At 45.8% G+C, this 63849-nt stretch overlaps 1 protein-coding gene and 1 long non-coding RNA gene across 2 annotated transcripts; one reads left to right on the top strand and one right to left on the bottom strand.

Annotated features, from left to right (window-relative positions):
• Positions 1-16444: 16444 nt before the first annotated feature.
• Positions 16445-18908, top strand: LOC123115901 (uncharacterized). Its single transcript, XR_006456817.1, has 3 exons — positions 16445-16604; positions 16977-17362; positions 17784-18908. It is a non-coding gene; the product is annotated as an uncharacterized lncRNA (long non-coding RNA).
• Positions 18909-57758: 38850 nt separating this feature from the next.
• LOC123111027 (transcription factor PCF3) lies at positions 57759-59382 on the bottom strand (the record flags this gene model as incomplete). Its single annotated transcript, XM_044531692.1, is given in 1 exon segment — positions 57759-59382. A coding segment is annotated over 1 exon segment (1203 nt), but the record flags the coding sequence as incomplete, so codon positions are not given.
• Between the last annotated feature and the right edge of the window lie 4467 nt (positions 59383-63849).

The following is a 63849-nucleotide window of genomic DNA, read 5'->3' on the forward strand; positions in this document are numbered from 1 at the left end:
TATGCTAGTAAAACTTTAGACAGTGCCCAGAGAAATTATGCTACCACTGAAAAAGAATTTTTAGCAGTTGTATTTGCTTGTGATAAGTTCAGACCTTATGTTGTTGATTGGGTTAATTATCCTTTTGCCCTCAGTGGTGTCCATGTGCTCAGTTTTGCCCTCAGATGCAAATTGTCCTCAGTTTTGCCCCTAGTCCGAGCACAGCAACTACGACGAGGCCAAACGGCCATATTTGAGTCCATTCCGTCCGCCGGCGTTAGTAGTTGTGGGTCCGGAGCTTACACGTGGGACCGCGTGGTTGTGGGTCCGGAGCTGACATGTAGGCCCCTGCAACTAAATCCCCAAATCATTCTAGCTCACACCCATCCGCCCGGCCGGCTGTCCTGCGCCGCCGTCGCCGCCACCTGCGCCGCGGCCAGCACCTGCCCCGCCACCAGTTGCACGGCCTGCTCCGCCGCTACCTCCCTGCGCCTACGCTCCACGGCTCATTGTGACGCCCACCACCTTCCTGCGACGCCACGGGTGGGGCGCCCGCCACCTGCTCGATTCGCGGCGCGGCCTCCTTCCGTGCGCCCGGCCGGAGCGCTCAAAGGTGGGGGGCTGCTGGAGCTATTTGAACTAGGAGGAAGAACCCTAGGGCGAAATGGTGAGCAGCGGCGACCCCGGAGTATTTGGCGAGGCAGGCATCGGGCCGGAGATCCGCCGCGTCCACGACTGGGTTCCCGAGGGGTAAGTCTCGCCTCTTGTTTAGATTGAGCTTAGTTGTGCATTTGAACACTCGATTCGAGTAGGTTTGCCCAATTAGTGTGCTGATTGCGTCTCTGTTTTTCGCCGGTTAGGATGGAGTTGCGGTTTGCTTTCATGGTGCACATTAGAAGGGACCGGTACATGTTCGATGCAAAGGATAAGAAGAAATACCAAGGAGGTTTTGATTATCGGTTGCCAATGGCTAGTAATTGGAGTTTCAGACAATTTGGGGAGGTAATTTGTAGCCAATATCCTTGGGGTTTGCTTGATGAAGTGGTATACAAATACTATGATGGGGAAAAGAATTGGGTGACAGTTAGTAATGATGAAGAGCTAGCTACCATGTTTGTTAGGCATAAAGAGAAAGATAATTTTCATGTGAGGCTGCAAGTTGATGTGCTTGAGCAGGCATTTGGACCTAGGATGGCGGGTGCAACATCTCGGGGAGAATCAAGTCGTCGTAATGGCATCTCTAGCCAGAACAGTTCAGTTGGTGCACGGCGACGTGGTGGCTCGACAAGTGTGGGCAACAGCAGTAGGGTCCCCCTTGAAGTGGAGCCTGATGGCTACAATTCTGGGGTTGATGAAGAGAAGTTATATTCTGATGTTATTCAGAATTTACGACGGGCACCTCGGGCTGAAAACCAAGATGAGGCTCACAATGCAGTCCGTGTGGATGATGACGCGATGGGTGAGGACGAAGACCTTGCAGCTGTTGAATGGGACCCTTTGAACCCTCAAATGGAAGAAGGTACAGTTTTTGCATCCATGAATGAGTGTAGAAATGCACTTGTGACATACTGCATCAAGGTAGAACGTACTTTCAAAGTTGACAAGAGCGATCAAGTACGTTACAGAGTGCACTGTCCGACTGAGGGTTGTCCATGGAGGCTGCTTGCAGCTAAAATGCGGAATAGCACTAATGTTCAGGTCAAAGTGAATCCTTTTAAGCACACATGCCAGGAATCAACCCTTAGGAAGGATACAATCAGTAGAGCCAAGTCAAGATGGGTGGCAGAAGAAGTAAAAAAGTGGGTGAAAGAAAACCAGCAAGTGGGTCCAAAGGAATTGCAGAAGAACATCAAAGATAAGTTCAAGATAGATTTACCATACATGAGGTTGTTCAATGGTAAACAACATGCTATGGATTCTATTTATGGTAACTGGCAGGAAAGTTTTCAATTGTTGTATTCATTCAAAGGTGAAGTGGAGAGGACAAGCCCAGGTAGTATTGTAGATATTGATCACCACACCGTGGAGTACACATTCAGGGGAGTGACAAAGACCAAGGAATGCTTTAGAAGGGTTTTTGTCTGCTTTGAGGCTTGTCGCCGGGGTTTTTTGGCAGGCTGCAGGCCTTATTTGGCTATTGATGCCACTTTTCTCACAGGAAGGTTTAAAGGACAGTTAGTAGCAGCTTGTGCAGTTGATGCACATAGTTTTGTATTTCCAGTTGCCTATGGTGTGCTGGAGACAGAGTCTGAGGAGAGCTGGACTTGGTTTTTGCATAATCTCCGCCGGGCTATTGCACATCCCAATGGGTTGGTCATTCATACAGATGCCTGCAAAGGTTTAGAAGTGGCCGTGGACAATGTGTTCCCTGGAGTAGAGCATAGGGAATGCATGCGTCACCTTGCTGCAAATTTCATGAAGAAATTCAAAGGAAAGGTGTATACCGACAATTTATGGCCAGCATCTTTGACATGCAGTGTGAAGAAGCACAACTACCACTTGAGGCAGTTATACATGAATCCCAAAGTGAAAGAATACTTGGAAACACACCACTCCAAGTTATGGGCCAGAAGCCAATTCAGTGAAGTGAGCAAAGTTGACTATGTGCACAATAATCTAGCAGAGTCTTTCAACTCAACGATCCGGAAACTAAAGGGTCATTATGTGGTGGATTTGCTTGACAGGATAAGGATAGAATACATGCAGAAATTTCATTATCGTGCAGGAATAGCCGAGGCAAAATTCATGGGCCACATTATCATCCCTGCCGTGATGAATGAACTGAAGCAGAAGACAATAGGCTTGGAAATGAACATGACGCTTTGCTCGGGTACCACAGCAGAGATATCATATTTGGATAAAGAGAAGAGGGAATGGAGATATCCAGTGGATTTAGAAGCTAGAACTTGCAGTTGTAGGCAATGGCAGATAACTGGGTTGCCATGCATTCATGCCTTGTTTTTCATCACTTCTCTCCCAGGTCCAGCAGGGAACATACAGCAGTATGTGCATGATTACTACTCTGTTGCAAGGTTCAAAGCCACATATGCTTATGCCTTGCCTGCTATGGAGGGAAAACAACAATGGGACATGGTGGACCCTGGATTCAAGCTTTGCGCTCCAGTTCTGAAGAGAGCAGCAGGTAGACCAAGGAAGAGTCGAATAAGACCTCGCAGCGAAGGAGCTGGACTTGGAGCGAGGAAGCGTAAGTGCACAAGATGTGGTGGGTCTGGTCATTTCGGTAAGTATTGTGATAACACAGTAGATCCAGCGTTCGGAGAGAGTTTCGATGAAGGCTTCGATGAAAATGTTGGTCAGCAGCCGGTTGCCTCAACAGATGATGAAAATGTTGGTCAACAGCCGGTTGCCTCAACAGATGATGAAAATGATGGTCAACAGCCGGTTGCATCAGATGAGGATTTTGACGAGGTTCCAAATGATGATGGTCAACAGCCGCATGATTTTGACGATGATCCAAAATATCCTCCAAATAATGATTCAAGTGAGGCTCCAAATGGTGATCCAAGTGAGGCTCTAAATGGTGATCATGGTGATCCAAGTGAGGCTCCAAATGATGATCCAAGTGAGGCTCCAAATGGTGATCCAAGTGAGGCTCTAAATGGTGATCATGGTGATCCAAGTGAGGCTCCAAATGGTGACCAACCTTCTGTTGTTGTGAGTTCTGCTAGGTATGTAAATCTTGCAAGGGTCAAATACTACTGTACATCTATCACTTGACACGATCTCATTACCGTTTATGTTTGGACCCTTTATGTTTTGCACAGCTCTATGGTAGGTTTGAAGAAGACGCGCAAGGTACCGACAACCAAGAGAAGAAGAGAAGAAACAATGAGCACAAGGTGCACGAGGAGCAAAGTGATGGCAAGAAGCTCAAGGAACAGACAGAAGCCCCAACGCTATCTATGAACAATTATGAAACATTATGAATAAGGAATGATGTTGTATTATGAAACATTTATCACTTGACATGTTGTATTTCTGTTGGATGATGTTGGACCTATGTTAGAAGTATGTTTGACATGATGTTTAAATATCTGTTGGATGATGTTTGAATGAGCACATGGTTTTTCCTTTTTTTGATTTTTTTGAATTTTGTTTTGCTCATTTAAATTCTGGTCAAACCTAACTTTGACCAAGATTTAAGCAAGTCTAAAACATCAAAATGAAAAACTAAGCCTGGATACTTCTTAGTCAATCCAAAATGAAGTTGTGGTGAGGTTTTTGAAATTTTCATGAAAAATGTGCTAAAAAGAGGGGTCCAAAGGTAGGGTAAACGGCCTCATTTCTAAGCAAGGTTTTTTTCGACCTTATCTAAATCAGCCAAATAACTTTCCTACACATATATTCTATATGTACAGACTATGTGCGCTGGTTTTTCCATTTTTTGATTTTTTTTAAATTTGTTTTGCTCATTTGAATTCTGGTCAAACTTAACTTTGACCAAGATTTAAACAAGTGTAAAACATCAAAATGAAAAACTAAGCCTGGATCCTTCTTAGTCACTCCAAAATGAAGCTGTGGTGAGTTTTTTGAAATTTTCATGTTCATTTCCCCAAAACACTTCTCTTCACTTCATACAAGAGAGTTTGAGATACTCGAGATATCATACAATACACATGAACTTATCATTTAAATGTATGTAAAGCTTGTTTATCAACTTAAATCGTTAGTATATGACATAAGAAGACTATGTGCGCAGGTTTTTCATTTTTCTGATTTTTATTTAATTTATTATGCTCATTTGAAATCTGGTCAAACATAGCTTTGACTGCTCCAAACCCCTCCCAAACCCCGCTAACCCTAGCGCTGAATAAGGACCGTTCATCTAACCCTAGCGGTGATCAAGGGCCGTCGATCTAACCCTTCTAGAAGAAATCTGCGGGGAGGAGGGGGGCGATCCGCGAGATGCAATCTGATTGGCTGGGAGATTGTTTTTTTAACAAATATCGGACGCGCTGGATGGACCGTTGGGCCGTCTCGTTGTCTGGGCCTGAGATCGCAGTAAATAGCCCGTCTCAGCCTTTCCAGGCCTTGCATGCATGGAGGCGGCTACGTGGGTTTGCGCATGCGCGGGAGGCGGCGACGTGCATGCATGCGAGTGAGGCGAGCGAGGCGCGCTAGGCGAGCTAGGCGAGCTAGGCTAGCGAGGCGAGCTAGGTGGTTCAGGGCAGTGGTTCAGGGCAGCGGTTCACATGCACTGCCCGGTCAAAGATGCATCGTTTTCGTGCAAAAATTTAAGTGTGCAAAACGTAACGGATACACACACGCGTCCGGATTCACGCACGCACCGTTCTCATCCTTTCTCTCTTCCTCTCCCACCCACAGGCCTATAAATGGGGTGCCTCTCTTCCTCTCCCACCCACAAGCCAGATCCGATCCTCTCCAACTTCAAACACCCAAGCGACCAAGCCCTCCCCAAGCGAGACCAAGTGAAGAAGATGCAGTTCAACGGGCCGACCTTCCGCCGTCCGCCTGTGGTGCCGGAGCTGCGCTACCCACCGGGCGTGCTCGTGGAGAGGGAGCTCCGTGTGTGGGCTATTTCAAGGTGGAGGGGTTCCGTCGAACTCACCCGCGCCTTCCTCAGAGCCGGCTATGCCCACCTCCCACGGGGCTCGCCGAGGATGTTCACCCTCAACGAGGTTCGTGACCGCGGCGGCATCCTCCTACTGCTCACGGTCACCTTCACCAACCCATTTGACGCGCGCGAGCTCCTCGGCCAAGTCTTTTGGTGCGGCTGCGAGGCCATCTTCTTCACCATCTACAACATCTACACCAACTACGAGCGCATCTTCCCCGCTCCAGGCCAGATGCACTCCCTTCCCTACGACGACGAGGAGGAGGTGTGAAGATGAAGATGGTGTTGAAGGGGCGCGCGCGGCCAAGGTGGAAGAAGGAGGTCAAGATGAAGATGTTCAAGCCCGGAGTCAAGCTCGTCATGTTTGGTTTTTTATTTTGTTGCTTTTCTATGTCATGTCGTGTCGTGTCATGTTTCGTCATGTGTCCATGAACTGTCCGTGAACTTATCTAAGTTATTGTAATGGTACGGTGTGTTCTATCTCATTATGTGTGTTAAAAAATGTCCGTGCCCAAACTTATCATTTCTTCCCTAAACAAGTCATGAAGTTCAAGAACTTGTGGTTTTCATTAATGAAATCGTAGGGGGTGAGAAGCCCTCTGTTTCATTCAAACAAAAAGTCATGAACTAACATGTAAATTTATTCCCTTTAAATCCTAAACCAAGTGCCACTCTAACCCTAAACCAAGTGCCACTCTGACCAAAATCATGTGGTAGTGCAACATACATTTTCAACCTTCCAACCCTCCAAAATTTAAGTGCAAAACAAAGGAAAACCACTCTCACGCGTGTGCAAACATTCACGGTCTCACTATTTTTTTTAAAAAAAATTCACAGTCTCACTATGTATACCTTCCTTCCCTACCCATGTCAAAGTCTTGCCATCTGTCCTAGCGGTTACCAGCGCAGCCCTAAACACCACAAACCCACGCGGTCCTGGGTTCGAGTCCCCAGCCGCACCAATTTTTTGTGCATTTTCCACCCTTCATTTTTTATACATATTATGTTTTCCTCAATGTAATGCCCTTAAAAAATGTTCATTTATTTTGGCACCTGGCGTAAACCTCTACCAGAGCTGAGGCACATTTTCCATGACATTTTGGTCTTTGATTTAAATCACGGTGTATTTGAATTGGATTAATTAACAGCTCCAAAAAATTTCTAACCTTAATTGTTTGGCTCCGGAATAATTCAATTAGCTTCCACAAAAAGTTTCAGCATTATGATTTACTGCCTAAATTAAATCAGAATAGAAAACAAAAAAATACGCAAGAAAACCCCTGAATGGGCCTAATTGGATGCAGTTGGCCCATTAGTCTAGCCTGCACTTGGCTCTACGCTCTGAATTTGGCCCAAGAGCAACCTTTTTTTCGGACAGAAAGGCAGAGCAGAGAGCTGCATTTCATTGATCAAAAGTTTCTGAATTCCTAATTTCTTCTCTTTTTTTCCAACATATTTAAATGTTGGTCACTTCTTCTCTTTTTGTTTCAACATTTAAACAACTTTAACCAACATTTAAACTAGGTGAATTTCTCAAACAATTTCAAGATTACAAATTCCTTCATAATTCATGCCTTTCCATACATTTTCAACATTACAACCAGTGCGATTACCATACCTACAAATGCCCAAAAGTATTTGCAAATGGGTATTGGTAGTGCTTGATCTTCAAGCTTCCTAACCTTCTTCTTCAACATCCTAAGCTCAATAGCTAGCTCTCTGTCAGTGCGTGCTTCGCCATCCATCTCTTCTTCCGGAGCTCGTGGTGTGGCCACTGCCGTTCGTGGCAGCATGCGCAACCATTCTTCATGCTCTTCTTGCAGTTCATTCATCAGAGTCTTGGCCAGAGCATCGACCCAAAGAAAGAAGCATGTCACCTGCATGAACACTAAACAGATCAACCCATTGCTCAAACATCCCGACGACGAAAATGGTGCAATTGCCCCGATTCTTACCCCATTCTCGCTGCACACGTAGAACGGACGATTCTGGTTCCTCGGTGTCTGAGAAACCCTTCGATCAACGCCCGCCCGGCACCGCGGACAGACGAAGACAGGCATGTCCACACGCGCCCGGCTCTGCATCCGCGAGGTGGCGCGGGAGCTTGAGGAAGACATGGAGCTCGGAGCCGAAGGGGATCTCAACGCCGCCGCGCCCTCCACTGCTAGCTTCCCACCGCCGCGCCCTCCACAGCTAGCTTCCCGCCGCCGTGCTCTCTCTCTCGCCGTGGTCACCGCCGTGCTCTCTGTCGCCGTGGTCACCGCGGCTGTCGCCCGCTTATATAGCACACCCGCCAACGGCTCTCTGCTCAACGGCTCTTTGCTGGGTCCCACAAGCCACGTGTGCAACGGTCTGAATAAAATTGGCCGTTTCTGCCGCCTGGTCCCACCTGTAAGGGCCGAGTCAAAAGGTTGACCTGACGGAGACGGCAGAGTTCACGGAACGAGTCGGTGTGCACGGACTAGGGGCAAAACTGAGCACAATTCGCATCTGAGGGCAAAACTGAGCACATGGACACCACTGAGGGCAAAAGGATAATTAACCCTTGTTGATTCCAAAGTAATTGTTCACACTGATCATGCTGCTATTAAATACCTTATGGAAAAGAAAGATGCTAAATCCAGACTTATTAGATGGGTTCTCTTGCTACAAGAATTTGATTTGCATATTATTGATAGAAAGGGAGCTGAGAACCCCGTTGCAGACAACTTGTCTAGGTTAGAGAATGTTCATGATTACCCACTACCTATTGATGATAGCTTTCCTGATGAACAATTAGTTGTCATAAATGCTTCTCGTACTACTCCATGGTATGCTGTTTATGCTAATTACATTGTTGCTAAATTTATACCACCTAGTTTCACATACCAGCAAGAGAAAAAGTTTTTCTATGATTTAAGACATTACTTCTGGGATGACCCACACCTTTATAAAGGAGTAGATGGTGTTACTAGATGTTGTGTACCTGACCATGAATAGGAACAGATCCTACGCAAGTGTCACTCCGAGGCATATGGAGGACATCATGCGGGAGATAGAACTGCACATAAGGTATTGCAATCCGGTTTTTATTGGCCTACTCTCTTCAAAGATGCCCATAAGTTTGTCTTGTCTTGTGATGAATGTCAAAGAATTGGTAATATTAGTAGACGTCAAGAAATGCCTATGAACTATTCACTTGTTATTGAACCATTTGATGTTTGGGGCTTTGATTATATGGGACCGCTTCCTTCCTCTAATGGATATACACATATTTTAGTTGCTGTTGATTACATTACTCAGTGGGTAGAAGCTATTCCAACTAGTAGTGTTGATCATAATACCTCTATTAAGATTCTTAAAGAAGTTATTTTTCCGAGGTTTGGAGTCCCTAGATACTTAATGACTGATGGTGGTTCACATTTTATTCATGGTGCTTTTTGTAAAATGCTTGCTAATTATGATGTTAATCATAGAATTGCATCTCCATACCATCCACAGTCTAGTGGTCAATTAGAATTGAGTAATAGAGAGATCAAATTAATTTTGGAAAAGACTGTTAATAGATCTAAAAAGAATTGGTCCAAGAAACCTGATGATGCATTATGGGCCTATAGAACTGCATATAAAAATCCTATGGGTATGTCTCCGTATAAAATGGTTTATGGAAAAGCATGTCACTTACCTCTCGAACTAGAACATAAGGCATATTGGGCCATTAAAGAGCTCAATTATGATTTCCAACTTGCCGGTGAGAAGAGACTACTTAGCATTAGCTCACTTGATGAAGGGAGAACCCATGGCTATGAGAATGCCAAACTGTTTAAAGAAAAAGTTAAAAGATGGCATGACAAAATGATACAAAAGCGTGAGTTTAATGTAGGTGATTCTGTTTTGCTATACAACTCTTGTTTAAGATTTTTTTTTGCAGGAAAACTTCTCTCTAAATGGGAAGGCATTTGGAAGTAATAAGTAGATGATGGGTTGCTAGAGTGACAGAAGCTTAAACCCTAGTTTATCCGTTGCTTCGTAAGGGGCTGATTTGGATCCATATTTTTCATGCTATGGTCAGGTTTACCTTAATTCTTCTTTCGTAGTTGCGGATGCTTGCGAGAGGGGTTAATCATAAGTGGGATGCTTGTCCAAGGAAGGGCAGTACCCAAGCACCGGTCCACCCACATATCAAATTATCAAAGTAACGAACGCGAGTCATATGAGCATGATGAAAACTAGCTTGACGATAATTCCCATGTGTCCTCAGGAGAGCTTTCCTTCATATAAGAGGTTGTCCAGACTTGTCCTTTGCTACAAAAAGGACTGGGCCACGTTGTTGCACCTTGTTTACTTCTGTTACTTGTTACCCGTTACAAATTACCTTATCACAAAACTATCTATTACTAATAATTTCAGTGCTTGCAGAGAATACCTTACTGAAAACCGCTTGTCATTTCCTTCTGCTCCTTTTTGGGTTCGACACTCTTACTTATCGAAAGGACTATGGTAGATCCCCTATACTTGTGGGTCATCACTCGTCGGGTGAAACGGAAAAGGATCTGCCCTCGAGATTCTGTTGGTACTTATAGTGCAGTTGAAAGGATCGAGAAGAGGTGTCTAGAGGGGGGGTGATTAGACCCTCAACAAACAAAGTTCGCAGCTCCAATTATAGCCCCTCTGGGGTGTAAAATATATCTCTTCTCACCATCCCCATAGTGGGAATTGTGCGGATTTCGCAACTGCACCAAGGAATAATAAAAAAGCACACAAAGATTTTCAAATCTTTTCTATTTAGTAGTCTAAGTTTCTCGATGAGGATAATTAATTCGGTCATTGTGGTCGGACTCTATTATGGATTTCTGCGGGTTCAATTCCCGTCGCTCGCCCATCGCATTATTGCAAATTCCAAAAATGCAATTTTCCATATTTTAAGTTTTTCAAGTTGAGGTAAAAGATTAGCACAATTTCAAGCAAACACAATACATATCAAGCAAGCATGCAAAGAGTATATCAACAGCGGAAAGTAAAGCATGCAACTTGCAAGAAAGTAAAGGGATGGGATTGGAGTGTGCAAACGCAATTGGAGACACGGATGTTTTTGGCGTGGTTCCGACAGGTGGTGCTATTGTACATCCACATTGATGGAGACTTCAACCCACGAAGGGTAACGGTTGCGCGAGTCCACGGAGGGCTCCACCCACGAAGGGTCCACAAAGAAGCAACCTTGTCTATCCCACCATGGTCATCGCCCACGAAGGACTTGCCTCACTAGGGTAGATCTTCACGAAGTAGGCGATCTCCTTACCCTTACAAACTCCTTGGTTCAACTCCACAATCTTGTCGGAGGCTCCCAAGTGACACCTAACCAATCTAGGCGACACCACTCTCCAAAAGGTAATAGATGGTGTGTTGATGACGAACTCCTTGCTCTTGTGCTTCAAATGATAGTCTCCCCAACAATCAACTCACTCTCAAAGGATTGGATTTGGTGGAAAGATGATTTGAGTGGAAAGCAACTTGGGGAACGCTAGATATCAAGATTCATATGGTTGGATTGGAATATCTTGGTCTCAACACATGAGTAGGTGGCTCTCTCTCAGAAAATGAGTAGTGGAAGTGTAGACACGTTCTAATGGCTTCCCTCATGAATGAGGAGAGGGTGGAGGGGTATATATAGCCTCCACACAAAATCTAACCGTTACATACAATATACCAAACTCGGTGGGACCAAATTAGAAAACTCAGTCGGACCGATCCAATACATAAGGTGACCATTAGGCAATTTCGGTGGGACTGACATGATCAACTCCGTGGGACCGATGTGCTAGGGTTAGGGTAGAACCTCATCTCGGTTTGACCGATTACACAAACTCGGTTGGACTGATTTTGGTAATAAGTGAAACAGAGAGTTGGTCAGGCAAACTCGGTGGGACCGATTGCATATCTCGGTGAGACCAAAATTAGTGCAATAGGGAACCGAGAGTTTGCAAGCCCATCTGGGTGAGACCGAGATCCCATCGGTGAGACCGAATTGACTAGGGTTCCTGGCAGTGGCAATGTCAAGTAGACTCGGTGGCGCCGGATAGATCAAATCGGTGGGCCGAGTTTGACTTTTGGTTTTGGGACATACGGATATATGAGAAAGTGGTTGAGGGCTTGAGAGCATATCACTAAGCACTTTGAGCAAGCAAGCCATTAAGCAACACCTCATCCCCTTTTAATAGTATTGGCTTTCCTATAGACTCAATGTGATCTTGGATCACTGAAACATATTATGTAGAGTCCTGAGCTTTGAGCTTGAGCCAATCCTTTGTCCTTAGCATCTTGAAGGGGTTCCACATCCTCTTGTCCATGCCACTACATTGTTGGACTTATCTGATATATACTAGATAAAAGTATTAGTCCAACAAAAGATATGTTGACATTAATTACCAAAATCACCAAGGGAACACTTGTGCTTTCAGCAGTAGAAGGCCCAAGTCCACCGGCTAAATCTACAAACACAGTATCACCTGCTCCACCAGCTGCAGCATCCGCTTCAACTGTACCAGCATCTCAACGAGTTACTCATTCGTTTGCTCCGGAACTGGCCAGTTCCCAAGCTGCCTTCACACCTAACACTACTTCCAAAGCACCGCTGACACAACAGGACTTGGCAAGATCAGATGAACCTCATGAGCATCAACACCAAGACGGTACCTGACCGAGTCAAGTTGTAGTTGCATGCTCCTTTATATGTACTCTCATAGTTTGATGTACACTAACACTTTCCATAATTGTTGTTGAACTAGCACCACGGTGCAAGAGGAAACAAACATCAGGGATAATGCTTGACAGATTAACAAAATCTAAAGGAGGAAGAATGGAGATCCATTTTGAGGCAGGTTTAAAAAGGCCACATGATGCTATAAAGTCAGCCAAGTTAGTATCAGAGGCAGCCGTTGCCGTTAGGTGTCATGCACGTATCCTCCCAACATGGATCTAGTACAGGAATGAGAAAGACAATACCCAGTTTAACACCTTCCTTGACCATTTATCCATAAGTAATGTTATTCATCGCAATTAGTAATATTGTCTTGCTCTGTCCCATACTTTCTAGCTTCCTCCTAATAAGACTCACATTCTTTTTTCAACAAATGAGGTTCAAGTTGGATCCGAAAGATGATGCAACTAAACAAGCATGCACTCATGTTTTTCAGTCTGCTCTGCGACAGTATCGGTACCACCTTAGAAAATCTCACTTTGAAGGCAAGGCTAACAATGAAATCGCCCAAACATCTCCAGTGGAATATATTACACATGAAGACTGAACAACCCTTGTTAAACACTGGTCTCATCCAAAGTATCAGGTTGGCTATATGTATTTGATCAGACCACATATTGAACTTGTATTTATGTATGTGCCTTACGAGTGTATCTTCTTCTAGGCTAACTGTTTGAAGAACAAGACCAACCCTTATAAAGTGAAATTCCAACAGACAACAGGATCTCGTAGCCACTGTAAGGCTCTTGTAAATAGTTGCTACTTCCTTCTTTTTTCTGTGCCATATTATCGTATCTATATTGACTTGTTCCAAATACAGAGGAAAGCCCGTGCGGACCAAAAAGAAGTTGAACCGAATGCAGTGCAAATCTTCAAGGATTGGCACACCAGCAAGATGAAGGGCATGAGCACACCAGTTCAAGCCGTTGTTGTAAGTCCTTACTCCTCCTGCCTTTGAACTGATTGGTATTGTGATGTGTTCATTTAACTGCTTGGTTTGCAGCCAATGTCAGTTACTCTGTTCACTTTTATACACAGTTGTCTTAACGTATCATTCACCTTACATGGTTTAAAAGAGATGAAGGATATTCTTTTGGTCTTGATCTGTAATCTAGTTGTGATGTTCACGTGCGCACACAATGATAAAATAGCCTGTTTGTTTTATATCTGTTTGCCATGATACGAATGATGTCATACTATGTTCATCCTACTTTAAACCATGTCTCTTTATCCTTAGATGTCAACGAATATGAGGAAATAGACAATACAGTAGGCATGCTACATGGACATATGTTCCAAAAGTGATTTTATTATGTAGTTGGCACTACAATACATGCTAATGTATTACAGTAGTTCACCAAAATAAGTTATGTATAAACGTGTAACCTACTTTGTTTGTTTTTATCTCATTAGTAACTTATCTGGTACAGTAATCTACAAGTTCAAACTTTCAGCAAGCTATGGAACAAATGATTGAACAGCCACAACCACCTGAAGGTGACGAGGCTACCACATGCACAATGTCACCTCTTGCTGCAGTGCGTCAGTATCTCTCCACTAACAGTGCAAAAAGCACCTTCCTGCGTAATTCTGGGTGGTTGTCAAGGTAACCTCGTCCAAATCGCCTACTGAACAAAATCTTCCAGCTAGACAGAGTGAAATATTTGTGCTCCAGACACAAGTCCAATCCCTAATGGACGTCGTTTCGGAAACAAGAATAGTGGTTGACAAATGTTGTCAAGATATGAATGGTTTTGAAACCAGACTATCAGACATTCGCTCTGTTGTTCAAGAGCAATGGCGGAAAAAAGGTGAAGATCGTGCTGCTCCATCAGATTCTACAGCCTGAAACATTAGCACTCACGTCAAATGATCTGTGCTTCTATACATCTAATGGTGCTTTTATCTGCAAGGACTGCAAACTTTATGCCAATAGGCCTTTTGTTGTATGGTTGGAAATTATTTTGTTGTGATACAACATTTATGATGCTGCCAAAGGTTGTAGTAATTACGACGCTGTTTTTGTATAGTGTAGGTTTATCTTAGTAATGTATTCGGCCGAAAGCTTTGTAGGAGCCCAACATGCCAACATTCGTCGGGCCCATTCCAATTGGGATAAAAACGATTACGGGCCGAAATTTGCATGTAGCCCACTAAAAATATCTAGGCCTAAATCAGCATAAACTTTCATATTTTTCTGGTAGGCCTATGCCCATAGTGGGCCTTTAACAGGCCTAAACATAATTTGGGCCCTCAGTAACAATAGGCCGTTTATAGGTGTAAATATCTCGAGCCCATAAAAAACATGGGCCTTTAATAGGCCGAAAGTGAGATTGGGCCATGATTGTGCCAAATAACCCACTCGTCTTAACAGGCCGAAATGGTGGCCCATTTACAATGCGGATCATTCACAGGCCAAAATTCGGACGGGCCGTAAATGCGCCGACCTACTACACGGGCATTTAAGAGGCCGGAAGATCGGTCGAGCTTGATTAGTGTCATTTTTATATGGGCCGTTAATAGGCCCGCTGTGACGTTGGGCCATAAATGGCCCACGGATTTCGTCTGACGTTAATAGGCCGAAAATCACAACATGCTGAAAGTGGCCAAATCTATAGTGGGCCTCTAACAGGCCGAATGTTAGCCATGGTCGAATATGACCCAAATCCTTCACGGCCGTTTATGGGCCGAAAGTTTCAATGGCTTGTAAATGGGCCCAAATGAAGCAGGACCTTTAACAGGCAGGAAATACACCGGGCCCTAATTCGGCCCAAATACTTAGTGGACGGTTAACGGGCCAGAAGTGACCATGGGCCGCGATGATGACAGGTTTAGCTGGGCCGACCCATTATGGTCTGCAAAATCTTGTGGGCCTTAAGCTGGGTCGGCCCATTATGGTTTGCAAAATCTTGTGGGCCTTTAGCTGGGCCGGCCCATTATGGTCCGCTAAATCTTGTGGGCATTTAGTTGGGCCGACCCATTTAAACTTTATGGGCCACTTTTAGGCCCGTCCACATGTCAACATATGATAGGCGCATCTCGACCATTGGATGAGTGACACCTGTGCCAACGCGGAGCTGACATGTGGTTCCGTCGGCCAATGAGAATTGTACACGTGGAAAATGGGCATTGGTCATGGTTGTTAGCGGGTTATCGGATCCAAAACCGGACCCGATAGCTTATCGGCAAGCCGTTATGGTGGATGCCACATGTCGGTCACCCTTGATGAAAGCACTTCCATGACGCGCCATTTATCGTCATGGAAGTGGACACTTCCGTGATGATAATTTTGGTACTGTCATGGAACACTTCTACGACAGCACAGGTGTGACTATCTTGATTCTGTCATAAAATCGTCATGGATGTACATGCATGACAGAAAATGTGACCTACTGTGACAAACATGTACCATCACGGAAGTGTATTTTTTTGTAGTGGAAGAAGCGGTAACACCTAAGCGCACCACGACATATAGTTATACGTCGTCAGCTTCACCGGGATGAGATGCGCAAAGTAGAATGGCGTATGAGACACACCATAATTCAAAGGTGGCGGTGGCGCGGCATAGAAGCCCGGGGGGACGCTCGGTAGCAACTCCGTAGATGACCCGTAGGGTGCCCCATATGAAGGAGATGCGCCAGTAGGAGGCACTGTCACCAACGCGCACGACACCGACGGCGCGGCATGGGGCAGCCATGGGGCAACCTGTGCGATTTCGGGATGCGACGGCGGCACGGCAGCAGCGTAGGAAGCAACGTCATAGTTCGGTGCCGATGCAGATACTTTAGAGGAACCAGCGCCATGGGCCAGCCGGAACTGTTGGGTACCAGGGGCCAGCAACAGCGGCTGGGCGAAGCCAGATGCAGGTTGCCAACTCATCCAAAAGTCCGAACTGATGAAGGAAGGGGTTACGATGTCTCTGCTCCGGCGCTCATGGAGTTCTTGATGCAGCTGTGCAACAGGTGCGAATCTGTCCGTTTGTGTGCTTGAACGGCCGCGATTTGGATTTGAGTTTGGAGCTTCTGCAAGATCTAACTTTCTCTTACCTTCCATGTGTTTCTGCAGTAGAACGCTCATAGAGGAAGTGAATGACAGTGACGTACCCATGGAGCCTTTGCATTATCCTGTTTTGTCAGCGGCGGCTGGCGAGGTGCCGGCGACGAGTGCTTCCAGTGTGGAGGCGCGGATCTGTGCAGCGGTGGCTGTAACACCAGGAGGGAGTGCAGATAGGCCGCAAGTATCTGAACACTCGATAGAGCAAACTGATCCACAGACGCCCGGCTAGACACAAAGGTATGCTTAACTGGCACACCCCGCTGATACAAAATTCTGGCTAAGTTGTTCAAGTACTACTAAGATTTGGGAGTCCATTCAGCAAGCAGATAGTTAATTTGTCCGTGGAATCCATGCGGAATGCATTACAGGGAAATTGATTATAGATTAATGGGAATGGGGATGGGAGATGTATTTGACATTACAAGTCTGTGCGGTATAAAATCACTCGCTCAAAACACATAATAATGAATAAAGGGTGCATATATTGTGTTCTGGGACATCATTTGAAAAATGCATGCAAATTCATTACAGGCATGTTGTAATCTGGAATGCTCTGTTTTTTTATTTTAGTAACTAATTGTGCATGCACATTTTTTGATAAAAATTCAGGGTCAGGGTTGGTGCTGTAGCACCAGGCCGTGCCCCCTATCCAGGTAGGATGACAACATTGGAGAAATGAGTGTGCATGTTTGCCGAGTCCCCCAATGATAATGTGATTATGCCAATGTTAGGCATCAGCTTCGATACGCTTGAAGATGCCTATGATTTTTACAATCTGTATTCATGGGAGAAAGGATTCAGCATTAGATCCGGTGCTTTCCCATAGCTACAATAGTGCACGCAGTAAATGCAGAAGTTGGGGCGCTAAGAGCAGCTGTCTCCTACCTCACAAAGTTGGATCTATCGTTCTTGAAGATGGCGAACCCATAGAGGAACCTCCTGCGGGGACTGGGTGCTTCAGCGAGCATGGAGTTCTTGATCCAGCCGATAAATAGGTACGGATATGCTTGCCCTTGCTCCGTTCGCCACCGTTTTTATTTAGGTTTTTTGGATGATTTAATTTCTCTGTCGGTTATTCGTGCAAGCAGCAGAATGCTGCTAGAAGAGCTGAACAACATCGCCAAGGAGCTATTCACTACCTTGTGAGGACGCCGCCGGTGGTTGAGCTGCCGCCGGTGTCCTGAATTGAGCTTGTGTAGAAAGAATTAAGTATGTGCAATATTATTTATGCCATGACTAGTGAGAATGATAGACTTGGCTGAATTATGTTGCAAACATGATGCGTAATAGAGATTTACTGGAGGGTAGGTATGTCATATAGAGCTCTTCCTGGAGCTGGGTGTGTGATACATTAATTTAATTGATTTAACTGTGAAAGGTTACTGAATATGTTTACATATTTGCTTGGGCTTCCAGAGTGCAGGTTGGTGCTGCCACGCTAGGCAGAGCTCCACGCCTTGATATGATTACAGCACTGGAGAAATCAATCTGAAGATTTGCAGAAGAACCAGGTGATTGTGCCAAAGATAGGAACACGTTTTGACACATTTTGGTGAGGCCTATGATTTTTACAATTTATATACGTGGGAGAATGGATTCGGCATTAGATACGGAAAGAACAGGCTAAATGTAAACCGGAAAAATGCATGAAAGAGATAGTCTGTGGTTGCGCAGTATGCCATTGTGTTTGCAATGTTCTATAATTTTTCAGTTCACCATGTGGAAGTTGTGATGAAGTTAACTGACTTTGATTTATCAAAATTTTAACAGGGGAAACAAATAGTTGAAAATACTCGGTCTTGCCGCTGTTAATGCCCTACCCTCATAAGATTGTTACAGTTAAAGGACAACAGAAGCATCGAGATGAGCACCATTCATTGTCTCCCACGAACGGACAGATAATACACTTGCCATCACACAAGCATATCGATGTGTACATCAGAGGTCTCGTGAAGCAGTTGTGGCAAAAACAATGACAACTTATCGAGAATGGGGATGTCGTGAACCAGGTTCACCCAGAAGGTGCAGAGATGGGACAGGGAGGCAGAATGCCTACTGTTATGAGGAAATGAGGAACGATGATAACACTTTAGCCAATCAGTTGGGTGATATGTTGACAGGCTTATTGCCTCCAGCTAAGAGGAAGGAGACGGGAAAGCCTATGGCAAGCAGATAAAAGCACTGTATGAGGGACTAACTAAGATAACAAGATTTTGCATGATTTTTGGTGACAAGCACACAAACAGATACCCTGTCCTGATCGTGGGGATGTACCAAAACAGCCTCGGAAGCCAGGAAGATGCAAGAATTGTGGCATTGAAGGCCATCATCGATACAACTACCACAAAGCGGTTGAGCTCAGGCTGAAGAGCTGATCTGATCTTGTTTTGTTTAGATGCGGCACTTTGCTTGCCAAAATTTAAGCTGCCTTGTACCTGACTACTAAGCTGTGTTCTTTCTGAATAATTAGAACTTGTCTGTAAAACATCTGCACTGTAAAATGGTTGTGCTTTGCATGAAGATCTTCCTGTGTTGCTGATATTATTTGATTGTGCTTCCTTACTGAACTGGAGTGAATTGCAGAAAACATCGACATTGAAGGATAGATTTGCAGGAATCACAATTCTAAAGTTTTGTTCCAAAAACAACTAATTCTGAGGCTAATTTTTTGCCAAAAAAAAAAACTAGTCGCCAGCTTAGGACGTTTTGAGCACGATTATGACAGGAGGGTCCCGCTGGACAGGGCGACGTGGCAAAATATAACAGATCACAAATAGAAAAAATAGCATGGACTAAACTGTAAAAGGACCGAAGAGGGTAAGGTTCGTGCAGCAAACAAAAAATATCTGGCATCGTCTTCCTGCTGCCCAGCCGCCGAGCTCGCCCCGGCGTGCACATCCGGTCTGCTCCCGGCGTCCAGCCGCGCCTCCGACGTCCACCGGCGAGTACCCGGACCCGTAGCTGCCTCCAAGTCCTTCGTCGCGGACCCGTCACCGCGCGCCGTCGCTGCCCTGCAGGTTCCCCGATGGTTGCGTATCGACCACGGAGTTCAACGCCTCCACGCACAAAACCTCGTCAGCGCCAAGTTCTTTCACAAGGAGCTCGTTTCCTCCTCTCCCTCGCTCCATGGCGTCGGCGCCGGCCTCCCAATCCCCGCTCCTTGGCCCGCGTAGGTGTGGTGACTGGTGAGAGAGGGCGCCTCACCGCGGCCGAAGCTCAAGCCGCCGCCGCCGCCCTTGCTGCTCACCTGCATCGGCACTAGCTAGGTGACGGGGAGGCACACCAGATGGACGCGAGTAGCTATGCCCGCCGCACGGGCGCGAGCAGCAGTGGCGTCGGCCACGCTCACCGTCCATCCCGGCCTCATGCCACGTTTCCCCCGGCTCTCAATGGTGGTAGCCCGGAGAGGAAGTGGCCGGCGGCGTCCACCGCCGGACCAATGGGAGACGTTGGTCACTGAGGACCTGATTGCTTTTTTTTCAGGGGTCTTTTTGCAAATCACGAATGTATCAGGGTGTAGTTAGCGTTTTTCTTTGCCACATCGCCATGTCCAGTGGGACCCCTGTCATAATCGTGCTCAAAACCTCCTAAGCCGACGACTAGTGTTTTTTGTAAAAAAAAATAGCCTCGAAATTAGTGGTTTTCTGCACAAAACTATAGAATTGTGATTCCTGCAAACCTAGCCTCCAATGTCGACGTTTTCTGCAATTCACTCTACTGAACTGCTTGGCACATAGTGTGTGTTGTTTACGTATGTTTCCTGCCTGACTGATTAAGAACTTTATGTGAATTATCTATCTGCATGAACCTCAAGACACATGCCTGGATTTGATGCCTGGAGGTGGTGGTTGATGAGATGTTCAGATACAAACCACGGGCCAAGGTTGCTAGATGCGCTAATGGGTGAGTGCGTCTCGGTTGTGCCAATATTTTGACAGCTGCAGCCATCCTTCTGCAACCTAATATAACAAGCAGTCGTGACATGTCCACCGATGATCCTGCCTGGTACAGGCGAGCCTGACCCTTCCATGGTTGTGGCTCCACTAGACAAGATCGTGCCAGCTCCGCTTGATGACTCCACTGCTTGATTGGTTCGCCTGAACCGCTGAACGAGCTCTTCGGTGCAAGTAAGCTGCGGGCTTGGGCGAATCGCTGAACCAGTCTCAGATCACCAACCATCTCGGTGCGCCGGTTCGGCGTTCACTCCACCGCAAAAAATCCAAGTGTAGATGCATGCGCCACAGTCGGGCATGGAATGAGCAGCAAAATCTCCTCCAGGCCGGCGGTGGACGATGAAGCAAACATGGTGGAGAAGGGATGGGGCTGGTGGCAGTGGCTCTGATGGCATAGAAAGCAACGGCAAATCTGTGCGGGGTTCGGGTGGATCCACTGGATTATAAAGATGACTGAGGCTAGTCGTAATGGGAGTGTCATAGATAGTATTATGCATGTCAACTAGGGAAATTTAATAACGTGGCATGAAATTAAAGAGTGGGTTGACTATCATATCATGATACCGTAACATATTAAATGTTGTGCTACAATGTGTCATGCATGACAATAAATAAAGTCATCTATGATATTAGCACATGATACTATGCACTACGGTTGTAGTATCATACACTAGTATCATATGCATGATACTCACCATTACGACCAGCCTGAGCATGTTGGAGAAGATTGGTAGCTCCAACGTCAGGGGACATTAAATGAGATCGGCGCCGACGTTAGTAGGGGCGCGTTTGGTTGCCTGCATGCAGCCACACCAAGCCCGCGCGGGATGTGCGTGGCCTGTTTGGTTGCCTGGGCTGCATGCGTTTTGTGCCCCGCACGGAACTTAAAGCAGGCCTGAGCCTGTTCTCGCAAGCCTGGCTCGGCACGGCCACGTGTGCGAGGGGGTTGCACGCTTCGTGCAGCGCAGGAGATGGAGGGGACGTCTCATAACTCCCCCCCCCCCACTCTCTTGTTACTGCCCCGCCCACACTGTTCCCACCGCTCCCTCTCTGCCTCACCGCCCCTCCCTCTCCTCTCCACCGATGGTTACGCCTTGCCCACCGCCGCGTCGTCCTTTGATCCCCGTCGACCAGCGCATCGCCAGCATCCAGGAGTGCTGGGTGGCCGGGCTGCAGAACTCGGGCAGGGACCTGGCATCGACGCTGCGAGCGTCGTCCCCCATCTGCTGCCGGCCACCATGAGCGTCGGCCAATGCTTTGCCAGTCGTGCCTGCTCTGCCGCCGATTCTGGACCTCATGGTCCTGGGCTCGATGTCGGTGCCACCCACGGAGCTGCCGCTTCTTAGGTCCCCATTGGGCAGGGGGGTTTTCTTGACCCCCGTCCAAGGGTTTTCTCTTGTCGGCGCGCCGTCCTCCTCGACCTCCGACGTGGCCATGAGCACGGGACCGATGCCGCAGGCCCTCGCCAGGGCCGGCTACTCCTTTGCTCCGCCACCTCTCTCCTTCCCGCCGGGGTTTTCACCCCGATCTCGGTTCGCTACGACTGCGTGTGCTCCGGTGAGTCAAACCCCCCAATGCTTGCTCGTAGATGTAGACTGGGGGTTTATTTCTCAGGCATGTGCTAGTACTTAGTGGATTCGATAGGACTAGATTGGATTGGGGTCCGATTGGATGTAATCCGAATCGAATCCAATCGGACCGATCTGTTCTTGTTTGCTACAGTGTGTGTCCTAGGATAATGTTCTTCTGCTCTGGTGCTTTCCTAGGATATGTATTCATGGTAGGAGGTGTGTTAATGCTAGAATCCCCTATGCTAGTGTGCTTTGCTAGGATCTGTGTTCATGCTAGGGTCTTGCTAGGATATGTGTTCATGCAAATGGCATGTTCATGTTCAAGTTAGGATCATGTTCATGTTGTTGTTCATGTTGCTACATACATGTTCAAGCTAGGGTTTGTGTTGCATGCTCTACATTGTTATACGTGCATGTAGTAGGACCATTTTAGGATGCTGCCAAATGTGCATGGGTGCACATGGGTGCTATTTTTAGATGTTTCCATGCTTAGGATAGTGCACTGATGAGTGGTAGTTGTAGAATACCATATGCCACTGATCAGTGGCATTTGCTCATGGGCAACTACCACTAATGAGTGCCACTTGCTGTTGGGCAAGTCCCCTTATCAGTTGCTCTTGCTCTTGAGTTGAGCAAGTGCCATTGATCAGTGGCACTTGCCCAAGAGCAAATGGCACTGATCAGTGGCATTTGCCCAAGAGCAAGTGCCATTGATAAGTGGAATTTGGCAAAGAGTTTGTGCACTGATCAGTGGCATTTGTTGTAATGCTAGTGCAACTGATCAATGGCATTTGCAGAAGAGCTAATGGCACTGATCAGTGGTTGTTCATTTTGCAACCACCTCTAATACTTGTCATCCTACCTGACAAGATATTCAAGAGTGACTGGGACATGGCGGGTAAAGGAGCTCAGGTGGTGGCCGGAGCTGAGGGCGCCGAGGATTTCATCCCCACGAACAGGTGGCTCGGGAAGGTGGACCTGCCTAAAAGGATCGCCTTCATGAGCCTGCCTCGTTCAACGGGACGATCTCCGAGGCAGGGCCACGAGGAGGGGGCCCGGGAGCCGTTGCGCTTCTACCAGCAGATCAAGGACAATGAGGACCTCGCCATGCTTGTCGTCCCTCGCAAGTTCATGGAGGTGATGAACACCTGGCTGGTCATCAAGCAGCTCACGTGCGTGATCAGGCTGTCGGCGAACAAGCGATGTGTGTTCTGGGTGAAGTTCCAGAACTACGAGGGGCGCATGGTGCTTCACCGGTGCTGGAACTACTTCTGCCACTGCCGCCTGATCGTCCCCGGCGACCTCGTCGTTGTGCGCATCTCAGGACTCAGATTGAAGGTTCAGATCTGCAACCACGACTCATCGGTCATGTGCAGGTTTTGTTGCAGCAGGCACAACTGCATTGGTGACATTGAGCATGCTATGTAGTTAAGTAAGGTGTTAGTGTTGAACTTTTATGGTGTGTGGCTAGATTATGGTACTTGTGCTGGGAACTTGTTAATATTTTGTCCAGGAGCAGCACCCTGGCGTGGAGCAGGGAAGGAGGATGCCCTGTTGTTAATCTAAGTAGTTTGCTGTCATTTTCTTGCTTGCTTTGTTTGATTTCATTTGGTTGCTTGCTTTGTTTGATCTCATATGTGCTTGCTGTTGTGCTGATCATGTAGTGGTAAGGCCACCACATGAATGGGGTGAGCAAAACACAAATGTTGTTTGCAACCAGACAGCTGAAGTTTGCACCTACTCACACCATAAGCACAAAAACGGCAACCAAACAACAGGGGGTACGTGCCCCTCCATGGGCGCAGTAGGGGAGTTGGCCGCCGTGGTGTTGGAGTCATCATTTCCTGATGTCGTGTAACGCCTTGGAGTTAGTATGTTGGAATGTTAGAGGTCTTAACAATCTAGCCAAGAGGAAGGCACTTAGAGGGTTTGTGGAATCTGTCCGTGCGGCGACCGTTTGTATTTTAGAAACTAAGTTAGAAGTGGTGGACAAGTATGTAATCTTGCAATGCATGGGACCAAATTAGGATGGTTTCACTTACTTACCGGCGTCGAGGACTAGAGGAGGTATTTTCGTGGCTTGGGACACCATGAGGGTTTGGTTGACAAACTATGTCAACGATTCTCATTGCATTACAGGGTATGTATCACCTATTGAGGGGACGCCATGGTGGTTAACAATAGTTTATGGGCCGCAACAGGATGATCAAAAGATTAGCTTCCTGAATGAGCTATTGGAGAGGAGATCTCTTAGTCCCGGGCCATGGCTTGTCATCGATGACTTCAACCTTATTCTTTACGGGGCAGACAAGAATAACTCCAACTTGGATTGGAGAATGATGGGGAAGTTTAAATGTTTTGTCGACAATAACGCGCTCAAGGAGCTTTTCTTGCATGAGCGCAAATTCACTTGGAGCAATGAAAGGGAGACGCCTACCCTCATGAAGATAGATCGTGCGTTCGTCTCCGTCGATTGGGAGCTCGATCACCCGGAGTGCCTACTTCAAGCTTTATCCACTGAGTACTCGGATCATTGTCCTTTACACCTCACACTCCAAGAGTCCGTGCACATTAGGAGGAGGTTCCGCTTCGAGAAGTTTTGGGTCAAAATGGATGGTTTTCTTGATGTCGTCAAAGAGGCTTGGACCTGTGATCCGGATATCACCGATCCTTTCATGCGGCTTGATATCTTGCTTCATAACACGACTAGAGCTCTTGCCACATAGGGTCAAAAGGATATAGGAAATATCAAGCTGCAAATAGCCATCGCAAACATTGTCATCATGCGGTTCGACTGCGCCCAGGAAAATTGTATGCTTACGGAGGAGGAGAGTGGCTTAGAAGAACCCTTAAGCAGCTTGTGCTAGGGTTGGCTTCCTTAGAAAGGACCATTGCTAGGCAAAGGTCGAGGATAACATGGCTACAAGAAGGGCATGCAAACACGTAGTTGTTTCACTTGGTGGCGAATGGGGGACGTATGAAGAATTACATCCCTTCTTTGCATATGGATGGTCGTATTATCACCGATCAGAAAGAAAAGGAGGAAGCCTTTTACAAAGCTTATAATGACCTGTCGGGCAAGGATGTGGCACGAGAATTCACTCTGGACTTGGAGGGATTGGGAGTCAGTCACATTGACCTCTCTGAGCAGGACAGAGTGTTTTGTGAGGACGAGATTTGGGCAGTTATTAAGGGCATGCCCTCGGATAAGGCACCTGGGTCGGATGGGTTCATAGGCTTGTTTTTTCAGAAAGCTTGGGAGGTGATCAAGGTGGATCTCATTGCCGCGATTCACAAGCTTTTTGTTGGAAATGGAAGGGGTTTTGGGAGGCGAAACCAAGCTTTGATCACTCTTCTGCCGAAGTCTCCGGAAGCTTGCACTGTATTCGACTTCAGACCCATATGCCTAGTGCATAGTGTCGGTGTCAAAACCGGCGGATCTCGAGTAGGGGGTCCCGATCTGTGCGTCTTAGGCTGATGGTAACAGGAGGCAAGGGACACAATGTTTACCCAGGTTCGGGCCCTCTCGATGGAGGTAAAACCCTACTTCCTGCTTGATTGATATTGATGATATGAGTAGTACAAGAGTAGATCTACCACGAGATCGTAGAGGCTAAACCCTAGAAGCTAGCCTATGATGATTATGATTGTGATCGTCCTTCTAAGGACCAACCTCTCCAGTTTATATAGACACCGGAGAGGGTTAGGGTTTACATGGAGTCGGTTACAAAGAAGGAAACATAATATCCGGATCGCCAAGCTTGTCTTCCACGCAAAGGAGAGTCCCATCCGGACACGGGACGGAGTCTTGAGTCTTGTATCTCCACGCTCCAATAGTCCAGACGAAGTATAGAGTCCGGCTGTCCGGATACCCCCTAATCTAGGACTCCCTCAGTAGCCCCTGAACCAGGCTTCAATGACGATGAGTCCGGCGCGCGGTCTTGTCTTCGGCATTGCAAGGCGGGTTCCATCTCCGAATACTCCAAAGTACCTGTTACGACGAACTGTGTTCGGCTTCCCATTAATGTTATACTCCTCGGCTTCTGTGCCTCAATAATGACCCTTTCCACGTGTTGAGTGAATGCGAGGGGTCAAGGCATTTTTGCATTTGCCACCCCTTGGTCCGGCAGGTTGACCGTCTATTTGAGGAGACGGGGATTCTCAGATCCAAACCTCATCCTCTTCCCTCGAGCAAGCATCCAACAGAGCGCTCCGGAAAAACCATTCCAACATGGCCGGTCGTCTCAGCTCTTCTTCTCGCTCTCCTCGCTCCAGGCCGGGTGACTGAGAAGATTGTTCAGTTCCTCACGGTCATTTGATAGAGTTACAGACCCAAGGGTTTCTCCCACCGGCGTTCATGGTCTCCGTCCGAGCCGGAATAACCACTTATAATGGCGGCGAGCAAGCGGAGGGATCTCCTAATCCTTCCCCAGAGGAGCGAATATGCCTCATCCCGCATCTGCTAAGGGGCGTCGAGTTTCCTATCCACCCATTTCTTCGCGGGCTTCTGGAGTTCTACGGCCTTCAGTTGCACAACCTCACCCCTGCCTCTGTGCTGCATATAGCAGGATACGTCGCCCTTTGTGAGCTATTCCTAGGCTGCGAGGCTCACTTTGGGTTATGGAAGAAGTTGTTCTGCCTTGTCCCTCGCAACCAGGGAGAATCCCTATGTCAAGTGGGCGGAGTCGAAGTATGGCGCATCGCCGAGACCGGATACCTATCCGGCACTTCCAAGAAGGCACCGGAGAACTGGCCCTCGGAGTGGTTTTATGTTGACGATGTTCCCCTTCCGGATCCAGTCCGGACAGGTCTCCCTAAGTTCAACAATGCTCTGCTGAAGACGCGTCGAAGCTGGCGCCCTCGGGGCCCCCAAGAGGAGGATACCAGAGAAATACATTTTCTAATGAGCCGGATAAAGTTACTGGCCAAATCCGGGCTGACGATAGTCGAGGTCATGGCAATATGCGTAATGCAGGGAGTGCAGCCGCTCCAATATTGGGGGAAGCCCATGTGGCACTACAACGGGGAAGATGATGCCACCCGTTGTGGTTGTAAAGGTCCGGACTCTGCCAAGGCTCTGGCGAGGGTATTGTCCGATTTATATAAAGGGGAAGAAGAAGAATTCCTTCACATTAAACCGCGGGATGGGTTTTCTATGTACAACCCCCCAAGCTGGGTAAGTCGTCATTCTTTCCCCTGCTTTACCTATTGTGGCATTCTTTGCCAAGATTATTTACCCCGATATTTTTGAGCAGGAACTGAGGAGGTCCGTAGAAGGAATCTCCAGCCCCTCCCCGCAGCCAGAGGACCCCGGGAGGGCCCTCGATCCAGGGCTCGAAGAAGATCCGGACATTACTGTGGAGCTTGTCAACGGGACATTTTATCAGGCGAGCTGCGATGGCGCCTCAGTGGCTATTACAGGCGACTATCCCGGACTGCTACCCGCGTCACGTGTAAGCCAACCCAAAAACCTTATCCTCCGAAGAGGATTCCTTTCTAATGTCATGCCTTGCACCTGAAGTGTCGTGTTTTTGTAGAGACGACGATCGGAACGCGGGGCCGAGCCCCTAGGAGCTCGTCGGCAACGGGTGTCCGAATCGGGCAGGCTATAGAGGAAGGCAGTTAGGGCTGAAACGCCGCTACAGAGGTAAGGTAAAAACCTTTTCTGTGATTAGTGTATTTGAAATGCGACAGCGCCCTTCGTGTCCTGGCAGGAAGAGGAGTAGCCGGACTATATCCGGGGATCCTGCCAATCACGCCTCTACCAGCCGGATTCCAGAGCCGGCTTCGTTAGAGGAGGCGGACGTGGGGCCGATGCCGCATTTTCCTCCGACAGAGGACGCAGAGTATGCTCTCCACCACGAATTCTGAAGTAGAGAGCACAATGAATCACCGGCGCCGACGAGCCGTACTTCGCCACAACATCTTTTCCGAAGAGGCATTTAATGCTTTCAATTCGGGAGGCACGTACATCCGAGCTGCTCAAGGTGGGCTCGCCCGAGCAACGGACCAGTATACCAAAGATATACGGGTAAGAAAATTTGATAAACATGTATAGCAGTAGCCCCTGAGACTTGAAATGGTTGGAACAACTGTTTTAAGGATCAATTTATGCACAGGTCGTTGCTACCTCTTGAGCACTGCGTTGGATTTCCCCGAAGAGGAGAGGATGATGCAGCAAAGTAGCGTAAGTACTTCCCTCAGTTTTTGAGAACCAAGGTATCAATACAGTAGGAGACCACGCACAAGTCCCTCGTACCTACACAAAACGATAGCTACTCGCAACCAACGTGATTAGGGGTTGTCAATCCCTTCACGGTCACTTACAAGAGTGAGATCTGATAGATATGATAAATAACATTTTTGGTATTTTTGATAGATAGATGCAAGGTAAAAAGTAAAAGGCAAAGTAAAAACAAAGCAAGTAATAAAGCGATAGAGATTGATATGATGAGAATAGACCCTGGGGCCATAGGTTTCACTAGTGGCTTCTCTCAAGAGCATAGATATTCTACGGTGGGTGAACAAATTATTGTTGAGCAATTGACAGAATTGAGCATAGTTATGAGCATATCTAGGTAATGATCATGTATATAGGCATCACTCATCGACCGCTATCCAGCATGCATCTACTACTATTACTCCACTCATCGACCGCTATCCAGCATGCATCTAGAGTATTAAGTTAAAAAAAGAGTAATGCCTTAAGCAAGATGACATGATGTAGAGGGATAAATCCATGCAATATGATAAAAAACATCTTGTTATCCTCGATGGCAACAATACAATATGTGCCTTGTTGCCCCTGTTGTCACTTGGAAAGGACACCGCAAGATTGAACCCAAAGCTAAGCACTTCTCCCATTGCAAGAACTACCAATCTAGTTGGCCAAACCAAAAAGGATAATTCGAAGAGACTTGCAAAGATAACTCAATTATACATAAAATAATTCAGAGAAGATTCAAATATTTTCCATAGATAATACTCGATCATAAACCCACAATTAATCAGTCTCAACAAACACACCGCAAAAAGAAGAAGATTACATCAAATAGATCTCCACGAGAGAGGGGGGGAACATTGTATTGAGATCCAAAAAGAGAGAAGAAGCCATATAGCTACTAGCTATGGACCCGAAGGTCTGAAGTAAACTACTCACACTTCATTGGAGGGGCTATGGTGTTTATGTAGAAGCCCTCCGTGGTGGATGCCCCCTCCGGTGGAGCTCCGGAACAGGCCCCAAGATGGGATCTCGTGGATACAGAAGGTTGCGGCGGTGGAATTAGGTTTTTGGCTCCTATTTTGATCGTTTGGGGATACGTAGGTATATATAGGAGGAAGGAGTACGTCAGTGGAGCAACAGGGGGCCCACGAGGTAGGGGAGCGCGCCCCCACCCTCGTGACCGCCTCTTTTGTTCCTTGGAGCAGGGTCCAAGTCTCCTGGATCACATTTGGTGAGAAAATCACGTTCCCGAAGGTTTCATTCCGTTTGGACTCAATTTGATCCGTTTCTTCGAAACACTGAAATAGGCAAAAAAACAGCAATTCTGGGCTGGGCCTCCGGTTAATAGGTTAGTCCCAAAAATAATATAAAAGTGTAAAATAAAGCCCAATATAGTCCAAAACAGTAGATAAAGTAGCATGGAGCAATAAAAAATTATAGATACGTTGGAGACGTATCAAGCATCCCCAAGCTTAATTCCTGCTCGTCCTCGAGTAGGTAAATGATAAAAAAGAATTTTTGATGCGGAGTGATACTTTGGCATAATTTCAATGTGAATCTTCTTAATTGTGATATGAATATTCACATCTGAAAGATTCAAGACAAAAGTTCATATTGACATAAAAATAATAATACTTCAAGCATACTAATCAAAGCAATCATGTCTTCTCAAAATAACATGGCAAAAGAAAGTTCATTCCTATAAAATCATATAGTTAGGCTATGCTTCATTTTCGTCACACAAAGATGTTCCCAACTTCTATACCCCCGATGACAAGCCAAGCAATTGTTTCATACTTAAATAATCTCAAACTTTTTCAACCTTCACGCAATACATGAGCGTGAGCCATGGATATAGCACTATGGGTGGAATAGAATATGATGATGGGGATTGTGTGGAGAAGACAAAAAAGGAGAAAGTCTCACATTGACGAGGCTAATCAACGGGCTATGGAGATGCCCATCAATTGATGTCAACATGAGGAGTAGGGATTGCCATGCAACGGATGCACTAGAGCTATGAATGCTCAACAAAAGAAAACTAGTGGGTGTGCATCCAACTCGCTTGCTCATGAAGACCTAGGGCATTTGAGGAAGCCCATCGTAGGAATATACAAGCCAAGTTCTATAATGAAAAATTCCCACTAGTATAAAAAGGACAACTTTATGAGACTCACTACATGAAGAACAAGGTGCTACTTTGAAGCACAATATATGAGACTCACTACATGAAGGACAAGGTGCTACTTTGAAGCACAATATATGAGACTCACTACATGAAGGACAAGGTGCTACTTTGAAGCACAAGTGTGGAAAAAGAGATAGTAGCATTGCCCCTTTTTCTTTTCTTTTCTTTTCTTTTGGGCCTTTCTTTTTTTTTGGCCTTTCTTTTTTTCTTTTTTCTTTTTTTTCTTTTTGGGCAATGCTCTAACAATGATGATCATCACACTTCTATTGATTACAACATAAGGATTACAACTCGAAACTTAGAACAAGATATGACTCTATATGAATGCCTCAGGCAGTGTACCGGGATGGTGCAATGAATCAAGAGTGACATGTATGAAAAATAATGCATGGTGGCTTTTCCACAAATACGATGTCAACTACATGATCATGCAATGGCAATATGACAAAAGTAATGTATGTCATGATGATGATGATGATGGAAGTTGCATGGCAATATATCTCGGAATGGCTATGGAAATGCCATGATAGGTAGGTATGGTGGCTGTTTTGAGGAAGATATAAGGAGGTTTATGTGTGATAGAGCGTATCATATCACGGGGTTTGGATGCACCGGCGAAGTTTGCACCAACTCTCAAGGTGAGAAAGGGCAATGCACGGTACCGAAGAGGCTAGCAAAGGCAGAAAGGTGAGAGTGCGTATAATCCATGGACTCAACATTAGTCAAAAGAACTCATATACTTATTGCAAAAATTTAGAAGTCATCAAAAATCAAGTACTACGTGCATGCTCCTAGGGGGATAGATTGGTAGGAAAAGACCATCGCTCGTCCCCGACCGCCACTCATAAGGATGCACAAGCCAGGTACACTTCATGTTTCAAATTTGTTACACAACTTTAACCATACGTGCATGCTACGGGACTTGCAGACTTCAACACAAGCATTTCTCAAATTCATAATTACTCAACTAGCACGACTTTGATATTATCACCTCCATATCTCAAAACAATTATCAAGCACCAAACTTATCTTAGTATTCAATTCACTCAAAAGAAAGTTTCACATATCTTGAATACCAAGTATATTAACATTAAGCAAATTACCATGCTATTAACAACTCTCAAAATAATCTAAGTGAAGCATGAGAGATCGATAGTTTCTTTAAAACAAATCCACCACCATGCTCTAAAAGATATAAGTGAAGTACTATAGCAAAAATTATCACGCTCAAAAGATATAAGTGAAGCACTATGAGCAAAACTATCAAGCTCAAAAGATATAAGTGAAGCACATAGACTATTCAAACAAATTCCAATTCATGTATGGATCTCTCAAAAGGTGTGTACATCAAGGATGATTGTGGTAAACTAACAAGCAAAGACGCAAATGATACAAGATGCTCCAAGCAAAACACATATCATGTGGTGAATAAAAATATAGCTCCAAGTAAATTACCGATGGAAGTGGACGAAAGAGGGGATGCCTTCCGGAGCATCCCCAAGCTTTGGCTTTTTTGTGTCCTTGGATTATCTTGGGGGTGCCATGGGCATCCCCAAGCTTAGGCTCTTGCCACTCCTTGTTCCATAATCCATCAAAAGAATTCACCCAAAACTTTAAAACTTCACAACACAAAACTCAACAGAAATCTCGTGAGCTCCGTTAGAGAAAGAAAACAAAGAACTACTTAAGGTACTATAATGAACTCATTATTTATTTATATTGGTAGTAAACCTACTGTACTCCAACTTCTCTATGGATTATACAGGGATTTGTCTTTCTTTGGTACCATTACCAGATTTGCGAGCCAATCCGGATGCTTGATATCTCTGATGAATCTAGCCTCGAGCAGTTTGGCTAGCTCTTCCCCCATGGCTTGCCATTTGGGCTCTGAAAAGCGCCTTAGAGTCTGCTTGACAGGCTTGTATCCTTTTAGTATATTAAGGTTGTGTTCGTCCAGTCTGCGTGGGATGCCCGACATGTCCGAAGGGTGCCAGGCGAAAATGTCCCAATTCTCTCGCAGGAAGTCTCGCAGTGCGGCGCCCATTGTGGGGTTTAACTGTGTCCCGATGGAAGCTGTCTTCGTGGGGTCCGTTGGATGGACCTGGAATTTGACTATTTCGTCTGCGGGTTTGAATGAGGTGGACTTGGGTCGCTTGTCGAGTATCACGTCGTCCCTGTCCACGGTGGCACGTAGCGTTGTTAGTTCTTCGGCTGCTAGGGCTTCTGATAAAGCTTCCAGGGCTAGTGCTGCGGTTTTGTTTTCGGCGCGAAGTGCGACGTCCGGATCACTGGCTAGAGTGATGATTCCGTTGGGTCCGGGCATTTTAAGCTTCATGTACCCGTAATGGGGTATGGCTTAAAAGCTTGTAAACGTGTCCCGCCCTAGAAGGGCGTGGTATCCGCTGCTAGAAGGATCCACTTGGAATGTGATTTCTTCAGACCTGTAGTTCTCCGGAGTGCCGAATACCACATCGAGTGTGATTTTTCACGCACACCGTGCTTCCCGACTAGGGATGATTCCCCTGAAGGTTGTGCCGCTTTGCTCAATGCGGCTCTTATCGATTTCCATCTTGCCGAGTGTTTCTACATAGATCAAGTTTAATCCGCTTCCGCCATCCATGAGTACTTTAGTGAGCCGAAGGCCGTCTACGATTGGGCTAAGGACCAAAGCGGCTGGTGCCCGGACGATCTAGAATTGAGGTTCATCACTAGCATTGAAAGTTATAGCAGTGTCGTCCCACGGATTTATTTTTGCCACATGGCAGATTTCAGCGGAGCTTCGATGAGCTCGCCTGCGCTTGTTGTTTGAGGCAAAAGTCTCGAAGACTATTAGTACTGTAAGTTTTTCTTTGGCGGGACGTTATTCTGCTTTATGGCTTACAAGAAGACCCTCGCCACTTTTTGCTACCTGCCGGAGTATCCAACATGCTCTAAGGCTATGTGTTGGTGTAGTGTCCGGCGTGCTGTGGAGTTTACATGGCCCGTTGAGCCATTCCTCCAATACGGTTCCACGCCCTGGGGTGGGCTTTGGTTTCTTGGGAGTTGAGTCGGCCGTCTTTCAAGAGTTCGTCCGTTTAGCTCGGACAAAGGTTTTAGTGAGAGCCGAATTATCCCAAAATTTTGTTTGGGTTTTCCAGGCGCTTTCCATCGCACAGTACTTTTGTACTATGATTGCCAAGTCCGCGAAGTGTGTTATGTCACGGCGACTTATAGCATTAAGGATTCCTTTGTTCGTGCAATTTTTGCAAAAAATTGAGACTGCGTCCTCCTCACGACAGTCCTTGACCTTGTTTAGTACAAGGAGGAATCTGGCCCAGTAGCGATGTACTGTCTCTTGGGGATCTTGTCTGATATGGGAGAGAGGTTTTAAGTAGGGGTGGGTGGGTGTAGCTGAATCTGGATTCTAATCCGATCTAACGCCCTGGGGCAGGGAAGTTTCCGGGCTTGACAGCTCGGGATCCGGAATGCTGCCCAATTTCTTCGGCCCAATAACCGATTCTAAGTCCGGGGTCTGGGCCATGTCTTCCCTTGAGCGGGTGTCCGGCTCAGGGAGCTCGGTGATCCGGACATAACTCGTCCTCAAGATAGAGGGGTAATGCGTATGTGGCTCCTCCACTACCGCTATATCGTGGGTGACCGGCGGGGATTTAATGTCCCTTTGGTCAGGTTTAAGCCCAATCCGGTCATAGTCTGTGGTGACTCCCAGAGCAGCGATGCGATCCAAGAGCCCGTTAAGGGAGGAGAGCTCGATTGGATTCATCTGTTCGGCGAGTTCCGAATTGACATGGAGGCTATGTGTGATGACCCGAGAGGTCGTCGTCGTCGGCATGACAGCCGATGAGGCGGCCATAATGAAGCCTCCAAGTCGGAGAGTTTGGCCTACAGCTAGCGCTCCCCCGAGGTGATGTTGTCCTTGACAACGATACGGGCCATCGAGCCTTGCAGCAACGACACAGAGGAACTCTCAATGAAAGCACCAATGTCGGTGTCAAAACCGGCGGATCTCGGGTAGGGGGTCCCGATCTGTGCGTCTTAGGTTGATGGTAACAGGAGGCAAGGGACACAATGTTTACCCAGGTTCGGGCCCTCTCGATGGAGGTAAAACCCTACTTCCTGCTTGATTGGTATTGATGATATGAGTAGTACAAGAGTAGATCTACCACGAGATCGTAGAGGCTAAACCCTAGAAGCTAGCCTATGATGATTATTATTGTGATCGTCCTTCTAAGGACAAACCTCTGTGGTTTATATAGACACCGGAGAGGGCTAGGGTTTACATGGAGTCGGTTACAAAGAAGGAAACATAATATCCGGATCGCCAAGCTTGTCTTCCACGCAAAGGAGAGTCCCATCCGGACACAGGATGGAGTCTTGAGTCTTGTATCTTCACGCTCCAATAGTCCGGACGAAGTATAGAGTCCGGCTGTCCGGATACCCCCTAAGCCAGGACTCCCTCACATAGCATGCCCAAGATTGCTTCCAAACTTCTGACTGCAAGGCTGAGACCGCGCATGGGAGAGCTAGTCCAGGCGAACTAGTCCGCTTTCATCAAGGGGCGATGCTTGCACGATAACTTTCTGTTAGTGAGGCAAATGGCGCGCTCGATGCACCGAAGGAAAGTGAAAGGTGTACTGCTCAAGCTTGACATTACAAAAGCTTTTGACTCCTTGGCTTGGCCGTTTTTGTTTGAAGTGCTAAGAGCCAAAGGTTTCTCAGAACGTTGGATATCTTGGATCGCAATTCTTCTTACCACGACCAGCTCAAGAGTGTTGGTAAATGGATGCGCTGGCGAGAAGTTCATGCACGCTAAAGGATTGAGGCAAGGGGACTCGATTTCCCCTTTGCTTTTTGTTATTGCCATGGATGTCCTTACGGAAATTATCATCAAGGCGCATGAGGCTCGAGTGATGAGCACGATCAATGGATGTAGCCCAATGCAGCGCTTGTCTTTGTACGCCGATGATGTAGTACTATTCATCAAACCAACATGGCCAGATCTCCTGTTCGTTAATGAAACTCTCACAATCTTCAGAGCGGCATTGGGGCTTAAAGTAAACTTTACCAAATCAGCGACAATTATGATCCGAGCTGAGACAGAGGATGAAGAGCTCGTCAAGTCGGTGCTACCATGGAAGATCACCACCTTTCCATGCAAATACCCAGGCCACCAGTTAAGCATCAAACAACTCAAGAGATCCGAGTGGCAGCCGATTGTGGATGCGGCCCTACACATATTGCCAAGATGGCAAAGGGGCTTGGTGACTAGACCTGGGAGGCTTATCCTCCTCAACCAAGTCATGAGGGCGCGGGCCACACATCATCTTATGGTAGCGGAGGCGCCAAAATGGGCTCTGGAAAGAGAGGACACAGGTTGCCGGGCTTTTTTCAGGGCCGTGACGGAGGAAGTGAATGGCGGCAAGTGTGTGGTATCCTGGGCAAGGGTATGCAGGCCAAAACACTTGGGCGGCTTGGGTGTAATTGACTTATCTAAGCACGACATTGCTCTAAGATTACGATGGGAGTGGCTTAGACGCATTGATGCTTCCAGGCCTTGGCAAGGGCTCAACTTGATCGTGGACAAAAAGGTTGCCCAAGCTTTTGGGAGCCTGGTTAAATGGAAGGTTGGAGCGGGAGACAAAATTTTGTTTTGGAAAGATCAGTGGCTCCATGGTGCAACCATCACAGATCTAGCCCCCTTGGTTGTGGCGACAGTCCGTATGAAGGTGGCCAATAGGAGACTGGTATGTGATGCAATGTGCATGCATGCTTGGATGAACGACGTCGTGGGTGACCTATGCACGGAGGGTCTAACCAAGTTCATCGAACTTTGGGAGGTCATATCGGAGGTTAAATTGGATGCTCAAACTGAGGATAACCCCATTTGGGCTTGGAATGTGACAGGAGTCTACACCGCATCATCCGCATACAAGATGCTTTGTGAGGGAGGAGTGAGATTTCACTCTTTCGGAGCAATCTGGAAATGTTGGGCGCCACTTGCGCGTAAAATCTTCATGTGGTTGGCTGTGCAATATCAATTGTGGACGTCGGATAGAAGGGATAGACACGGTTGGCAAGACCAAACGCCCAAATGCAACTTCTGTGACCAAGAGGAAGACACGGTTGACCACATCTTGCAGCAATGTGTGTTCTCGAGGCAAGTGTAGTACAATTGCATGACCAGAATGGGGTTGAGGGTGGAGCTTTGCCCAACATATGAATCTCGATTGGTGCAATGGTGGACGGAAGCTAGAAAACGCATACATAAGCAAATTCGGAAAGGATTTGACACATTCATGATGCTCATCTGCTGGACACTTTGGAAATAGAGGAACGCGAGAGTGTTCGGATCGAGCCAAATCAAGAATGAATGGGAGACTGTGGACTTGATCTTCGATGATTTGAGGACTTGGGCTACGGCAGGAGCATTTTGAGGACGACCTATATCTGAGTAGTGGAGTAGCATAAGGAGTGGGGTGGAGGCTTGGTTGCGGTCGGCTTGTGACTACCAACTAGCGCAATTGTAAAACTCTTGTACATATTTTCTCCCTTCTTAAAGCTAAGGTACGCCTTTGGCGTACCCTCGAAAAAAAGTGCCCCTCCATGATGCAGGCAACCAAACAGGTTGCATCTGCTACATATGAGGCTGCATTTGAAGAACCAGGCTGGCTGGAGATGTGTATGCAACGCTGTTAGGTTGATCTCTCTCCCGTTCGAGCCCAACAGGTCGAACGGGCCCTTGCATCGTGCCCTGATCGGGGGCGCCCAACCAAACCATGGTTGGTGGGCCCCTGTGACCAACTCTATATAAACATAGGTAGGGGCCAGGGCACGACTGACGAGGTTAATCGCTGCCACAAACCCCACCAACACTCCCTACTGATCTAGGGTTAGCGCGGTGCTCACTGGAAGCACACCACCACTGCCATCTTCCTGTCATCGCCGCCATCACCACCTCACACTACTAGGGAAAACCCTAGTAGTAGCGCGGGTTTTGAGGCTAGCAGCAGCGCGGGTGGCCGCGCTACTAATAAGGCGCTACAGCTAACTTATAGTAGTAGCGCGGTCCGCACCCGCGCTACTACTGTTGACGATATCAGCAGCGCTTTTGCGGAATGCGCTACTATTAGTTAGCTGTAGCAATTTCGTTGTCCCTCACTACTGCTATATCTTTCATCATTTTCCCATTGTACCCCTTTCCCTTTCAGATACTAGGTACTACTAGATATCAAATTCATAAACCATTAAAAGTACTAGGTAGTACTCCCTTCGTTCCAAATTACTCATCGTGGTTTTAGTTCAAACCACGATGAGTAATTTGGAACGAAGGGAGTACTAGATAACAATTTCATGCATAGTCAACATGCATCCTCAAGTAGTACAAGGTCATATCGACGGCGATCATCATATGTAGTTCAAGACGATATCGACGACGATCATCATATGTAGTTCTAGATGATATAGCCACACACACACATATGTTGTGATGGATCCCCTTGTAGTAAGGCGTAGTCCAGCTGAGCCTTCTTCATCAGGCTCGATACCATAACTCACAGATAGGCTCTTTGCCAATTTCTGAATAAGAAAAACATATCAATTAATAAATAGCCTCGCACATACTCTTGCAAATAAGTATATATGGATTATCTGCACTATTAATAGTTCCTTAGACTCTACACTAATAAGCATGTGATCGAACTCTACACTAAAACATATCATCGACTAGATTCCACATAACATACCATATCATTGGACTGTACACTAAGTATTTCATCGGATAATTTGCATTTGTAAGTATAACATACCATATCACGTCGATCAACCATGGTACTTATCAGGCGGGTCACTGATAACCCACAAGTGTAGGGGATCGCAACAGCTTTCGAGGGTAAAGTATTCAACCCAAATTTATTGATTCGACACAAGGGGAGCCAAAGAATATTCTTGAGTATTAGCAGTTGAGTTGTCAATTCAACCACACCTGGATAACTTAGTATCTGCAGCAAAGTATTTAGTAGCAAAAGTAGTATGATAATAAAAGTAACGGTAGCAAAAGTAATGTTTTTGGGTTTTGTAGTAGTTGTAACAATAGCAACGGAAAAGTAAATAAGCGTAGAACAATATGTGAAAAGCTCGTAGGCAATGGATCAGTGATGGATAAATATGCCGGATGCGATTCCTCATGTAATAGCTATAACATAGGGTGACACGGAACTAGCTCCATTTCATCAATGTAATGTAGGCATGTATTCCGTAAATAGTCATACGTGCTTATGGAAAAGAACTTGCATGACATCTTTTGTCCTACCCTCCCGTGGCAGCGGGGTCCTAGCGGAAACTAAGGGATATTAAGGCCTCCTTTTAATAGAGAACCGGAACAAAGCATTAGCACATAGTGAAAACATGAACTCCTCAAACTACGGTCATCACCGAGAAGTATCCCGATTATTGTCACTTCGGGGTTGTCGGATCATAACACTTAATAGGTGACTATAGACTTGCAAGATAGGATCAAGAACACATATATATTCATGAAAACATAATAGGTTCAGATCTGAAATCATGGCATTCGGGCCCTGGTGACAAGCATTAAGCATAGCAAAGTCATAGCAACATCAATCTCGGAACATAGTGGATACTAGGGATCAAACCCTAACAAAACTAACTTGATTACATGGTAAATCTCATCCAACCCATCACCGTCCAGCAAGCCAACGATGGAATTACTCACGCACGGCGGTGAGCATCATGAAATTGGTGATGGAGGATGGTTAATGATAACGACGGCGACGAATCCCCCTCTCCGAAGCCCCGAACGGACTCCAGATCAGCCCTCCTGAGAGATATTAGGGCTTGGCGCCAGCTCCATGTCGTAAAACGCGATGAAACTTTCTCTCTGATTTTTTTCTCCCCGAACGTGAATATATGGAGTTGGAGTTGAGGTCGGTGGAGGTCCAGGGGGCCCACGAGATAGGGGGGCGCGCCCAGGAGGAGGGAGCGCGCCCCCCTGTCTCGTGGACAGGGTGTGGGCCCCCTGGTCTTGATTCTTTCGCCAATATTTTTTACATTTTCTGAAAAGTGCCTCTGTGGATTTTCAGGACATTCCGAGAACTTTTATTTTCTACACATAAAACAACATCATGGCAGTTCTGCTGAAAACAGCGTTAGTCCGGGTTAGTTTCATTCAAATCATGCAAGTTAGAGTCCAAAACAAGGGCAAAAGTGTTTGGAAAAGTAGATACGTTGGAGGCGTATAAACTCCCCCAAGCTTAAACCTTTGCTTGTCCTCAAGCAATTCAGTTTATAAACTGAAAGTGATAAGAAAAACTTTTACAAACTCTGTTTGCTCTTGTTGTTGTAAACATGCAAAGCCAGCATTCAGGTTTCAGCAAATATTATGAACTAACCATACTCACAATAACACTTAGGTCTCACAATTACTCATATCAATAGCATAATTAGCTAGCGAGCCATAATAATAAAACTTAGATGACAACACTTTCTCAAAACAATCATAACATGATATAACAAGATGGTATCTCGCTAGCCCTTTCTAAGACCGCAAAACATAAATGCAGAGCACCTTTAAAGATCAAGGACTGACTAAACATTGTAATTCATGGTAAAAGAGATCCAGTCAAGTCATACCCAATATAAATCAATAGTAATGAATGCAAATGACAGTGTGCTCTCCAGTGGGTGCTTTTTAATAAGAAGGGTGATGACTCAACATAAAAGTAAATAGATAGGCCCTTCGCAGAGGGAAGCAGGGATTTGTAGAGGTGCCAGAGATCGATTTTAAAATAGAGATTGAATAATATTTTGAGCGGCATACTTTTGCTGTCAACGCAACAACTATGAGATGGCTGTATCTTCCATACTACATGCATTATAGGCAGTTCCCAAACAGAATGGTAAAGGTTTATACTCCCCCAACCACCAACAAGCATCAATCCATGGCTTGCTCGAAACAACGAGTGCCTCCAACTAACAACAGCCCTGGGGGAGTTTTGTTTGATTATTTTGATTTGCTTTGATCTTTTTGGATCATGGGACTGGGCATCCCAGTTACCGGCCCTTTCTCGTGAATGAGGAGCGGAATCCACTCCTCTTGAGAACAACCCACCTAGCATGGAAGATATAGGCAGCCCTAGTTCTAACATGAGTTGCTCGATCATACAAGACAAAATTTCATTTGAAGGTTTAGAGTTTGGCACATACAAATTTACTTGGAATGGCAGGTAAATACCGCATATAGGAAGGTATAGTGGACTCATATGGAACAACTTTGGGGTTTAAGGAGTTTGGATGCACAAGCAGTATTCCCGCTTAGTACAGGTGAAGGCTAGCAAAAGACTGGGAAGCGACCAACTGAGAGAGCGACAACAGTCATAAACATGCATTAAAATTAATTCACACCGAATACAAGCATGAGTAGGGTATAATCCACCATGAACATAAATATCATGAAGGCTATGTTGATTTGATTCAACTACATGTGTGAACATGTGCCAAGTTGAGTCACTCAATTCATTCAAAGGAGGATACCATCCCATCATACCACATCATAATCATTCTAATAGCATGTTGGCACACAAGGTAAACCATTATAACTCATAGCTAATCAAGCATGGCACAAGCAACTATAGTCTCTAAATGTCATTGCAAATATGTTTACTTCATAATAAGCTGAATCAGAAACGATGAACTCATCATACTTACAAAAACAAGAGAGGTCGGGTTCATACCAGCTTTTCTCATCTCAATAAGTCCATCATATATCATCATTATTGCCTTTCACTTGCACGACCGAACGATGTGTATAATAATAAGAGTGCGCGTGCATTGGACTAAGCTGGAATCTGCAAGCATTCAACTCAATAGAGAAGACAAGGTAATATGGGCTCTAAATTAAATGAACAATCATGCATATGAGAGCCACTAAGCATTTTCAATATGGTCTTCTCGACCCCCAAAGGAAAGAAAAGAAAATAAAACTATTTACACGGGAAAGCTCCCAACAAGTAAGAAGAAGAACAAGAAATCTTTTTGGGTTTTCATTTTAATTTCTACTACAAGCATGGAAATTAAACTAACTAAATTTTTTTGGTTTTTCTTAAGATTTATCAAACACACAAGAAGAAAACTAGAAAAAGAAATTTAAACTAGCATGGATAATACAATGAAAGAGTATGAGCACCAACGACTAGTGTGTGAACATGAATGTAAAGTCGGTGAGAAATACGTACTCCCCCAAGCTTAGGCTTTTGGCCTAAGTTGGTCTAGTACCAAGGACCGCCCGGCTGATATCCGTAAGTGAAACTGGGGTCGTACTAAGATGCAGCGGCAACCGCCTCCAGAGCTGCAGCGTGTTGGCGAGCTGCCTCCGCTCTCCCCTCGTGTTCAGCTGCTTCCTCCCTGGTGACAACATATCTTCCTTTTGCCTGATAATCAAAAAGGTAGGGAGCAGGAAGAGTAACATGGACGACGTTGCGTCTGTCATAGATTAGTCGATATTGGAGGAATTGTTCGTTCCTCCCAAGAAATTGATGATTGACCATAGCTTCAGAATCCAAATAAACAGGAGGTAACATCATATCACCCTCTCGTGGGGCTATACCAAGATAATTAGCCACATGGGTTGCATAAATTCCTCCAAATAAATTTCCCTTTCTACTATTATTCTGCAACCTACGTGCAACTATTGCCCCCAAGTTATAACCTTTATAACCTAACACAGCACTCTTGAGGACACACAGATCAGGGACACACATGTGGCATGCTTCATCTTTATCGTTAATGCATCTACCAATGAAGAGAGCAAAATAATGTATAGCAGGAAAATGAATGCTCCCTATGGTAGCTTGTGCTATGCCCCTAGATTCTCCCACAGTAATACTAGCAAGGAAATCTTGAAATTCAGATTTGTGAGGATCATTAATATTACCCCACTGCGGAAGTTTGCAAGCAGTTGTAAAATCCTCTCAGTCCATGGTATAAGATGTATCATAAATATCAAATATGACACTAGGAGAATTACGCGTGCAGTTATATTTAAACCTCTGAACAAAGGAATCGGTCAATTGATAGTACGGAGGACACTTATCTTGTAAGAAGTCCTCCAACTCAGCATTACGCACATATGCGTCAAATTCCTCCTTGAAGCCTGCTTTGACCATAAAATCATCGGATGGCCACTCACAAGCTCGTACATCCGCGTCCCTCGGCAATTCAACATCTTGCTCACGTATAGCAATCCTGGGCCCTTTCTTCACCGAGGAACCACCTTGGTACCTTCTTCTAAGCATAATTCTTTTTCTGAAATATTTCTGAAATTTTAGTAACTTCAAAATAAAAGTGAATAAAGCTAAACAAGATTGATAGCAACTACTCCTACAAGTGCCTAGAGCCTATATCATGCATTAGAATTGCTTGGGGCCTCATAAATTCAACATGCAAGCTCAAGAACATGGTCACCTATGCAGGAAAAATTTGCAATGAATAAAGCACTAGAACAAAAACTAATTGGACCAATGGAGGAGTCACATACCAAGCAACAATCTCCCAAAGCATTTTTGTGAATGGAGCTTTGAGCTAGGAGATCGAAAATTGCAGCAAAATGAGCTAGAACTCGTGCTTGAGCTAAATGGGGATTTTTTGGGTAGAAGATGAAGTGTGTGGGTGCTGGCATAAGTGGAGGGAGGCCACCAGGGGCCCACGAGATAGGGGGGCGCGCCCAGGTGGGGTTGGCGCGCTCTCCACTCTCGTGGCCTGGTGCTTGCCCGTCCTGTAGTGATTTCGGTGCCTAAAATCCTCAAATAATCCATAAAAATCATACTAAATTTGCAGGGCATTTGGAGCACTTTTATTTTCGGGATATTTTTTAATGCACGGATAATTCAGAAAACATACAGATAATACTATTTTTGCTTTATTTATTCTAAATAACAGAAAGTAAAGAGAGGGTACAAAAGGTTGTGCCTTCTAGTTTCATCCATCTCGTGATCATCAAAATGAATCCACTAACAAGGTTGATCAAGTCTTGTTAACAAACTCATTCCGAATAACACGGAACCGGAGAAATTTCGAATAACACTAAGTTACCTCAAGGGGGATATGAAAATCCCTAACAATAAGAATATCATACTTTTTCTTGACAGCAGGGAGAGGAAATTCAAAACCTCCAATAATAATACTTGGAACTTTTCCAATAGAATTGATACTATGAACTTGAGATTGTTTCCTCGGAAAGTGTACCGTATGCTCATTACCATTAACATGAAAAGTGACATTGCCTTTGTTGCAATCAATAACAGCCCCTGCAGTATTAAGAAAAGGTCTACCAAGGATAATCGACATACTATCGTCCTCGGGAATATCAAGAATAACAAAGTCCGTTAAGATAGCGACGTTTGCAACCACAACAGGCACATCCTCACAAATACCGACAGGTATAGCAGTTGATTTATCTTCCATTTGCAAAGATATTTTAGTAGGAGTCAACTTATTCAACTCAAGTCTACGATATAAAGAGAGAGGCATAACACTAACACCGGCTCCAAGATCACATAAAGCAGTTCTAACATAATTTCTTTTAATGGAGCATGGTATAGTTGGTACCCCGGGATCTCCAAGTTTCTTTTGTATTCCACCCTTAAAAGTGTAATTAGCAAGCATGGTGGAAATTTCAGCTTCCGGTATCTTTCTTTTGTTTGTAATGATATCCTTCATATACTTAGCATAAGGATTTACTTTCAGCATATCAGTTAAACGCATACGTAAGAAAATAGGTCTAATCATTTCAGCAAAGCGCTCAAAATCCTCATCATCCTTTGTCTTGGATGGTTTAGGAGGAAAGGGCATGGGTTTCTGAACCCATGGTTCTCTTTCTCTATCGTGCTTCCTAGCAACAAAATCTCTATTATCATAACGTTGATTATTTGATTGTGGGTTATCAAGATCAACAGCAGGTTCAATCTCTACTTCATTGTTTTTGCTAGGTTGAGCATCAACATGAACATTATCATTAACATTATCACTAGGTTCATGTTCATCACCTGATTGTGTTTCAGCATCAGAGATAGAAATATCATTGGGATTCTCAGGCGTGTCTACAGTAAGTTCACTAGAAGCATGCAAAGTCCTATCGTTTTCTTTTTCTTCTTTTTCGAAGAACTAGGTGCCTCTAAATTATTTCTCTGAGAATCCTACTCGATTCTCTTAGGGTGGCCTTCAGGATACAAAGGTTCTTGAGTCATTCTACCAGTTCTAGTATCCACTCTAACAGCAAAGCCATTTTTATTACTTAATTCATCAAGCAAATCATTTTGAGCTTTAAGTACTTGCTCAGCTTGGGTAGCAACCATAGAAGTATATTTGCTAATGAGTTTGAGTTCACCTTTAACTCTAGCCATATTATCGCTCACGTGTCGTATCTCAAAAACATTATTCTTTAACTCTCTACCAACATAAGCATTAAAACTTTCTTGTCTAGCCATAAAGTCATCAAATTCATCTAAGCATGGGCTATGAAATTTAGTAGAGGGGATTTCAACTTTATCATATCTATAGAGAGAATTTACCTTTACTACCTGTGTCGGGTTATCAAGACAATGTGGTTCTTCAACAGGCGGTATATTAAGACCACGTATTTCTTCAATAGGAGGTAAATTCTTAACATCTTCAGCTTTAATACCTTTTTCTTTCATTGATTTCTTTGCCTCTTGCATATCTTCAGGACTGAGAAATAAAACACCTCTCTTCTTCGGAGTGGGTTTAGGAATAGGCTCAGGAGATGGCTTAATTGTTTCAGGAATTGCCTCAGGAATTGGCTCAGGAAGAGTCCAATTATTTTCATTAGTCAACATATTATTCAATAGTAATTCAGCTTCATCGACTGTTCTTTCCTTGAAAACACAACCATCACAATTATCCAAGTAGTCCTTGGAAGCATCGGTTAGTCCATTATAAAAGATATCAAGTATTCCATTTTTCTTGAGAGGATGATCAGGCAAAGCATTAAGTAACCGGAGAAGCCTCCCCCAAGCTTGTGGGAGACTCTCTTCTTTGATTTTTCACAAAATTATATATTTCCCGCAAGGCAGCTTGTTTCTTATGAGCAGGGAAATATTTAGCAGAGAAGTAATAAAGTATATCCTGGGGACTACGCACACAACCAGGAGCAAGAGAATTATACCAAGTCTTAGCATCACCCTTTAATGAGAACGGAAATATCTTAAGGATATAAAAATAGCGAGACTTCTCATCATGAGTAAACAGGGTGGCTATGTCATTCAACTTGGTAAGATGTGCCACAACAGTTTCAGATTCAAGGCCATAAAAAGGATCAGATTCAACTAAAGTAATAATCTCAGGATCAACAGAGAATTCATAATCCTTATCAGTAACACAGATAGGTGAAGTAGCAAAAGTAGGGTCAGGTTTCATTCTAGCATTGAGACTGCTACTTCCATTTAGCTAATAGTTTCTTAAGATCATATCTATTATTGCAAGCAAATATAGCTCTAGAAGCTTCTTCATTCATAACATAACCCTCAGGAACAACAGGTAATTCATAATCATTAGGAGAATTTTCATCATCACTATCATCAATAATAGCATCTTCAACAATTTCATTCCCCCTAACTCTAGCAAGTTGTTCATCAGGAAATTCACCTAATGGCAAAGTAGTATCACGCGCAGAAGTAGTTTCATCATGCATAGCAGAAGTGGAATCATCAATAACATGCGACATATAAGAATTCATAGCAGTAGCAGGTTTAGGTGTCGCAAGCTTACTAATAACAGAAGGAGAATCTAGTGCAGAGCTAGATGGCAGTTCCTTACCTCCCCTCGTAGTTGAGGGCAAAATCTTGGTTCTGTCAGTTCTTCATAATGATCAACAGATATAAATCCCAAGTGACTCAGAGAATAGAGCTATGCTCCCCGGCAATGGCGCCAGAAATTAGTCTTGATAACCCACAAGTGTAGGGGATCGCAACAGCTTTCGAGGGTAAAGTATTCAACCCAAATTTATTGATTCGACACAAGGAGAGCCAAAGAATATTCTTGAGTATTAGCAGTTGAGTTGTCAATTCAACCACACCTGAATAACTTAGTATCTACAGCAAAGTATTTAGTAGTAAAAGTAGTATGATAATAAAAGTAACGGTAGCAAAAGTAATGTTTTTGGGTTTTGTAGTAGTTGTAACAGTAGCAACGGAAAAGTAAATAAGCGTAGAACAATATGTGAAAAGCTCGTAGGCATTGGATCAGTGATGGATAATTATGCCGAATGGGATTCCTCATGTAATAGCTATAACATAGGGTGACACAGAACTAGCTCCAGTTCATCAATGTAATGTAGGCATGTATTCCGTAAATAGTCATACGTGCTTATGAAAAAGAACTTGCATGACATCTTTTGTCCTATCCTCCCGTGGTAGCGGGGTCCTAGCGGAAACTAACGGATATTAAGGCCTCCTTTTAATAGAGAACCGGAACAAAGCATTAGCATATAGTGAAAACATGAACTCCTAAAACTACGGTCATCACCGAGAAGTATCCCGATTATTGTTACTTCGGGGTTGTCGGATCATAACACATAATAGGTGACTATAGACTTGCAAGATAGGATCAAGAACACATATATATTCATGAAAACATAATAGGTTCAGATCTGAAATCATGGCACTCGGGCCCTAGTGACAAGCATTAAGCATAGCAAAGTCATAGCAACATCAATCTCAGAACATAGTGGATACTAGGGATCAAACCCTAACAAAACTAACTTGAATACATGGTAAATCTCATCCAACCCATCACCGTCCAGCAAGCCTACGATGGAATTACTCACGCACGGCGGTGAGCATCATGAAATTGGTGATGGAGGATGGTTGATGATAACGACAGCAACGAATCCCCCTCTCCGAAGCCCCGAACGGACTCTAGATCAGCCCTCCCGAGAGATATTAGGGCTTGGCGGCAGCTCCGTGTCGTAAAACGCGATGAAACTTTCTCTCTGATTTTTTTCTCCCCGAACGTGAATATATGGAGTTGGAGTTGAGGTCGGTGGAGGTCCAGGGGGCCCACGAGATAGGGGGGCGCGCCCAGGAGGAGGGAGCGCGCCCCCCTGTCTCGTGGGCAGGGTGTGCGGCCCCTGGTCTTGATTCTTTCGCAAATATTTTTTATATTTTCCAAAAAGTGCCTCGTGGATTTTCAGGACATTCCGAGAACTTTTCTTTTCTACACATAAAACAACATCATGGCAGTTCTGCTGAAAACAGCGTCAGTCTGGGTTAGTTTCATTCAAATCATGCAAGTTAGAGTCCAAAAGAAGGGCAAAAGTGTTTGGAAAAGTGGATAGGTTGGAGACGTGTCAGTCACGAATGGCACCCCAACAAAGTCAGCACGTGGCGGAATTATGTCCCACAGGTTGGACACCTCCTCCTCGCTCAGCCTCATTCTTTGAGCTACGATGGCTTCATGAAGTGGGTCCTCATCATCTTCATCGAGTGGTTCCTCATTATATTCATCATCTTCATCATCTTCGTCATCTTCATCATCTTCCACCAGGTTGAGATAAATGACAGCCAGCTTGGGTCTTTCTGCTTTGAAGGAGAAGCTGATCAACTCACCATCAGTAAGACGCATGCGGGCGAGGAAACGGGCCCATCCATCTCCTCCAATCTGCAACATATTGCGTCCTTTCTCGACCCCCATAGTGTACGCCCCCCAGGAGCCTCAAATGTCATAGTGTCTCCTGTCAGCTTGTTGAATTTCAACCTCACATTGCATGGGACGATATGTGTAAAATAAGCAAAATGGCACAATGCAGTAATGCCAACACTAAAAATAAAATAGTTGTTACATTTCATCTAATTTCTTACCGCCGCATGATGAAAACTCGACTGGAAGTAGATGCCAAACAGCTTGCCAGTTGCAAGGCTGCTGGCGCACCTTGACTTGCACAGTCGACATAGTGGTGGTGGTGGTGGCGTGATACGTCTCCAACGTATCTATAATTTTTGATTGTTCCATGCTATTATATTACCTCTTTTGGATGTTTATGGGCTTTATTTTACACATTTATATCATTTTTGGGACTAACCTACTAACCGGAGGCCCAACCCATATTGTTGTTTTTTTTGCCTATTTCAGTATTTCGAAGAAAAGGAATATCAAACGGAGTCCAAACGGAATGAAACCTTTGGGATCTTTATTTTTGAAACAAATCTGATCTGGAGAGCTTGGGGTGCAAGTCAAGAAGCCTCCGAGGGCCCCACGAGATAGGAGGGCGCGCCCCCTTGTAGGGCGCCCCCCTGTAGGGCGCGCCCCCTGTCTCATGGGCCCCTCGGGCGGCCACCGACGTACTTCTTCCTCCTATATATACCTACGTACCCCGAAACATCCAGGAGCACCACGAAACACAATTTCCATCGCCGTAACCTTATGTATCCGCAAGATCCCATCTTGGAGCCCTTGCCGGCACTCTGCCGGAGGGGGAAGCAACCATGGAGGGCCTCTACATCAACATCCTTGCCCCTCCGATGAGTTGTGAGTAGTTTACCACAGACCTACGGGTCCATAGTCATTAGCTAGATGGCTTCTTCTCTCTTTTTGGATCTCAATACAATGTTCTCCCCCTCTCTTGTGGAGATCTATTCGATGTAATCTCTTTTTGTGGTGTGTTTGTCGAGATCCGATGAATTGTGGGTTTATGATCAAGTTTATCTATGAATAATATTTGAATCTTCTCTGAATTCTTTTATGTATGATTGAATTATCTTTGCAAGTCTCTTCGAATTATCAGTTTGGTTTGGCCTACTAGATTGGTCTTTCTTGCCATGGGAGAAGTGCTTAGCTTTGGTTTCAATCTTGCGGTGTTCTTACCCAGTGACAGAAAGGGTTGCAAGACATGTATTGTATTGTTGCCATCGAGGATAACAAGATGGGGTTTATATCATATTGCATGTGTTTATCCCTCTACATCATGTCATCTTGCTTAATGTGTTACTCTGTTCTTATGAACTTAATACTCTAGATGCAGGCAGGAGTCGGTCGATGTGTGGAGTAATAGTAGTAGATGCAGGCAGGAGTCGGTCTACTTGTTATGGACGTGATGGCTATATACATGATCATGCCTAGATAATCTCATAACTATGCGCTTTTCTATCAATTGCTCGACAGTAATTTGTTCACCCACCGATACTTATGCTATCTTGAAAGAAGCCTCTAGTGAAACCTATGGCCCCCGGGTCTATCTCTTATCATATTTGCTTTCCATCTACCTTTATTTGCATCTTTACTTTTTGCATCTATATCCTAAAATACCAAAAATATATTTATCTTATCATATTATCTTTATTAGATCTCACTTCCGCAAGTGGCCGTGAAGGGATTGACAACCCCTTTATTGCGTTGGTTGCGAGTTCTCAATTTGTTTGTGTAGGTGCGTGGGACTTTTGAGGAGCCTCCTACTGGATTGATACCTTGGTTCTCAAAACTGAGGGAAATACTTACGCTACACTTTGCTGCATCACCCTCTCCTCTTCGAGGAAAACCAACGCAAGCTCAAGACGTAGCATGGCGCCATTTTTCCTAAAGCAATATGAGCAAAGGATTAACGATCCACTTCACAGGAAAGAAAAACAGTAGCATGTGATATTTTTGGTTCTTCCGCGAGAAGCAATCTGATGGACATATATAATTCTAAGATCTAGTAACATATTAGATGACAAGGTACCACCTACATTTTGCCAAAAAATAACTTATTACAAAAAAACAAAAGCATCTACCTATCCATGTACAGAAAAAATAACAATAAAATGGATCATACTAAATCAACTAGCCTACTAAATCAACTAAATCAAAATGTTCTTAATCAACTAAATCAACTAGCCTACTAAATCAACTAAATCATATCAACTAAATCAAAATGTTGCATATGAACTAGCCTACTAAATCAAAATGTAGCAGGGAGGAGGGAGAAGGAGGGGTGACTCGAGGAGGGAGAAGAGAGTAGGACGAAGGAGGAAGGTGGAGCGAGGAGGGGTCGGCCGACGGCCAGTGGAGGGAGGACGGAGGAGGAAGGCGGAGCGAGGAGGGGCCGGCCAGTGGCCAGTGGATGGAGGATGGAGGAGGAGGCCGGTACTGAGTCCAGCAAGGAGGAGGAGGTGGCGGCGGCACAGAGGGAGGAGGGGCAACGGGGGAGGACCGGCGCGGGGGGTTGAGGGGGAGATCCAGTGAGTGTGTGAGTGTGAGTGGATCGGATAGAGGAGAGGAGGGTGGGAGATGGAATGGCTTAGAAGTAGCGCGCTATAGAGAAAGGCTCTACTGCTAAACTACCTAGCAGTAGCGCCTTTCACAAAGAGAGCACTACTGCTATGTGTCAGCATGTAAAAATAGACTTCAAAAATACATTGATCATCAACGATCTTTTTGTGTACAATCTGATTTGTCAATATGAGTCCTCATCGGTTTAGGAACCGGTGAAGACTCATATTGCGGCCACAAATTCTACACATAGAGTTCAATGAAGACCAAGTGCTTGTCAAAGTTTGAGAAGTAACATATTTAAGGTGGTAGAAACTCCCTTCACGGAGCGAGGTGGGACTAAAATTTTGTAGTAAACTTAGCAGTAGCGCTTATTGGTGAAATGCGCTGCAACTATGATCCGTGGCAGTAGCGCTCTTCGTGATAACGCGTTGCTGCTAGAACTAGCCACGCGGCGGCCTCGTGCGAATTATAGCAGTAGTGCTTCTTAGAGCGGGTGCGCTATTGCTATATTTATTTCAGCAGCGAGTTATGTCTGTGCGCGCTACTGCTACGTAGCAGCAACGCCTTATTTTAAAGTGCGCTGCTGGTAAGATTCTGTGTATAGGCTTTTCCCTAGTAGTGTCACCACGATGGCCTCCGGCTCGAGATTGTCCGGATAGGCAGAAGGTAGGGCTACCGGAGTCTCTAGCCTACCCCGATACAGAGGATCTAACAATGGTTTCAGAGCCATAAAGGCTAAGATCTTTGGTAGAAAAGGCTATACAGCAAAAGAAAAGTCCGTCCCCCCGTGCCCTAAAAGAACAAGAGGGGCAAAGGGAAAAGACATCGCATCGCTGCAAGGCCGTGTCATTCCTCTTGATTCGAACACGCATCGGCAAGCCGAGGCTTCCGGAAGAAGAACCACCGGAGGTGGCAATTGCTCGCTGGAAAAAAAAGGGGGTGGGTTAGCACCGCGGCCAAATCCCTCGACGGCGGCACGCTCGCTGCTAGGGAGGACGCGCGACCGGAGGAGGATGGCCACGGCCCAATCTGGCCGCTCTCCTCTTCCTCTCGCTGAAAAGGAAAGGGGGAGCCTCGATGCGCCTCGATGTCTCTGTCTCTCATGGAAACGGAGCGGGAAGAGGGAAGGTGCTGGCTCAAAGGGCGTCGCCCTGGATCGCCACTCCGCCCTAGCTAGCCGCGCCGGCATGGCTCGCGGGGCCAATACTGAGCGAGCGGCAAGAGCAGCGCGTAGATCGAGGGAAAAGAGGAGTAAAAGGTACTCGTGCGGCGCTGTGGCAACGTCGTCGCCGCCGGTCGCCGGGGCCCCAACCTGCCGCCACTCGGGCGCGGTCACGTGCGTCGAAGCAAGAGAGGCAGGGAGCGGCGTGCGTGGGAAAGAATGGCGCTAGGGTTCTGTTCGAGCGGCTGACCGAGCTGTTTTGTTCGGGCGAGATGAGCGGGTGGCCGTCGGATCTCCATGGATGGCTACGATGGAAACCCTAGCGAAGTAGCTGGGCCGAAGGGCCGAAAGTGGACGAGACCGGCGGCAGCGGCGCGTGCGCCGGCGTTGGGCTGAGGCCACAGCCGCGGGCGGCGCGCAGGCCAGGCCGTGGCCCGGCTTTCTCCGCTGCGGGCCGCGCGCGCTCGGCTCTGCTACAACTTATTTTGATATTTCAGAGAATAGAAAATTTTCAGAAAAGAAATGTTCATGAATTTTTATAAAGAAAATAATAAAAATTATGATTTTTTATTCGGTCAAATAAAAGTTTCTGTAAAGAGTAAAAGTTCATGAATTTTTTATTCATGTTTTTTCCTCTGCGTAAATAATTAGTAGTGCTCTTTTTATAATGAAAATAAAAGTTTAGAGAGAATTATGTTTTTTTAAGAGTATGTTAAAGTGATTATTAAAATGAATATGATTATGTTATTTTTTATGATCAACGTTATTAAATGTGCATTTATTTCTAATATTTTGCCCAACGATTATATAGATTTAATTGCATAGACAATTGGTGTAAACTGCAATATGTCACCTGGATCATGGGACATTGAAAAGACAATAGCAATGTGTGTCCAAGAAGAGGACAGACTCAAAGCCTCACATGGTGGTTCACTCAACTATGTGAAGGATAACAAGAAAAGGAATTACAAAGGTTCTCCTTCAAAGCCACATGGAAAAGCTCCCTATCAGCATCAACGTCAGCAAGAACCTTTCTTAGTGGACAAAGACACTTGTCTCCACTGCAAGCAGAAAGGGCATTACAAGAAATACTGCCCTTCTTGGCTGAAGTCAGTCATGGCAAAAAGAGGTAACAATATAGTTTCCTTTGTAAATGAATCCTTGTATACATAGTTTTCAAAATCCACTTGGTGGATTGACTCAGGAGCAACTGTTCATGTTGCAAATTCTTTACTAGGATTCCATTCGACATGGACTACGCAAAGAAGCGAAAGACGCATTGAAGTGGCAAACGGAGTTAAAGCAGAAGTTGAAGCTATCGGTGACATCTCCTTGGAGTTAGCTGATGGATTCAATCTTATACTTAGAGATGTTTTATTTGTTCCATCATGTCATAGAAACTTAGTTAGTGTTTCTTGTTTGGACAAAGATAATTCTGAATGATATTTTGTACATGGCAAGTGTGTCATATGGTTAAATAATGCTTATGTGGGTGATGCTTTACTACACGATGAGCTTTATTTGTTACCACTTTGTGAAAAAGTTTATTCTGTATGCATTGTGAAAGAACATGTTTCCACGTCGAATAAAGAACATTGCAAAGTTAGATACCAAAACAGTGAGTTGCCACTTCATTGGTTATCCAGACAGATCAAAGGGTTTTTGTTTCTACTGCCCAGACAGATATACAAAGTTTGTAGAAACAAGACATGCAGTCTTCTTAGAGGACGAAATGATGAGGGGGAGCTTGGTAGCTCAAAAAATTGATCTTGAGGAGAAGAGGGTGCATGCACCTAATCCGATGACTCAGGAGCCATTTTTCTCACTACCAGTTGCAACTCCACCCATGACAACTATGGGGATAGACCTGGAACCTGTCCGTCAGGAGCCGACTGAACCCGTTGTTGAGCATGAAAGGGAGGTGTAGCAGCAAATTTTAGAAGAAGTGGCAGAACTAGAGGCACAGAATGTGCCAGAAACTGAAGCTCTTAGAAGGTCTACAAGACCAAGAAAGTCAGCTATTTCTACTGACTTTAAAGTTTATAACACAGAAATGGTTCATATGGAAAAAGATCCCACCTCATATGAAGAATCCATGAGAAGCCCTCATTCATCGAAGTGGATGAAGGCAATGGAAGACGAGATGAAATCGATGCGTTCCAAAGATGTTTGGGACTTAGAGGAAATTCCTAAAGGAGCCAAGACAGTAGGCTACAAATGGTTCTACAAAACTAAGTATGACTCCAAAGGGAATGTAGAAAAGTATAAAGCAAGACTTGTGGCAAAAATATTTACACAAAGAGAAGGGACAGATTACAATGAGACATTTTCTCCAATCTCATGTAAGGATTCCTTCAGAATCATAATGCCATTAGTTGCTCATTTTGATTTAGAGTTGCATCAAATGGATGTAAAGACGGCATTTCTCAACGGAGATTTAAAGGAAAATATCTACATGAAACAACCCAAGGGTTCTATCATGGAAGGCAAGAAAAATATGGGATGCCGCCTGAAGAAATCCATTTATGGATTAAAGCAAGCCTCTAGACAGTGGTATTTAAAGTTTAATCAAACGATTAAAGTTTTGGATTCAAAGAAAATATTGAGGATAACTGCATTTATGCAAAGTTTAAAAATGGGAAATATATTTTCCTAATCTTGTATGTGGATGATATCCTGCTTGCTAGTAGTGATGTTAGTCTACTACAAGAAACAAAGAAGTTCTTATCCTCAAATTGTGACATAACAGATCTTGGTGAAGCATCATATGTTTGGGGCATAGAAATTCACCGAGATAGGAACAATGGAGTCTTAGGACTATCGCAGAAAGCATATTTAGAAAAGGTTCTTAAAAAGTATAATATGCATGCGAGTAAAGCCACACCTGCTCCTATAGTCAAGGGCGATAGTTTTGGGAAATTCCAATGTCCCAAGAACCAGTACGAGATCGATCAAATGAAAGCAGTACCATATGCTTCAGCTGTTGGCAGCTTACAGTATGCACAAGTGTGCACTCGCCCTGACTTATCATTTATCATCGGGGTACTCGGTAGATATCAAGAGAATCTAGGCATAGAGCACTAGAAGATGGTAAAGAAAGCATTGCGTTATGCGCAAGGCACGAAGGACTACATGCTAATATACATGAGAAGTGATTCCCTAGAGATAAAAGGGTATTCCGACGCAGATTTTGTGGGGGACACAGATGATAGAAAATCCACGTCAGGATACGTATTCACTCTCGCTGGGGGAGCTATTTCGTGGAAAAGCTCCAAACAGTCGATAGTTGCATCTTCCATGATGTATGCAGAATTTATAGCATGCTTCCAGGCCACAGGGCAGGCGATATGGCTAAAGAAATTTGTACCCGACTTGAAAGTGGTAGATTGTATTCACAAACCACTAAAATATGTCTAGATCCATCCCATTTTATCCATTTTGATGACAAGTATTTCTGGACGGAGGGAGTATAAGGTTAAAAGTAAAGTTGGGATCAAAGGGGAGAATGTTAGGTTGATCTCTCTCCCGTTCGAGCCCAACGGGTCAAACGGGCCCTTGCATCGCGCCCTGATTGGAGGCGCCCAACCAAACCATGGTTGGTGGGCCCCTGTGACCCGCGCTATATAAAAGGAGGTGGGGCCGGGGCACGACTTACGAGGTTAATCGCTGCCACAAACCCCACCAACACTCCCTACCGATCTAGGGTTAGCGTGGTGCCCACGGGAAGCACACTAGCGCCACCATCTTTCTGTCATCGCCGCCGTCACCATCTCACCACGATGGCCTCCGGCTCGAGCTCGTCTAGAGAGGCAGAAGGTAGGGCTACCGGAGTCTTTAGGGGCGTGTTTGGTTCAAGTTTCATACAGTAGTCGCATTGCATACACTTCTCAACCCAGCCTGGGTGAGCAAAAACGGCCCCAAATGCGTCATCTGCAAGTTGTTTGGTTGCCTGCATCGAGGGTCGCTGCATTAGGTAATACCCAAGTGCACTTTGTTTGGTTGCCTGCATTAGCCCAAGTGGCACATGAACATGGTGTTTGGTTGCCCGCATGGGGTGTGATTAAGAGCTAACACTTGCACTTAGCACACGGGATTAAGAGCTAGCAGAGGGAGGGGGAGAAGAAATGCAGTGTGCGCCGGACCATGGCGACTGCGGTGGATAGTGGCTGTGGCGCCATGTCCGACATGACGAGCATGGAGTCGTCGACGAGCGACTCCATCGGCGGCACGACGAGCGACACCGTCAACTAGCAATTGCAAGCAGCACCGACTTGGCTGCGAGCTGAGCAAGCAAACCAGGGCCGACCTCTCTCAATTGGTCGTTGCTCCCTCCAGCTTGCTCCCGTAGCTGCGCCCTGGGCCGTGACCGTCTTGATTCGCGCTGGTGATTGAGGCGGTCAAGCAGGGAGGTCGAGGGAGGGGTCGCCGGCCGCCTGCCATCCCGGACCGGAGCACAGCGCCGGCGAGAGAGACAAATGGGGGCGGGGACCAGGCCGTCCGCGCCAGCGGCGGCCCTGCTCGCCGTCGCCGCCTGCTGTGCGGCGCTCCTCGTTGCGGTCGCTGTAGCACCACCAGCCGCAGCAGCAGCACAAGCACATCAGGATCGTCAGTGCAGTAGACTGCTGCCCAAAAGGAGATGAAGCTACAATCATCGAAACCAAAAACTTACAACACGAATGTTGTGAGGAACTGGGAGATTAGGCTGCTGGTCAAAGGAAAACTCAAATGATCGATCGTGCGCGATGAATCTGACAAAATTCGTCAAGAACAGCTTCAAACGGGAAGACGAAATTAAGAACTTACAGCCGACGAAACTACGAACTGATCGTCCGAATGGAACCGTAGCATCGAGGTGCATCTTTTTCATGTAGAGCTTACCTCAAACCGAAGCACCATTGTGTAGATCAGAGGGGCATGGAAGAAAGGAGATTAGTGAGGAGCTTACTAGAGGTTGAAGAAGACACCACATAAACAGCTCGCATCCCTCTCGTTTCTCCTCGTGCAGGGGCTCACTCGCTGAGCTTCCGCTCGGCCTGGCTCCAGAGAAACTGTCGATTCCTGGGTTCCCAGTGAGCCAGGCTCAAAGGTGCTTTAAGCTTCGTGCTATGCAGGCCCAACCGTAAAACCACGCAACCAATCAGCCCATTCCCTTCCCGCGCGGGCCTGATTGGGCCTGCTGCAGGCAACCAAACACGCCCTAGCCTATCCCGATCCAGAGGATCTAACAAACATGACTATTATAGCAAACTGCAACCAAACACGGCTAGGAGTACAGAATCTGTGTCGAGACGGTTTACGTATATCGTTTGACTCCTCCTGATCCGCATCGGGATGCCTGACGGCGTAGTGGGAGTTGCATGTGACTTGTGGGCCATGGGCCATAATAAAATAAGAAATACATAAATTCGAGCTGGGCCTATAGGACTGGGGGTGCGCATCACGAGCGAACTTGGCGGTACTGATAACAAGATCACTGCTGCTCGCGATCACAATGTACAATGGTTCTATCTTAAGAGTGTCACGTAGGATAAATGATGAGGTGGGGAAGAGAGAAATCGTAAGATAAGGCTTGTCTTTTCTTATTTAAGAGAAGACAAGAGATGATCTCTTAGTATAATTTGTCTCACCATGTTTTTAGGAACAACTAATTATTAAAGATAAGGCTAAAAAATGACCCATAGTAGACATGTTTTTTTGTCATCTCGAATTTACATGCAAGACTTAAGATAAGACTATCTTATCAACCATTGTACGTGCCCTAACACTTTTAGGTGCATCTAGTGTTTTAATTATATTTAGAAAGTGACTAGCAGATGGCTACAAATGCTGTTACTACTTCTACAGATGAGAGAAAATATGTCTCTCCAGTTGGCTGCACATGCTAGAATTGGAGTCGCTACAAAAGCAGGATCATTGCCCCTCGACGCCCTCGTAGAACAGCATGAGGCACAAGCACATAAAAATACCTGGAATAAAATTGTGCTAGTGCAACTAGAGCACATGAAAACAATGGTGAAAGATAAAACAAGAATTGAAGTTGCAGCACAAATCAAGATGATCAACTGTACAAATAAAACTGGTTTCTTCCTCCTGGACCCTCCTGAGTCGGGACCCACTACCACTACCAATCATCGCACCCATCTAAACATGCCAATCATTCATCACGGATCAATCCATCCAACAAGGAAAATAAAATAAACAGACAAAAAAATACCACCAAAAATAACGAGACTAGCAAGAAGTCTTGATCTTGCATTCAGTTGCTTTCTTCCTTTCCATCATCCATTTCTGCAATCTTCTTCTTAACCCAGCAGTGAGCAGTCCAATGATGGCCTCAGCCAATCCCAGGAAAAGACACCAGGATTCGATCCTAGCCCACCCCACTAGCACGATTGCGATATGATCATGTTGGATTCAGAGTTTTTCATCATGCGAGCTTGCTTACTGTGAGCTGTTGTTGCCATGGCCTTCCTCTTCTCCGCCGCTGTCGTCGTCGCCGTCCTCTTCGCCTTCGTTGCCACCGCCGCTGCCGTCGCGCTGCTGCTCCATTTCCTGTTGCTGGTCTTGCTCCTGCTGCTGCTGCTGCTGCTGCTCTTCTTCCGTACCTCCGACGCCGCGGTCGTAAGCATTGAGCCCAGCAAGCATGCCGATGCTGGTGTCCGGCATGCCGCCCATCGCGCCGCCGCTGCTGGGGTAGTTCACCCTTGTTGACATGAACTGCAGCGGCGCCTGCACGGTGCTGCTCCCCCCACCGCCGCCGAAAGACCACATAGGCTGCTCGGTCGGCCGAGCCGTGGCAGCCTGGCTCGCGGACACGGGCAACATCCAGAACGCGCCTCCAGGCGCCGCGCTATTCGGCGCCACGGCCCACATTGCGGCGGGCGGCGCCACCTGCTGCTCGCGCGCCTTGGGCGCGTTAGGATCATGGCGCTCGTCGTCCTCCTTGAACAGGTCCTCTCGGTACCGCTTCCTCATGAACGAACCGGGACTGTTTGCGTCCTGGGGCGGCTCCTGCGGCGGCGGGAGCAGGTGGTTGTAACCTAGCATGGTGGACATGTCGTGCTGCGGGTGCGGCGACTGGTGGTGGTGGTGGTGGGGGTGGAGCGCGAGGGCGGGGAATGGCGCGGGGCGGGTGGTGCCGGAGGCCGCGCGACTGATGTTGAGGGAGGAGAAGTTGGCCGGGATGGTGCCGGTACCGGTGGCGGCGAGGATGGCTGGCTCCGCCTGCTGCAGCAGCCACTCGATGGTCTCGCCGTCGGACTTGTGGCCGAGCTCCCGCGTAAGCTGGAATACCCGCGCCGCGCACAGAGCCGGCATCCGTATCCTCCTTCCCCGGCCATCCACCTTGGTGTGCCGGTCCTTGGATGGCCGCTTCGCCAGTGCGCCGGCCGATGGAGTCACTGGCGCGACCGCCTTCTTTTCCGCCGAGGAAGCCGGGGCCTGGTCGGTGACGACGGGGGTTATGGCGAGCGACCCAATGAACCGCTGTGGCTGCGGCTGCTGCTGCACGTTGTTGGGCTCCGCTGGGCCAGCGTAGTAGAATGGGTGGTGCGGATGGTGGTCGCTGCCGCCGCCACGGCTTCCGCTCGTTCCCCCGGCGCTCCCCCCGCCGCTGTTGCTGCTCGACGGCGCTCCGCCCCCGCCCCCGCCCCCGCCTCCACTTCCGCCCCCACCGCTGCCGCCGCCATGGTCCATGCGCGTCCAACACTTGTTGCCAAGAACCCTCCCTCCCTTCCCCTTCCTCCCGAGAAGGAGGAAATGAAAAGGCGGCTCCTTTGGCCTGGCCGGTGGTCCGCGCGCACGCGCTCGGGTAGTCACCGGAGTTAGGGTTGAAGAGGGAGAGGAGCACGTGCCGGGCACGCAGGGTGGGGCGGGGTGGTGGCCGGGTGGGGTTGGGAGGAGGCGCAGGGGAGCGGGGGGCGGAGGAGGGGAGAGAAGGATGGATGGAGACAGACACACAGACAGGGAGCGGGAGACGGGAGGGGTGGGGTTTCCCTTGGGTATTGTTTATGGCCCTTTTCCATGACTAGTAGAATGCCGTGGGTTGCCACGGGCCAACAAATGAAATTGTGTAAACAATGCTCATTTTCCTTCCCAGAAACGAGCATATTGCACGCAATGTTCAACCACAACACAAATGCAAGCATATTCTTCTCTCTATTCTTACAAACATGACACACCCCTCTAGCCGCCCTTTCCCATTAAACTTGCCGTTCATCACCTTCTCTGTCCATACATCATTCACCCTCTTAATTTATTGCCCCTTAATTTTGCATGTAGCTTCCATGTCATTGTTTCGTTGTCTCGGACGGTAAAAAAAACCCTACCACGTCACCTTCTTCTAGATCTATTCCTAATCCAAGGAAGCTAAATCTAGTTGAAGACCGTGCGTTGCCCTGAAAAATAAAATTATCTATGAAAACACATATCATAATATCATTATATGGAGTTTGTACATCACATGCTTATGACTATGTTTCTCCAAGCATGCATTTCAATTTCCACCCTCACCAAAATATGTACTTACATGTGCTCCTTCAACCACACAAATACGTCTTATCCCCCCCCCCTCCATGAAATTCGCTTTGCATCATTGTGTTGCACATGTGATATTTAAAAACAAGGAAGCGAGTGGTGTCATCAGCATTAGTAATCTACATTTGGCACTCGGGAAGAAGGCACAATTGGCTTCTCTGACCAGATTTGATTCTATCTAGGTGTTACTCTTCTATATTGACGAGTTCCGTCTGTGAAGCGAATTCTAGGCTTCCTCCTGTTCAACACAGGTACCAAATTTGAGATGCAAAACTTTAAGATGTACATGATTTCTTGCACAAATCCTCTTGCCGAATCATGGAGCTTCAAATTTTCTGTGGACAAAATCATCCGAGTGCAGTGTATTGCAATGCTCGAGTAATAAACATATACAACAAACTTTTGAGTCTATGAATTTATGATAGTGAGGAGTATAAACTATGAAACATAGATTGGAATCTCATGAGGTCAGTACAACTTAAATGAAGTTCCTAAAGAATATAAGTTGAAGATTTCGTAACATATCAGTTGGTATTTCAATGATAGTTGGACCATAAAGTTTGCAAGCTAGTTTCCCTTCTAAGAAGGGCCAAATACATTCCTTATAAATAGCTGGAACTCTATGTCCTTAGTAAGTTTTCCGAAAAAAGCGACACTTGCACCATCATGGATGTCCGAGTACTTCGCATGCTATTTCTCAAATAAGAATGCACTGGTAACTCTGATGTGCGATTCTTGATAGAGCTACCCACATTATATGATATACATTAAACATTTAGCAATTACATACATATCTTCCATGCAACTGGCTATTATATACCGTTCAACCACATACACATTTCTGACTTCATCAAATTGATAGGCAAAAAAACACAGGATTTAAGATTTATTTGATGGACAAATTTGATATTACCACTACCAAGCATTATATGCAATTGATATTAATCCCAAACACTGAATATATATCTTTTGATAAAAAGATTGAATTCATAGTTACACACAAGATTCAAGTAGTTGATGATATATAGAGATCAGCAGCGTGCCAAATTTAACTTGGGACTGATGAATTGAAATTCAACAACAAAATATTATATTAGGAAAATAATTGAACCAAACCTTCATATATACGATGGTTTTGTGAAATGCAACAACAATACACTCGTGACTCATAGCTAAATGCCCGTGCATTGCCACGGAGTTCTAAAAATATATGGAGGTTGCCATGGAGTTATAAATATATGTAGGATTCATAGGTCGGTGTTGACTTGGGCGATAGGATGAGTTAATCGAAAGGAGGTCGGTTATAGGATGGGGTCAAAGAAAACCTAGGTAAAGATGATGCCAAATGCAGTCTGCAACCCATGTCAACCCATGCGCTAGAACTGGATAGCTATCTTCATGGACACAAATATACCATTGTTTGGTTCTATTCTCTTTTAGTTTGTAGAGTAAGAATTTGAATAATTTGAGTATCATTCTATCTCTCAATTGTTGAGAAATTGTGATCAAACCATGAAATGAAGGAACCAAATCAAAAGAAGTTTTCACTTGTGCTTTCTAGCCATTTAAAATAAGCATGTGGCATCAAATTATTTAATGGTGTGTCAGCCAATTCCATGATTTTCTAGAAGAGAGAGGCTGGCACTTCACAATATTCATAATTTCAAGGTATGAAAACCTTGCACACACACCTAAATTCAATAAAATATACAACAAATATATAAACAATTATACAATACACACTTGTGACACTATAAACAAATAACTTCAGTTCATGACAGCCTGATCATCCCAGGCCCAGCTTCCAGAGTTTTCACCCCTCCCACCATGTACGGCTCCCCTCCCACCTCCGTTTTTTGTCTCCCCTCCCCTTTCGCAAAAGAAAACGGTTTTACCCGTGCATGTTCACCGCTGGAAATAAGCCCCAACTCATGCATGCACATGCTTTAAAAAAAAGCCGGCCGACCCGTAAAGGAAATCTTGCCCACACACTCCGGAGGTGAGCTCGTCCAATCTTGCCACCACTCCATCTCCCCCGATTGTCGTTCTCCACCTTCCCAGCCCTCGCCACTTCACCTCCCCCATCCATGCACCGCTTTTCTAGGCAGCCCCTGTCATCGTCGCCTTCATCGATGGCCCCCTCGCCACCACCACAGCGTGATGCCTTGCCATCATCTCCATGCCCCCATCAGTTGCGTCCACTAATCAAATAGTGGGACCTACAAACAGATTATACACTAAAAATTTAGTACGCAAGATTAGTGCAAACCCAAACCAGATTCAGCGAACTAAACCAAATATAACTCCCAGGCAAAGAAGGGTACCTCCCCATCAGTTCCATAGAGTCACACGATCGACAACATATACAGATTTCCGATCAGATGAGTAGACAATGTTGCGAACCTCCCCAGACCATTCTGCAAAGGGTTACAAAATGGTAGATAGAAAATAGGGATGCATTTTATGTCCTCGTAGAAAGGACATATAGATATAATATATATGTCCAGAAATTTACCTGGAGCATGTACATTTAGAATTTTGTTAGCAACTCACATGTAGAAGGCATAAAAATTGAGGTCACCAGACACAAAATTACAAAATACATACACATCATGTATGTTCACGATCATGTGAAGTGAAACAATTTTGAACAATAAACCAAAAAATGACGTGTTAAATTAGTCTACGTTCCCAGGAGGCCAAACAGAAATCAAAAGATGTGATGTTCAGTTATCAGTCTACAAACTGAAAGGCATTGTGCTATTCATGACAATTCTCTTGAACTTCTAATGCAAGAATGCAAATTCGAATGACAAGAATAGACGGTGCCCCTTAATATAGACCCAAAATTAATTTAGTAAACCCATTGATCACAAGATTTTCCGACAGAAACACGATAGACTTCCCGACCTAGCCCTAGAACGGAACCCGTAACATCCCCCGCCGCTCGGTCCCAAGCCCGCACTGTCGTGGGCGCCTCCCACACCGGCAGCATCCCTTCGGGGTCCCCAAGATGACGAGCGATCCGGCGCGGCGGAAAGGGCTGGCACTGAGGAGCAGCGACTCGGTCGGGAGCCTGGCCAGCGCCAGCGGCTCCCTCCATCATCGCCGCCCTCGGCCACATCCAACGCAGTCGTCGGCCACGAAGAGGCGGACGAGCCCGGCAGCAGGGTGTTGTCCCTCCCATCGCTTTCATGTTCGACTACTCTTCCTTGGATCGCCTACCACCACAGATGCAGGGATCCTCTTGACTCACACGCCGACCATGCCTCAACCAGCGAGCATCGGCGCATCGCCGGCGCGCTCCTCTGTGCTCTCCCTCCTCTCTTCCATGGTTGGCACAAGGGAGGGATGAGACGGGCAGGAGAGAGCCTCTTTATCTAGATCAGGCAGGGGTTAGGTTTGGAAAGAGTAAATCAGCTGGAGCGATTGAGGGAAGGAGATCGGAATGGAGCAGGGCGCGATTGAAGGGTATGGCAAGAAGAACTTTTTTGGAAAGCTTTGATTCTGGTGATAATTACCATATTCGAAATTTCCTTAGTTATAGCCTTACCATACATGGATTGATTTATTACT

This window comes from Triticum aestivum, chromosome 5B (assembly GCF_018294505.1).
Source record: "Triticum aestivum cultivar Chinese Spring chromosome 5B, IWGSC CS RefSeq v2.1, whole genome shotgun sequence".
NCBI lineage: Eukaryota > Viridiplantae > Streptophyta > Magnoliopsida > Poales > Poaceae > Triticum > Triticum aestivum.